General features: G+C 40.2%; 4 protein-coding genes across 12 annotated transcripts; 1 reads left to right on the top strand and 3 right to left on the bottom strand.

Annotated features, from left to right (window-relative positions):
- Positions 1-4,094: 4,094 nt before the first annotated feature.
- On the bottom strand, positions 4,095-7,642 carry LOC120952026 (protein tailless). Its single transcript, XM_040371094.2, has 2 exons — positions 6,230-7,642; positions 4,095-5,667 (listed from the first exon to the last, which is right to left on the bottom strand). Exons 1-2 carry the CDS (start codon positions 6,348-6,350, stop codon positions 4,430-4,432), a joined length of 1,359 nt encoding a protein of 452 aa, XP_040227028.1. The 5' UTR covers positions 6,351-7,642; the 3' UTR covers positions 4,095-4,429.
- An 8,340-nt stretch (positions 7,643-15,982) lies between these two features.
- Positions 15,983-18,508, top strand: LOC120952691 (probable cytochrome P450 9f2). The gene is made up of 2 exons (XM_040372152.2): positions 15,983-17,086; positions 17,446-18,508. The coding sequence occupies exons 1-2, from the start codon at positions 16,150-16,152 to the stop codon at positions 18,102-18,104; spliced, it is 1,596 nt and encodes a 531-aa protein (XP_040228086.2). The 5' UTR covers positions 15,983-16,149; the 3' UTR covers positions 18,105-18,508.
- Positions 18,509-26,092: 7,584 nt separating this feature from the next.
- LOC125906554 (uncharacterized) lies at positions 26,093-31,506 on the bottom strand. 2 transcript variants are annotated; one of them, XM_049605963.1, is made up of 5 exons: positions 27,664-31,506; positions 27,492-27,558; positions 26,849-27,419; positions 26,699-26,754; positions 26,093-26,617 (listed from the first exon to the last, which is right to left on the bottom strand). In XM_049605963.1, the coding sequence occupies exon 1, from the start codon at positions 30,504-30,506 to the stop codon at positions 29,397-29,399; it is 1,110 nt and encodes a 369-aa protein (XP_049461920.1). In that variant the 5' UTR covers positions 30,507-31,506; the 3' UTR covers positions 26,093-26,617; positions 26,699-26,754; positions 26,849-27,419; positions 27,492-27,558; positions 27,664-29,396. The 2 variants fall into 2 exon arrangements, with proteins under 2 accessions (XP_049461920.1, XP_049461917.1); XM_049605960.1 differs by having other exon boundaries at positions 26,849-27,378.
- Positions 31,507-36,417: 4,911 nt separating this feature from the next.
- LOC120959393 (uncharacterized) lies at positions 36,418-51,206 on the bottom strand. Of its 8 annotated transcripts, none has more exons than XR_005752185.2 (6): positions 37,987-38,448; positions 37,815-37,881; positions 37,641-37,701; positions 37,174-37,433; positions 37,024-37,079; positions 36,418-36,942 (listed from the first exon to the last, which is right to left on the bottom strand). XR_005752185.2 is itself a non-coding variant. In XM_049605958.1 (6 exons), the coding sequence occupies exon 1, from the start codon at positions 51,104-51,106 to the stop codon at positions 49,997-49,999; it is 1,110 nt and encodes a 369-aa protein (XP_049461915.1). In that variant the 5' UTR covers positions 51,107-51,206; the 3' UTR covers positions 36,418-36,942; positions 37,024-37,079; positions 37,174-37,433; positions 47,911-48,012; positions 48,085-48,151; positions 48,240-49,996. The 8 variants fall into 8 exon arrangements, 7 of the variants coding, with proteins under 7 accessions (XP_049461915.1, XP_049461911.1, XP_049461906.1 ...); XM_049605958.1 differs by lacking the exons at positions 37,641-37,701; positions 37,815-37,881; positions 37,987-38,448 and adding exons at positions 47,911-48,012; positions 48,085-48,151; positions 48,240-51,206; XM_049605954.1 differs by lacking the exons at positions 37,024-37,079; positions 37,174-37,433; positions 37,641-37,701; positions 37,815-37,881; positions 37,987-38,448 and adding exons at positions 47,291-47,346; positions 47,441-47,700; positions 47,911-47,971; positions 48,085-48,151; positions 48,240-51,206.
- Positions 51,207-72,089: the final 20,883 nt, after the last annotated feature.

Here is a 72,089-nt window from a genome sequence, read left to right as displayed (position 1 = left end):
GAAAGGGACAAACCTTGCGCTGTGCATGAAGATCGCCTATCCTTGCACGAGCGGAGGACGAGGAGTTGGGCTGACATCCTCTCGTTTGACGTCCCTTGTGTGTGTGTGCGCGCGCGTGAGTGTGTTTGCTGCTGTAAGCTGTTACGTCGCTTGACTTGTACCATTGTCCTGGCTGGCTGGTGTACATTTACAGCAGCCAAGGAATGGTTGCGACTACACGATCATTATCAGTGTCTGTGTGTGTTGGGGGAGGAAGGAGGGTGCGAAGATGAGCGCTTGAGAAAGGAACGCGATCACCAGAGACCCCCAGTTGGGTTACTCGAGAGGGTGTGTGAAAGATTGGAATGATCCGAATGTAAAAAATAAAATAAAATAAAACAACGTTTGATTGTTCAAAAGGCTGCTTCAACTCGATCGCACTTGAAATCCCACCCCTTTCCGGCTCGGTAGGGTTGCGACGAAGGGCTGTATTACGGTCGATCGTGTTTCATAAATTTCATTACGTTTTTATTATGTGGTGTGTTTTCTTTCGCATATTTCGGTCGATCGAGATGAATTGAAAAGAACAGTCGTAGTGGGGTATACCTTGCTTTGGGGGCGCTTTTGTGTTGATGATCGCTTAAATTGATGATGTAGTGGTTGTAAGGGATCGTTATATTTTTTCTTTGATGTCGCTTTATGTTTGGAATTTCAAAGCTTATTTAAACGGCAGCAGATAAATCAAAGCTTTTCTCTGCATCGTACGAAAAGGAACACAATTCAGGATGTTCGACATGTAAAGGTATTAGTTCTAGAGAACCATTGAAGTGGATAGAAGGATAATAATAGTGACAGCGTATATAGAAATAGCTAATATACTGGAAGATAATTTTTAAGATGAGAATGTTTGCAGCTTAAAAAGTTGCAGTTGAATGATAATAACTGCAACTAACTCAAAAAGGGTCTAGCTGAAGTGATTTTTTTTTTCAAACATTTTTTAGCATGATAGTTTGTCTGAAATAACACAAGTTGCACGTTGATTTTTCCAGCGTGGAGAGTTTAAGGCGCAAAGCGATAAGAATAACGTATGCATTAAAAACTTTTTCAGTTGGCTATAAAAAAACAAAGAGATATAATTTCATTCCATGAACATCCTTTTAAAATCTAAGTAATTAGATTGCAAAATAACTTGCAAAAATAAATCTACGACCATGCAAGTTGCTTTTCTTCAGTTATCCGGAATTTTCGGCGTGGTGAACGAAGACATACGTGCCGGCATGTTTTGAAGATCTACCTCGATGGGGGATGTTGGACCGGTTCGCGTACTAGGGTGTCATGTTGAGATTTAGCCGAAATTCGCTTAAAATGGTCGAATTTAGTTTTGGCATTTTGTTTCGGAGTTTAGACCTCCCGGCCAAGTTAACGCAGCGATATAGCCACTTGTCTCTCGGTCTTCATTTCAGCTTCCTTTGGAACCTCAAGTCGCTCTGGGTTGTCAGCCATTCGGTACCGGGCCCTCTTTAGGTGCTCTGATTGTTGTCTATTAGTGCCGAGATTTTGTAGATGGCGAATCAAGCTTATACGACGTCCACAAACTGACCCACGGGGTCCATTTTAGACGCAGCGGGATGCAGTTTTTTGATCGCGCATGCTTCTAAACAAAGTTCTTTTCTTTTTGGATTATCAAAGTTAGAGTTCGACTGATAAAGTAGTAAAATTTTGTCCAGGAACTCATAGGCTACTAAGATTGATAATGCGGAAAGAAAGTTTGTAAAAATAAGTTGAGGTAAACTCATGAAAAATCAATAAATTTTTGTCCAATTTTAATGCAAACGTTATTCCAAAATCAACCCTCAACCTCTACAATGACTTTTTCTATGCACCAACAAGTTTTGTACTGTGCAAACCATATTGGAGGAGTCCAATAATTACTGTATTTTAATGTGTATCCGCTTTTAGGTCGAAAATGATCAAAAATCAAATTAAGAGGGTCGTTCTACACGGGTTTCAATCACTCCCGAGACATTACAATTGTTTACATACAAAAATAGTCAGGTGCATGGGTACCCACAAAGATAAAATTAAAAAAAAATACGTTTTGGCAAGGAAATGCATAACGAACAAGAAATAGGTTAGGAACAATTGATCTCACTGGTTATTTAAATTGATGATTTAAATTCATTAAAAGAAACTACCTAAGCATGAGGTCAACAACTACAGTTCAGAAAATACGAAAAGAATACGAAGGCCTTCCCCTTTCCTTCGCAGGGGAAATTTGTAACATGTACAAAATTTTTTTTGAATATTGTAAAATTTAAAGTTGCACAGGTCTGGTGGTACAGTCGTCAACTCGTACGATTTAAAAATATGCCCGTCATGGGTTCAAGCCCCGAATGGAACGTGCTCCCATACGTAGGACTGACTATCCTGCTATGTTAATCAATAAGTCATTAAAAGTCCAGCCCACTAGTGGTACAGACAAGCCTTGATCGGCAACGGTTGTTGTTCCAAAGAAGAAAGAAGAACAAAGAAATAAAAAAAATATTTAAAAAAAAATCATTATTTTTTCACAATTATTTAATAATAAATCTGGAAGGTCGTTATACACGTGGTTTATTATACACGCAAAAATGGTACTAGTTATTCATTCTCAGCCACTACACTAGATATCGAAAAAAATCCAAATACCAAATTTATTGAGCGGTAATGGTAGTTTTTGGGGGCAATCCCGTGATACAGTCGTCAATTTACACGATCCTAACAACATGCCTGCCATGGGCTCAATCCTCATATTCGTACCATCTTATCGTAGCAAGCACTGACTATCCGGCTCCGAAGTACTAAATAAGTTTCAAACCGCATATGTCGTTACGCCAAAAAGAACAAGAAGTTGGTTGGTGGTTTTGTTTACTGTATGTTTTATTGTAAATTACTGTGGCAATAAAAAACAATCCATTTAGCATTGAAACATTGTTAAATTTTGTTTTCCATCTGAAGCACTGTTTTTATTTGACAACTCGCTCACAGAACAAATATAGATACTTGGAGATAGATCTTCGTACGTTCACATCCTCCACCGTTATCTTCGTGTCAAGCACTTTAGCTATTCCAGTAACATGGTAGTAAACTTTGTTATTAAGCGCCCGAAAAGAATTGCGTTTTTATTACCTCTAGGCCTCAGATCCGAAGTCTCCAAACTACGGCCCGCGGGCCCTCGAGAGTCTGTTATGCGGCCCCTAATGGCATTGTAATGGTTTTAATCAATGGCTTTTAAAGATAAAAATCTAGGCTACATAATATCAATGTGTAAACAATTTACACATTCAGTTAGTATTTCGGAAGCAAAGCGGCCCGCGAAGGGAAAGGTTTGGAGACCTCTAAACTGGGCCCTAAGTATAACTAACTCCTTAAAAAAAGCCTTATTATGGCGAGAAACAACCGTTGTCAATTTAGGCATGTATTTACCGTTAAAAAATTGTTTAAAAAGTACCTAAAAATCTAAAAACAATTAATTTTTCAACAAGCTTTAAACAGATTGTAAACGTGTGTCTCTTTGACTTGTAATGCAACTGTTTGTTTTATCCATACAAATTTTCAACATGTTGCTGGCGTTGATTTGACAGGCAAGTTTGTCATGTTAAATTAGCAATGATGGCATCATGCAGTCACTGCTCAGCAACCCTCAGCTGAGCTTCTCCGGCAGTAGCTTCTACTGTACAGAACAGCGAAATCCAACCAAAGTGTGCAAGATGGCGGTAGCCGGGACAGCCATACACATGAATGGATTGAATGGGACCTAGGCTAAACGATGGCAGACTAGGGCAAAAAACAAGCACACCAACGGCTTTTTCTCCCCTTCCGTTAGCTCTTCCTTCTGTCCTTTTCTAGTCTCTATGTGTGTGTGTGTGTGCGATGAGCTGTTTGTCAAGAGCTACAATTATCGGTTCATTTGCAGGACTTAGTGCGGAATAAGGGATTTGTATGGTTCGGGTTTTACTCTCTGCTTCGCTCTGTCTCTGATCCTTCACTGCGAGAAGGAAAAAAAAATAGGAAAATGTAAATCCGTAGCAGATTAAAAGGCCGATTCGTTTTGCTCTTGCGTGTGTTTGTGAGTATATGTTTTGTTTATTAGATTGTATTGGACTGTATGGCGCATTATTGATCTAGCGTTATTAAAATTACATAAAGATATTTTTCTTTGATACACATCGAAGTAAATACTCTGCCGTACATTTGAAACTTTGCTCGCGTCCAACGGCAGTTTCCTTACACAGCGAGGCTATATTACTAGTAACTCTAACACTCCAGCACGCTCGGTTTATTGTCCACGGTGGCGGGCAACGGTTTGGGGCTTTCGGGCACGAAATCCCGTTAGTGCAATCACAGATATTAGACGACCCATTTCGGTCCGGATGACGACGATACATTGGTGGTGTACCCCCCTCCCCCTCTACTTCTGTCGGTAGAAGTCGAGCAGCAGCTTCAGCAGCGGGGCCGGTCCGATGTTGCGCCGGAAGAACAGCTCCTCGATCGTATAGCTCGACACGTTGCGCAGGGCGGGCAGCAGCTGGAGCAGCGTCCGGTACCGGTTGGACGGCCCTGGCCGGCAGGTACTGATGTAGGACGCGAGCGCTTCCTTCGCGCTTTCCTCCAGCGCCCGGACCGTCGCAATCTCGCCGATCGATTTGGCCGAGCCGGCAGACGACGCGGTCGTTACGTCCGAACCGTCGCTGCTCACGCTCGAGATGCTCGTTTCCGCGTCGAACTCGCTCTTGTACAGGACGATCGCGCGCAGATAGACGTACTCGTTCGGGTCGACGCGCAGCGCCGCTAGCTGGGCGAGAATCTCCTGGAAGATCTCGACCTCCTTCACGAGAAAGTCGCTCACGGTGCCGGTTTCGCCCCGGTTGTTGTTCAGATACTCGTACGCGATCAGCAGCTGGCTGAAGTTGATTGGCGCGAGGTATTGGGCCACGGCCAGGATGAAGAACTCGCGCCACGACTCCTCGAACAGCACCAGCTGGTCCGCCATCGGGAGCTGCGTGAACGGGGTCAGGCTCTTGAGGAAGTTGACGTTCATGAAGAGCAGCTGGGCGGCAGACTCCCGGATCGCGTCGACCGCGACGAGCGGATGGGACGGCGGCATGCCTCCTGCCCCGGCGAACAGGGCCGGCGGTGGCAGATACGGACCGGCGGACGGTGCCGACGGTGGCGGCGTCAGGAACGGGTTGCGCCCGAGCGACAGATCCAGCCCCATCGCCGGCTGCTGGTGATGGTGATGGTGGTGCCCGTGATGATGATGGTGATGATGGGCATGGTGGTGGCCGGGGTGCGGGATCGGGATGCCGGGCGTTAGCATCATGTCGTGGCGGAGCGGCGAATCCTTCGAGATGAACAGCGCCATCTGCTTGCGCAGGGTCGAGCTGCGCGGGCCGCGCTCGTGCTGGACCGCGTCCTTGTTCATGCCCACCTCGAAGCACTTCTTCAGCCGGCAGGCCCGGCACTGGTTGCGGTGCGTTTTGTCCACCACGCACGGCACCTCCGACTTGGACTTGCACACGTACTGGCGGCTGCGGCGGATCGAGCGCTTGAAGAACCCGGCACACCCGTCGCAGGCGTAGATGCCGTAGTGCTTGCCGGAGCTGTGATCGCGGCATACCTTGCACGGCACATCGTACAGTATGCGACCTGCGAGGAGAAGCAGAGAGAGATAAAAGGAGAGAAAATTAGTTAGGAACGGTTTGGTTTTTGTTATGTTTGTTTTTTGGTTAACTGGGCCTCATTTCCGCGCAACGGGCGCGATCCTGTCATCCTGCGAAATTCAATTGTTTGCCTTGAGCGGCCGACTAACTGACAGCAACACAGCAGCCGCAACACAAAAAGGCTCATCGGAGCCATTCGGGAGGGGCAACAAAAGGAGGTGTTGTTGCGTTCAAAGAAACGGGCCGGAAGTAGGCTATACAGCACTGAAAAAGGATCAAGGCTTGTGAGCGCCTTTTCGATGCTGCAAGACGACACTTCGGCGGTTCTTTTCGAGGGGGGGAAACGGAAAACTCGAGCACTGGCGGAAATATGAGCAACTCATTCGCACACGCCCTCTTCCGTTGTAAAAGTTGAAAGGGGAGCATTGCAGTCAAGCAAACAACATATGCAAAAAAAACACCGGAGCAACAGGAGTTTGGGATGGCCTTTTGTTGCTTTTCTGCTTTGATTCTGCGGTGCGTGGCCGTGGGAAAGAAAGTACACTTACTCGAAGAGGCTGGTATGCGCATGTGATTGAAGCGGGGATCGATGAGCTCGGGTGAGCTCACTGGCGACTGCATGTCCTGGCCTGTGCGCTCCTGCGCCGTCGGGAGGCTGCTGAACATCATCTAGCGGCGAAGCGCGAAATGTTGATCGCGTTGATAGTTGATGGCTTGATTAAATTCGGCGTGATTCGTTCTTATCGCCAGTCTAGTTTGCACTTTGCAGCACTGCACGAGTTTGTTGTTTGGTTTTGTTGTTTTGCTCTTGATTGTCGGAAGCACTAATTACACTAACAGCGAGGGCACAGATGCATACACACACGCACACACACACACACAACTTAGCACAACGCTCAAACACACAGAGGTCCTGTGAGGCAGCGTATGAATGTCACCAAAGCACAACGTCACGGTGTTACTAGCAGTCGGAAAGGTTTCTCGCCTACTGGTTCGGTCGGGTTTTGCAACAGTGCGCTCGCTGAAGGTTCGCACTCGATTGATCTACTTTCGGCTCGGGTGCGCCTGTTTTAAATGGACACCGGCAATGTCCTTTTGCTAAGGCGAGGCCGCCTGCCGCACACCAATACCAGTGCCGCATTTGTCGGCCCCTTGTAAAAAAAGAAACGAGAAAAAAGGATGCTCGCTTGCGATTGGCTGCCCCGGCTCTATACCCTGCGGTATGTTGGTCTTTACACCGGCATATACACATCAACCCGCATGCGCACTACCCTTCATAAACACACACACTCATACGAGCGCACAGGGGTACACCAAGCGCGCAAGGATAACGTGCGCTGCAATTCACTGAGCAAGCGACGAACCCCCTGTTTTACCCGTATGAACGAAAACCAAAACAGAGAGGGAAAATAATAGGGCGGTACCTGCGCGCGTCTAGGATTCATTCTCGGCACGGCGGGTCAGGTAACAGGGCTGCGTTCGGTTTGAATGAACAGCACGCCGGTGCGCTGCCTAACGTTGCGACGGGGTCGGTGTCGACGGGGAGTGAAAGGGTAGGAAATTAAGGACGAGGTGAGATTATTACAAACAAAAGCGCTAGAGATCCTCCGGCACACAACACAAAGGCACAACAAACATGAACGAGACAGTGGGGTAGAACAGAAAGGGCAACAGCAAAAAATAGAGAGATGGACAAAAAAAACACAAGACTTCACAAATAGAATAGCATCCTCTTTTTATTCTCAGCTCGCGCGGGTAGCGAAGGTGACACGATACAGTGCCAAATTACCCATTCGGGAATAGGGCAACTCCGGGACGGGGCCATGTTGGCGCAAACCATTAAGCGAGTGTTTTGGTACGCTTTTCCTCCGCACACGTCAAAAGTCGTTCTAGATTGGTGATCGTGTTGTGAGCGCATTGGTAAACTACTTACCACCATTAACCCCACCTTAACAGTTTTCAGTTCAGTGGGATGCATTGCATCGCCAAAAAACTTTGTTGGAGGATTTTAGCTAAGGCTAAACGTTACAGTTTCGTTTAGATAATAAAATATCAACTAAATATAATACATTTCTTCAGCTGTCTATAATAGAACTTTGATTTTCGTTTATAAAAGCAAACACTAAAATTTTGATTTAAATAGTGAAAATAATGAACTATTTATTTTTAACTTTATAAAGTCATCGCGGTTAAAGTCATGCAGTCCGCAAGCCGTAATTTGGAGACTCCTGTTCTAGCCAGTGCAAGGTACCGTTTCGTGCTTGATGGAGAATTGACATTTATCTCGATATGAAAAAGAATATATGTTTTGATACGACAATAAACAGACTGCGTCTAAACCCATTTCGGATTTTACCATGTCTAAAGTTGCAAATTGTGGTTGTTTTTAAAATAGCTGTCATTATTGCTGCTACTGCTGCTCAGAAGTGAAACTAATTCTAACTGTTTAACGTCGGGCAAGAGCTCAGCTACGCTTCAATTTAAACCCATGTATTTTTTTTGTAAAACGCTTAACACATAAACTTTAAGCTACACGTGTCGAAATCCTTAATCTGGCCAATTTGAATTGGCAAAGATACCCCGTATCTTCTTGTATCGCGCACATAGTGGGCTCTGGAAACCGTTCAGCTTATGCATATGTCTATGATCATCTCAAATTATTAATCGGCATCAACGTTGTTCTTCAATACGATAGCTTTTACTTTACCTCTTTATCCTTTCAATTATTTCCCTCCTCTAGTATGAAATTAAGTTGCAACGACTGATTTGCAGTAGTGTTGGGGTTCATGCATTTTTCGTTGAGATTCATTCATACGAATCTTCAGCGAAGAGTGGTTCGAATCTCAAATCGAATCTCAAAAGATTCATGAATCCGTGAAGATTTATAAATCTTCAGGGATTCATGAGTTATTAAGCATGTATGATTTTTAAAATATTGAATTGGCGCGATCCCATTGTACAGGAGCTAACTCCCACGAAATGCCCGTCGTGGGTTTAAATACGTCTCCCCGTTGGAAAACAGGCTATCCGGCTACGAGGTATCTTGGTTCTTGAAGTCTTGAATGCTTGTATAGGCTGGCATGACCACGTCCAGCTATATGAATATTTGAGATTCGTGAATCTTAACAAGCGAGATTCAGATTAATTTAATCAATTCAAAGATTGATTCAAATTCGTGAATCTTAATCACTTCAATTCAATTTAAGCTTAGCGACATTCTAAAGACCTGTACAGGTAGTCCCCGAGATATACAGTACGCGGCTTCGGAGATACGCGGTTTCTAAATTTGACATTTCTTTGAGCAAATTTTACTGATTTGACACATCAAATGTAAAATTCTTAATAAATTCTCTTTTGATAGAACGTTTAAAACCATTTTAAAAAGGGTTAAAACTATTATTAAACTATTATTAACTATTAACTCAGTTAATATTTAATAAAATAATAAAGTGGCTAAACCACCCACTACTTACAAAATGATACGAAAATTAGTGATATTTTGGCTGGAAATTACGTGATTCGACCTACGCGGAAATTCGAGCTACGCGGCATTTTGCGGCCGGTCTTGGTTTTAGGTCTCTATTAACCGTGTATCTAGGAGGCCATCTGTATTGCGTGTTTTGGTTCAATTTCGACACTTCATAAATGTGTTATAGCATCTATACACTTAAGGAGAAATATCGCGCTAAACTGTATACAAAAGAAGCCCAATGCTGTAGAAAATGCGACAATCGCGAAGAAATCTTCAGCGTAGGTTCTGCCAACGTGCATACCATTGCTTACATTTGCTATGCGAGTGCTCGATGTAATACGATGATGTTAATTTATTAAATAAACAATCTAAAGTTGTTATGTTGTGAGCGTACACGTTCCTTTTAAACTGTTTTTCTAATTGTTTGTGTCAATAAGCAGTGATAGGCTGATCCAATGATCGTGTGCAGTTTTTGCAAGAAATACACGAGCGGTTCAAAGTCGCAAGCGATTCGGTTTTCTTTTAACAAGCTTATTCTATTATTTTTCATCATCATCATACCTTGACATCAAGTTAAATATTGTTAAAAATATCGGATCTACTTTGCTACTAAACTATCCCACTTTTAATTGTGATTTTGAGGATTTGCATAGAAATGTATCTAGTAGGAGACCTTTTATAATTATTTTTTTATAATTTTGTTACCGAATTTTAAAGACATTTCCGAGAATTCTTCGGGGTATTCGTCGCCTACTGTGATATTGGGTGTTTTTCTCAACTGGTTTTCCAAGTGGACTTGACGTAGACGTGCATTTATAAGATTTTTATATATTTATTTATTTATTTGTATACTAATTGCAGATTTGTAATATTAATTTGCAGATTTATATTGCACTCAAACTTTGATAGAAAAGCCGCATTGCACTAAAATATGTTCAAACTAAACTATCTGGCACGCATTACAGAAATAAACTGTTCATGAATAAAGATTCTAGAGTGCTAGAGTCCTCTACAAACTTGCTTCAAATACTATTAACTTGAGCTTTTTTGCGGATAAAGACATCTGAATTAGTGGCATCCGGCATCAGGCGCCTATAAACACAAACCTCATTGATTTGGACCATTAGCATGGCTTGGAAACATAATCTCAGAGTGTTTTCGGTGGTTCTGTTACATTTGGCACACTTTGTTGGTCTTTTGTGATGTCATATACTAATATATAAAATCACTAACCTCTTCGCATAGAAGCAAGATCAAAACGAACTAATATCGCTAATACAGCAGACAAGTTGCATACATCAATTGTCAAATAAATGCTTAGCTTGTTCTCAATCTAATGGAAATAAGAGATGAAGAGCGATTGAGCGGAAAAGGGTAGGGAAATGCTGACTACATACCACCAATATTCAAAAGCTGGTTAGCTAACGAGGGGTCAATCGCGTGAGGAAGGCGCAACCGTACCATATGGACGTACCATCACGGCCACCCTCGTTCGAGCATACATTTGAACAGGCGCGTGAGAAAGCCGTACGTGTTCCAGTATGGGGCTTGTAACGATTCTCACGTCCACCCCACAATCATACTCCCTCCGTTCTGGCAGCATCAGCCTGTCCGGAGCGAATGGGCCATTTCAATAAATCGTCGTCAGATGGTTCGTTATCAATTGAACGCTGCGAATGAACACCGAATCATTAATAAAGGGAGCATTTGAAACAATTAGTATCTCTTATCGGGCTGCTATCAAGCTAAGTTATACGCCATCCAAACCTTCAGCTACAAAAAATCCGTTCAGCCTAAAATAAGTATCCATCCGCGCGTTGCTACACTAACAATTACACCCTTCCATTTTATTGGTTTCACTGTTGAGCACATCGTTTAGGGGTAAGCGTTCTGCCGGGCGATTTTTTTGAAAGGGTCATCAAAGTGAGGTACAGCATGATGTGTTATGGCAAGGAACGGTTCCAAAAGCTAAAACTGTAGTCAAAACGTTGCCCCTTGGTCCGCAGGCTAGCCCAACTAGCTGTCGCTTTACGTTGTAGCATTGCAACAGCTTCATTGCCAAACTAGTCGTTCGGTTTCATGAATTGTTCGGTGCTTTACCTGGGACCGCGTTGGGGCAGCATTAAAGAACGGCAGGAATTTAATTATGTCGGTGATGAAAACAAACCACCCCCTCGGATGGCGGGATAGACCGACTGCCCCTCTTGCTACCTGTGTGAAGCTGTTGCAGTGAGTGTAAAAAGCTGTTGCAGCGTGTAAAGTACGACCGGTCACATAAATAAGGGCGAAAAATGTATCTTGTGCTTTGAGTAAAATCAGTTTAAACGAAACAAGTTATTTGAAAAATTAAATTCAAAAGTGTAACTAGTATACATAACAGGTCGAACAATCAAATCAAATATAACAAGTGAGAAAGGTGCGACAAACATTCGCTCTCATACAAGTTGATTCTAAAAGTAAACATATTTTTTATCTTCTTTCAGTTTTTTTCTTTTTAAAAACAAATGATAAACGATAATATTTGCATTAATTAAAAATGTTTGTAAACATATGTAATAAAACTAGAAACATAACTATTTTATTTATCTGCGGTTTCATCAAAAAAATTATACTAATAATTATTAAAATAATCATAATAATATGAATAATACAAACATAGTAAGAAAAATAATAATAACAATAACAATAATAATAATAATAAAACAAAAAAACACTTAAACAGACCACAAAAATAAACATGAAACATGATAAAATTGTTAGTAACAAAAGCTACAAAAACATTGATTGTCATTATTATCATTGAGTTATATCAAAAATATTAATTTTAAAAGTAATGTTATTTATAAAATTATAATCATCACAGACACCTTAATGATAAAAGTGATAAAATAACAACACATTATACTCATGAATTTAATAATGAATGACAAAGTCCATCAGGTATGAATCACAGTCATCAAAAACAAGTTGACCTAAACACTGCGTAATAACATTCCCCAAATTGTAAAAAAAGTGTACCAATCGAATCAAGAATTCCCCTTAAATTGAATAATTGAAACCATTGAACCAGTATGAATCATGCCAATATACAGTCTTTCCCCGAGTTACGAGACACTCGAGCTATGTGAATTATCAAGCTTTCACACATCATGTGACAAATAGGCAATTTTAACTTGAACAATTGTCAAATGCAAATAAATTGATTTTTTATTTGCATTTGACAATTGTTTTCAAGTGCAAATTTCAAATTTTCTACACGAATTGCATAAAACAAGCACAGGTAGTCACCGAGATACGTGAGTGTCTAAGTTTAACAGTTTATTTAAGTACTGATTTGGCACATAAATTGTCAAATGCAGAATCAATTACCTACTGGTCGATATTCGTAATTCGTTCCAGAAGGTATAAAATAAATAAATAAGTAAACGTCAGTCAAAATTATGTGAAACAAAAAAAAATATATTGGAAAAAACTGTCCCTTCAAGCAAAATTACTGTAAAATTAGGCGGAATTTTGCTGGAAACGGTGAAATTCGACTTACGCGGAAATATGCGAAATATGCGCGGTTTCTTAACGGGCCGCGTTAATTGCGTGTCTTGGGGACAACCTGTAGTTAGGTGTATGAATGTATGTAATTCATTTTAATTTAAGTAACTATTTCACAAACATATTTAATCTGAAAAATATGACATCTGACTTACGCGAATGTCTCCGAAACGCATTATATGCGTACCTCGTAGAAAGACTGTAACGTTATGATCAAAGTATGCTGCCAAAGGCATATACCAATCTTTCTTCTTTGGCACAACGACTGTCAGCGGTCAAGATCTGCCTCTAGCGAAAATGGAGTGACTTTTTGATTACTCATGGCCTTATCAGGCATTCCTACATTTCTTCAAAGACAGGCTGTTATCCATGCAGATTCGAACTAAATCAGTGTTTTGTTTGTTCTTCATTTTGTAACGTTTATTTATCCTGACAAAGATTAACCAAGAAACTTTTGACAGTTGGATAAATAAAAAAATGAATTAAAAAAAACATAAATAAATACTTCAAAGTATCAGGCGCACAATCCATATGGAGTTTGAACACATAACGAGCATGTTGTTATGTCGTGCGAGTTGACGATTGTATCAGTAGACAGGAAAATATGAATAATGTGGTTAAATTATTACATGTTACATTATTATATTATTACTTTACCTTCTGATTAAACTTGTTTTTAGTAAAACAATGTTATTATATTTTATTGCAGTTTAAATATTTTACGGTAATATCCAAAAACCCACACAGTTCAGAAAGGACTCTAAACGCAACCTAAGCTTCTAAAATAGATGCACACAACTCACGATTATCTTTTTCGATGTTCCACAGCGGTGTGTATATGACGGTAATCATTTTTAACAATTCAACACAACCTTATTACTGCTTATGATATTACCGTACCTATACGCTGCAACCGATAATGATTTTGTTTGCGCACTGAAAGTAAGGAAAGGATCAACGCATCAAAACAGGTAGGATCGTCGCAGGTTTTATGGCAAACGTTTGCCAAAACAAACTAGCTTTCAACCATATAGCGTGGCGGATGTGTCGAGCCTGTGTGCGATGGTGAAGGGGTTAAGTTCAGGCAAGGGTGCTGGTGCACGCGTCCGCACCAATACGCCCCAGCTTAAGCTTTTCGGCCTGAACGGCTACTAATTAAGCTGTAAAGTGCAGCTGTACGGAAAAGTCGCAAGCGCTTACTCGACCGAGCACTTATTCTCGAGCCCTTGAGCTCATGATCGCCGAGGCGCTTCTAGCTGGTGGTGCGCCAGGGGCAATCGAAAGGGAGTGATCCGGAATGAATCGGTTCGGTCAGGATGTAGATGTTGCTGCGGAGCTAGGGATTAAGTCAAACGGCAAAGCGATGAGCGGCTTTGGACGGGACACAGCGTGAGCTCGAGGTGGTGTACTGCCCAGCCGGTACGGGCGTTTAACTTGTGACCGCAGAGTTGTCACACACCTTGTCACAAGCAGTTCCCAGCGGGGTACCAGGGGGTTATTACCCTGTCTTTGGACGGGTGTGGTGGGTTGAATGGGAGACAGAATCTACTTTTGTGTCGTTCTAAACAAATAAGCTTAATGAAGATTGCTCCGTCATTAGAAAGCGGTGAAATTTATGTTGAAAATTATGTCCATGTTCTTAACCCTCAAGTTATCAAATTTCACATTCTTAATAACGTGTTTGAAATAATTTCAAGCTTTCAACAAAAAAAAAAAAAAAAAATGGTGACGGCGCATCACTAAAATAATAAACACATTGACACCTTCTTTCATGTTCTTTGCTTCTCTCACTTTATTTATATGTTTTATCAATTTCATATTTTGTTTTTCGAATTTTTTGGCAAGTAAACCCACTAACAGGAAATAGTTTTCTCTTGTTTTAATCTCAGCCTTTTTTGTTTTGATTTGTATTTATTATTTTTATCCTCGTCAGAAAGAGATTTTCCGTTATTTATTAAGTGTTGGAACATTCGTAGAGTTCCATGGCACTATAGTGCAATGATGGTCCAACATCGATAAAAAGGGGGAAAGCGAGCAATTACATAGAATTTTCAAGCACCAGATGTTCAATTTAAACAATTTTACATCGAGATATAATATTCGTATTTAGTTAGACATAGACGTCTTTGATTTTATTTCTATGAAAGTAATTTTCAGCAAAAAAGCAACTAATTTCCGAAAATTGATAAGCTGACATAACGAATGTGCAATTTAAATGAAGGCTAGGCGAAACTTTCTGAAAGCCAATTTCAATTCCAAAAATTTGTTTAGAATTTACGGTAACTTCTATTTCCTTATGCCGACTGTAAATACATATATTAGTTTCCTTTAATATTGATTATTATTTTCTTCAGCTTTTCCAGTAGGACCACACTACAGTATACCCCACACAGAAAGCAGTTAATCTGCAATACACCGATTTAATAAAGGTAAATCTACACACCGTCTATAAGGGAGCCGTAGCGACACTTCAATTGTTGCGTAGATTTTAACAAAAAGACAAAAACCACGATTGCCGCTGATAACCACTGCGTCAATCGCGAACAATCCAAACAGCTGATGCACTGGTGCACCCTTTCCCCGAGTGGAGTGCAAGTGGAGTGGGAGCAAACAAAAATAAACAAATATGGTGACACTTGACACAAGCGTAGAACAAATCTGCCAAGTCACCGTGCTAAAACAACCAATTGAACCGGGCCGTAACAGAGTGTAAACAAAGCGGGAAAAATTAAGCAGATCATGACCGGGCACTGTGATATCTTATCTTGACGATGAGGACGACCCGTTATCAAACGTAAAAAGTCCTCACCCCCAAACCTCGTGTGTTGCACAGCATCACACAAAGATAATAGGCGGTAGGAGCTGCGCTGCTACATTTGGATGCTGCCACCACACACACTGGTCCAGACTTTGGACCATTTGTGGGTAAAAGTTCATGTTCAAAAGTTTTCCGCTGGATCATGTCTGGTTGAAGGATTAAAGCGCACTTGGTAGCATTTATAGTGAAGTTTGTAGTCGGTGTTGCTCCAGCAAAGTGAGTTCAATTGCATAAAAACTCCTCCTAGACTTATGGACATTTGAGACGGCATGACTCTACTAGTGTGTGGCATAACAACTACTGCGTTTTTAGCCCTGACCGTGACTTGCATATACGCCAGGCGATGGCAATCGCGTAAAATTGCTATCAATTCAAATATTTGCTCGCTGAACGGGCTAATGCGCCTTCACCAGGCACAGATAGCGCGCGCGAGGCACACGCCGCTGTCAAGTGTTTGAAAAGGTGGCAAGGGTTTCAGTATCTTCACGGTCCTTCCGGGAGTGAGTCGTTTGAAGCAAACCTTCCCGATATTCCCGAAATTTGAAGGTTCTGGTATCTGTTCGCACCGGACTACAATTCTACAATTCCAATAGTACAGTTAGTACAATTCTAAGGTGTGTTTAAGAGACAACATGTTGGGTACGCTTGCCTCGCTGCTCTTTTCGCTCGAGGGTGTCCTGCTGGTGGCCCTGCTAGCCCTGCTCTACTACTATGTGGTGGTGCGGAGCACGCGATTCTTTGCCGACCGGGGCGTACCGTACCTCCCGCCAGTACCGCTGCTCGGCAATGGGGCCGACTTCATAACGCGCAAGCGGCTGCTAACCGATGTGCTGAGCGATATGTATCACCGTTTCGCCAGCCATCGGTTCTTCGGCTACTTCGACTTCCTTTCGCCGATCTACGTGGTGCGCGATCTGGAGCTGGTGAAGCAGATCTGCATCAAGGATTTCGACCACTTCGTCAACCACCGCATTCAGCTGGACGAAAACCATGACCCGCTGTTCGGGCGGGCCCTGTTTGCGATGCGCGACACGCGCTGGCGCAACATGCGCACTATCCTTAGCCCGGCCTTTACCGGCAGCAAGATGCGGCTAATGTTCGGGCTGATCACGAGCTACTGTGACGGGGCGGTGCGGACGATCCGGTCGGAGCTGGGCGCGGACGGAACCGCCGAGCTCGAGATGAAGGAGCTGTTCCGCCGGTTCGGCAACGACATAGTGGCGACCTGCGCGTTTGGCATTGAGATCAACTCGTTCCGCGACCGGGCGAACGCGTTCTTCACACTCGGCAAGGAGCTGACCAACCTGGATGGCGTCCAGGGGCTGAAGTTCCTGGCCTTTTCGTCCTTTCCGCGCGTGATGCGTGCGCTTCGATTGCGTCTGTTTAGCGCGAAGATGACCAGCTTCTTCCGACACGTGGTGATGGATACAATCACGCAGCGTGAACAGCGCGGCATCGTGCGCCACGACATGATCAATCTTCTGATGCAGGCCCGCAAGCAGGAGCTGCGGTTCGACGAGAACGAAAACATCGAAACGAACGGTGGCGGGTCGCAGAAGCGGTCGGTTGGTAAGTGGGTTGTTTTGACTGTTTTTTTTTTTTAGCAGAATGCCAGAGAGGGAGACATTGAACGAGAAGGAAAAAGCCACGAGAACCAATTGCGCGACTAAAAACGAATTACACTTTTGACCTCCGCGTATTGGGGATAAGTATTGTTTCGAAAATGAATTTCTAGAACAACACTCATTAATGCAGTTAAAGTACGTAATTGGAAAATAATTTGCCCCGATTAAATGACTAAGTAATGACTCCAATAACTCAAAGCCTAAGGAATCTTTGTGGAGCAAATCCTGTATCATTGTGTTGAATATGCGGTGCAATAGGCTCACCGTCTCCTATCTTCCTATCTCCTATCTCCTATCAAACAGACTGGACCGACGACGACCTAACCGCCCAGTGCACCGTGTTTTTCTTCGGCGGGTACGATACCGTGTCCACGTTGTCTGCATTTATGGCGCACGAACTCGCCGTCAACCCGGACGTCCAAGAGCGGCTGCGGGACGAGATCGACCGCGTGCGCTCAACGATCGGCAGCGCCGACAAGCTTAACTACGAAACGCTCCAGTCAATGCGCTATCTGGACATGGTCGCGAACGAGACGCTCCGCAAGTGGACACCGGCACCGTTCCTCGACCGCACCTGCACCAAACCGTACATTCTGGAGGACTATGACGGCCGGCGGGTGCAGCTGCAGCCGGGTGACGGTCTGTGGATACCGGCCGCGGCCATCATGCGCGACCCGCAGCTCTTCCCTGAGCCGGATCGGTTCTGGCCGGAGCGGTTCGAGCCGGAATCGGCCGGTGCACCGGTCGACTCGTCCGCTATGCTGGCATTCGGGCTCGGCCCCCGTAACTGCATCGGTTCGCGGTTCGCGCTGATGGAGACGAAGGCGGTGTTTTTCTTCCTGTTGACGCACTTCCTGCTGGAGGCGGGCCCCCGCACTCAGCACCCGATCCGGCTGAAGAAGTCCAGCCTGGGACCGTGCGCCGAGAAGGGGTCGTGGATACGGTTCCGATTGCGCAAGTAGTGGCACCCCTGTCCAAACGCACCCAATTAACTACCGCCTTCAATCAATTAATCGAACGGACAGTCGGCTTGTCCATCAGCGCCCTCGAAATTGGGCAGGTCTACACGATCAATTGTCGGGGCTTCTAGTGCAAGGTTGAGCGTTTAGTGTCCAGACACATATTTCATGCCGCTAGATAAGTGTGTTTTTGAAGCAACCAAACCGCAAAATGGTAACCCTGACCTTGATGCTCCACTAATAGGATGACAAATTGTTTTCGTAAGACATAACGAACTGTTCATATTTGTGCTTGGATTTCTGTGTCTGTATGTTCACAGCACGACTGTTACAACGTTTGTTAGACGAAATGTAATAAATCGAGACTTGCAAGTGTCGTGTAATAAATGCCAAATCTAATTATTAAACTGATTGTCTTTGCTGTATCTGTCAGAGAATTTTGTGAACAGAGGTTTGCCTTAATTAGTAAAACAAAAGAAGCCTCTAACCACCCCCTAACCGGTGATTTAGTTCCCTTAATCGTTCTTCGCATCATGCTCTGAATGTATCAGTACTAAGATTTTTGGCCCAGTAGTTGCATTGAGCCGGTCTCGTAGTACAGTCGTCAACTCGTACGACTTAACAACATGCCCGTCATGGGTTCGATCCCCAAATAGACCGTGTTGCCATACGTAGGATTGACTATCCTTCTATGGGGGGAAATCAATTAGTCACTGAAAGCCAAAGCCCACTAGTGGTACAGGCAGGCCTTGACCGACAACGATTGTTGAGCCAAAGAAAAAAAAAAGTTGCACCGGCAGGTCTTGACCGATAATGATTGTTGAGCCAAAGAAGAAGAAGAAGAAGAAGAAGAAGTATTTTTGCAACAGTAATCAATCTAATTCAAAGTTTTTAAAATTGCCTTACACTCATTCTGCGTATTTTGCTAATGATGTCGTTTAAAGATCCACCTCACCTTACTTTTGGAAAATTGTTCTATGATACGTCATGCTATACTTCAAATTTACCAAAAGTTCAGCATGACTATTACTGGGTTGGTCTAAACTGATAAAAAATTACCATAAAGTCCCTTCCCGAGCTACGCGGCTCTCGACTCACGCGGATTCGCGGGTCTTATAAATTAAACACATCAAATGTCAAATAAATACAATTTGCTTCAAGAATTGTCCAATGCAGTCTAAATTGCATTTTTGCTAATAAATTTAATTCACATAAAATCCAAACATATCAGAACTTTTTGCACGAATCGTATCAAATAAATACCGAGTAATCGATTGTATTTTGGGCGAAAATTGCGAACTTCCACAAACGCTGATATTCGAGTTACGCGAATTCCTCGGGAACGCACACACCGCGTAACTCAGGAACTGACGGCTGTACGTTTCTGAAATTTGTAATAAGTGCAGGAGTCTCATTTTGACTCCACAATATTGCAATATTTGTAATGTTGTTAAGTCTTCTTTTTTTTTATTTGGCGCAACGACGTAGATGGTCATGTCATGGTCATGCCTATACAGGTTTTCGAGACTTATAAAGTACAATGGAGCCGGAGGGCATATCTTACGGGGGGACGGTCCACATCACGCTTGAACCCTTGACGGACATGTTATCAAGTTGTAGGAGTTGACGATTGTATTACGGGACTGCTCCCATATTTTAGTTATCGAGATATGTGTACTACTTTTCTTAAGCAATACGGCCTTTTCGGACCGTTCCTCCTAAAAATATGTACTTCAGCAATACGCGAATACCGTACCTCCCGAAAAAAAAATTGTACTTCACTGTTCACATCGTAAAAAAGATTCTAAGAAGTTTGAGCTCGATGTTTCTCTCTTTAATTTATACCTAGACGTCAGTGGTGTTAAAAACATTATTATTAAACATTATTAAACATTAAGATGAAGATTAAGGAACACTGTCATGTAAGATGTTAGTAAAAAGGTTGAGAAAGGCAGTCGATTTAGTTGTGGTTTTCGACAACTGTTATCTATTTGAACAGTATTTTTTAAATTTTATTTACGTTGTCAAGATACATATTACGACATACAATTATTTTTACTTATTTATTTATTTCTTATTTAACAGACGGACCTATTGGTCTAATCGTTTATATTATAAATAATAACACACATACATCAGGCATACACGTTACACATCACGCAACCTCAATTTTTCTTTAAACATTGACGTGGACAAACAGAAATTGAGTAACTCTAATACATCGTTAAATTCCGATGACATACGAAGCATGGGATGACATTAACCATGGTTATTTCGTGTCCGGGGGGTGCGGGGATGGAAATCGGACCGCACTGTTCGAGAGGGAGCAAATAAAATGATTCGATCTAAGGGTGCGGGGGAGTCGATCTCACCGTTGAGTAGCCGAAAGATAAACACGCACTGCGCATTTCGACGCCGTTTGCTAAATGATTCGAGTCCGAGAAGCAGACATCGCTGATGGTAGGAAGGTCTAGTATGGTGAGATTGCCAAGGAAGGAGACGGATTGCGTACCTAGTGATTTTCCTTTGCAAGGCTTCAAGTCAATTGATATCACCAACAGTAAACGGCTACCAAACCGGAGAACAGTACTCAAGACAAGATAGTACAACGGAACAGTAAATCGAAATAATGCACATGGGATTAATAAATTCACTGCAGGTGCGCGTTATAAGGTTAAGCAGTTGGTTTCCTTTCGCGATAACACTGTCGATATGAGCACGAAATGATAGTTTATCGTGTAGTAAAACTCCCAGGTCGCGAATACATAACGTCCGAACCAGATGCGAGTCTCTCATCGAGTAATTAAATATGAGAGGGCTTTGCACTGAATGAAATGCACTGGAATTTATCCACACATACTTCTAGTCCATTTCTGATGCACCAACTATCACCAAGGATCATCAAGGATTATCTGGAGGCGTTGACAGTCAATATAATTTTTCACTGGCAGAAATATTTTCACATTGTCGGCGTACATGAGGTGTAGGCCCGTCGGTAGCACAAACGATAGATCGTTGATAAAGATGAGAAAAAGTAATGGGCCCAGATTACTTCCTTGAGGGACTCCGGACGAACTGGTAAAGGTGTGAGAGCGATGAGGTTCGATACTTATGTGATATAAGCGACCGGTTAAGTAGGAACGATGGCAGGTAATAGGTTATCAGCGAAACCCAGTTTTTTAACGCATTGAAAGCAGAATAACATGCGAAATGCTATCGAACGCGGCCTTAAAGTCGATATATGCAGCATCATCTTGGATTCCACAGTCCATGTTGTCGAAACAGTAACCAACAAATTCGACAAGATTAGTTGTGGAAGACCTCTTTGGTAAAAAAAAAACGGGCTGACTCGGGCTCAAATAGTTGTGTACCGCAGTGAGTTAAAGAGGCGAAAGAACTCCGCAGGAGCCAAAGCCTCTCTAAACCATACTAACAACAATACCGCAGTGAGTAGCGGTTTGTACAGAAGTAGTTCAAACACCTTAGCACATGCGCAGAGAGAGAGACTATACCTCGATAATTTCAAGACGGCGGTTCTTCTTATGAATCGGAACCATTCGAGAGTGTTTGCATGACACCGGGGAGATTCCTCGCGCTAATAAAGCATTAAATATTTTCGATAAGATGGGTGCAACCGAGTGTCGGCAGTGTTTTAAGATGTACGCTGGAACGTTATCAGGTCCAGATGAAGTAGTCGGTTTTAGATTATTGAGTGTATGAACTACAGTAACTTCATCAATCGGCAGTATAATAAAATCAATCACATCGGAAAGCGTATTGCTGGTGGCCTCTGCAAGTAAGTTTCGGTCATCGACTGGAACAGTGAATGCATCAGCGAAGCGGTTGGCAAAAGTGTTGCAAATATCGGACGTATCAGTACTAGTTACTCCATTGTAGCTCAGGGATGAATGAGTACCACTTATGTTGCACCACTCAGGGATGAAGGAGTACCACTTGTACATGTTGAAGCCCTGATAAATAATAAGATTATGGTTGACATAAGCAACAGCAAAAGCAAAAGTAACGGTTAAAACTCGGTAGCACCTATAATACAAATTCTAGTAACGACTAACGGTGCGTTACTGCATGGCTGCTTGGATCATTTCGCTTGAAAAGCAACGACTGTTGCAGCATGGGCAAACTATGAAACAGAAGAGCAAGTCCTCTAAGCAGACTACTACTCTGATCAGATTACTCATCTATTAACTCGACTTTACACATCACTCTCTATTTTTTTCATTTGACATTTTCTTGCGCGTGATTTAGGTTTCGGTTGCACACTTTCTGCACTTCTCTATTGTTCAAAAATAAAAAAAAGAAACAAACACTCAATGTCCTCATTATGAGGACACATCACTTAGTTAGTAACCAGCAGTGAAACAAAGATGTGCATCTAGAGGGACAGGCGATTGAAACGTAATAGAGAAAGAGATATGTGACAGAATTTAAAAGGAAATTTAAAGGATACATAGTGAAGGTGTTTATTAAAACTTTGCAACCGTAAATTACTTTACAACCTGGTCCATCTCTACGTACTACGCTCACTGAATCTCATGTGAATAAGAACAGAAAAAACAATTGCTATTAAAATACTACATAACCGGGCTTTGCACTGTATGGTCTATAGTTGAAAACATGGACTAAGTCTTTGACAAGAAATAAAAGTGAACCTGTAGAGATTACCTGGTAGGAATAGGAACAAAGTATGAGTTATATTCCATAGGAAAATGTTATATCGCATGCCTTGGAAAATTCGTTTCGTCGTCGGAAGTACCACATTTGCGCGCAGGGACATCCAAAATATCACGTAGGTGTCCCTGGATGGAGACACCCTTAATCAGATAGACTACGTGTTAGTAAGCCGCCGACGACAGTCGAGTCTGTAAAATGTCTGATGATTACTTGTTAGCCTTTGTTATCGGTTGTAGAATCGCCCGCCCCCGCGCCAATGGAGCGGAGAAAACACGCAGCTTCGGCTCAACACGGGCTCCTTAACAGAAATTACTATCCAACAGAAAACAACAGAAACGCTCTGAACACAAAAATAATAAACTGTGCAAAAATACACTCCCACCACGTCGTGGCAACACCAAATCTGGCTGGTTCGACGATGAATGCAAACAAGTGATTGAACGTAAGAATAATGCATAACGAGCAATGCAACAACGGCATAGAACGCAGGCATGCGCAGATGAATACATACGGCTCAGACGCGACAAGAAACAAGTTCACCGCTCCAAGAAGCATTCTTTGGAAGAGCAAAACATGGGGGAACTCGAGCGAATTAGAGAGGCGTACGGACCGACACAAAAGTTTTACCAAGCGATAGCAAGTCACCGTAACAATGTTGTACCTAAGGTAACCTGCTGTCGCCAGCCAGAGGTTCTCTTGTGGTGGGTTCAGTACTTTGATGAATTTTAACTAACAGCTAGAGGCTCCACTAGCAGATAGTGTCATTGTATTGCTACCTAGCATAGAAGAAACAAAAAAAGCTATCTGTCGGCTAAAACAAGGGACCCGGAACGGACGGAATTGCAGCTGAACTGGTCAAGAATGGAGGTGCACGACTGGAAAACGAGATTCATCAAACTGTTACTGAGGTGTGGGATAGCGAATCGATGCCTTGTGATTGGAATCTCGGCATCATCTACCCCATATACGAGAAGGGAGATAGGTTGGACTACAACAACTACAGGGGTATTACGGTGTTGAATACCGCCTATAAAATATTCTCCCTGATCCTTTAAGATCGTGTTCTCCATCACGTCTAAGAGATAGTGGGAAACTATCAAAGAGGATTCCGAAACGGAAAAGTGACCACCAAATAAGTCTTGTAAGCTACATGGTAGATCTTGGAGAAAATGGCAGAATACAGGCACGACACATACTATCTCTCCATTGACTTCAAAGACACATGTGATAGCATAGCAAGGATAAAACTGTTCGATGCTATGAGCTCTTTTGGAATCCCGGCCAAACTGATAAGGCTTGTTAGAATGACTATGACCAACGTCACATGCCAGGTGAAGGTGGATGAAAAACTCACAGGACCTTTTGCTACCACCAAAGGTCTACGCCAGGGGGGCGGGCTTGCCTGTCTCCTATTTAACCTGGCACTAGAGAGGGCCATCCGTGACTTCAAGATTGAGACTACGGGAACCATCTTTTATAAGTCATCCCAGATACTGGCATACCATGATGATATATACATCATTGGTCTGCGGCTCTCCTATGTAGCAGAAGCCTATCAAAAGATCGAGCAGGTGGCAGAGAACCTCGGATTGCAGATAAACGAGGCACAGACTAAACTGTTGGTGGCAGCATCAGCGGGCCTACCAATAAATAATCAGAATCTACGTAGGTGTTACGTGCAGATAGATCAACGCCCTTTTGAGTCGTCCCACAATTCACATATCACTGGTCAAGCAACGACAATAGCATGGTAGCTGAGTTACTGGTTGCCAACCGGTCATTATACAGGCTGAGGAATCAGTTCACCTCAAAGCACCTGTCATGACGAACGAAGCTGACACTATTTAGTACCTATATAGTACCGGTACTCACATACGCCTCTGAGACATGGACACTGTCCAAATCTGACGTAACCATCTTTAATCATAAGCCGCGTTCGAGAGCAAGATGCTCAGAAGGATGACGCTATAATGACGCTATAAGCCGCTGTACGGCGACCTCACTGTCGTACAGTGTATCAAGCTCGCCAGGATCCGGTGGGCTTGCCATGTTATACGCATGGAAACGGACGTTCTCGCCCGTAAAGTCTTTTTAGACCGTCCACAAGGACAGAGGAGGCGTGGTAGGCCCAAATTAAGGTGTCAAGATGGCGTGGAGGCGTCCGTCATTAAGGCCGGGATAACGGACAGGCAGACGAAGGTGCAAGGCCATGAGCAGTTTCGGACACTTCTGAGACAGGCCAAGACCGCAAAGTGGTTGTAGCGCAGGATAAGTAAGTAAGTAAATGAGAAAAAGTATTTTCAACACCTTTGATAATGTTTGCAGTTATGCTTCATATAATGTTAAGATAGCTGTGATCTTTAATCTGTTTGCAAATGAGAAGTGAAAAAGAACCTACCATTTTGGACTAACCTAGGACAAATGTATCATCAAACCAGTTTGATCAACAGCGCATGTAGAGCAAGATCGACAGCGAAACGAAATAATTGACTATCGAAATATTCGACAGAACACGCTGCCAGTGATGTACTGTTTTCGAGTTCAAATAAAATAATCTTAAGCTGCTTTTGAACATTGTTCAACTATAAGTAAACAATTGACGTCTAACTGAAATACTGCTATCTTTTTGAACTTCGTTTAATCGAAACCAAATGCTACTCTTTACTTTATCCGTTTTGTGTATGGAGTTAAGAATTTTGTTTGTGCCTTCTTTTACAAAAATAGTTCGGATGAATTTTCTAATAATTCATCCCAATACTTTCAAAATTAATAATTTACTATTAAATTACTACAACATCAATTTAAATTAAACTCAAAACAATCGTATTTCAACAAAATGTTCATCGAGGAGACGGGAACCCGGGTAATATAAACGTACGTTAATGTTGGGGAAAGCAAATCTGTAGTTATGATTGAACAATGTTCAGAAAGGCATGACTATTTCAGTTAGACGTCAAATGTTTACTTATAGCTCAGGATGGCACTGCGGAAAGAAACTCAAACGATTCATCTTGGCTCAAACGATGGTTCTTCCCACTTGGCACGCCTGCTTGTAGCCATTTCAATTATCGTAGTAGTACATTCGAATATTTACTGGAGAAACCTAGAGAGAAGTAGGGGAAGACTGGCAAGCTGCTAGTGTGCCACCGGCCGGTGCTCAGACAGCAGAGGTACCCGGTAGTACACGCAGCAGGTGCTGGAACACATCGGCACTACCATTGATGTGCAAACATCGTTCTTTGTGATTGAAAGGAAAAAGCCCTTTTGTATGCAGGTAACCAGGTAGGCGCTTCGAGAGTTTATTGTTTTGATGCAACTAATGGCTGGGTGGTATTGCCATGTGCATGAAGGACTGGTGTTATTGTCGATAACATGCAGTTGCACATTGACAGCTTTTAAAAACTACATCCATACTTTACATACTTTAAAGTTAACTACAAACATACTTTGAAGCCTTACATATAACAGCTTTTTAAAACTAGAAACACACTTGATAAGAAAATAATGCTACAAATTGAGAATAACATGAAGAATCAGCAATTGTACGCCTTGTGACACTAATATAGAAATCTAATTAGTAATTTTCTTGTTCTTAACTAAGACCGCTAATTCAGATAATGAAGTAAAGAAATAAAACGATAAAATGTTAAAACACTCTATAATATGTAAAACTGCTTGCGTGCTAATCAATATGCGCAAATACTACAAACTAAAATGTAAATATACGTTCTTGGCAGTTGCCAGCTTTCAAACCAGGGCTTGAGACGCATACTCAAGAGGGGCAGAAAACTGTGTAGCCATTTTGTGCGCAGAACGAAATATTGCTGAAAAGAAGCATACATACAATACATGTCCATTAGTGATAAGGCACCACACAGTGCACTTTGCTAGTGGAATGTACTTACGATCGATCGATGTTAGTTGATGAGGTTTTCCACCAGCGGCCTCGAATTTGTAAGCACTGTAGGGGAGTAACAACATAAAATCTCGCTAAGTTACACCGTTACTTCACACTTTCAACGAAGCTTCTAATGTAATGGTAGTTGCTGCCATACCTGTTATTTTACAATTTCGAGCAAACTGCTGCGGTGTACATCCTTCCGATCCATTGGTGTTATACTAAGTTGTGTTGTTTTTTTTTTTTCAATGAATTTTATGCGTTTTTCTATTTTTTTATCGTTTTTATAATGACTTCTTATTAGCTTCTAAAATGGTTTATTTTGATGATTCCCCCCAAACATAATTAATTTTATATAACCCATAGCAGGATAGTCAGTCCTGCGTAGTATGGGGGTCACCGTGCATCAAGGGCGAGCCTGGAGAATTATTGTTGAGCGGGTCATGTCAATGACGGGAATGTGAGATAAAAAGTAAGAAAGCGATCGATAGAGATCGAGAAAGAGGAAGAGCGGTAAACAGTGAGAGAGGTACAGTGATAAAGAAAAAAAAAAAGAGCCAGAGCGGGAAGCAAACATAAACATCGTTTAGTATGTTATGACTTTGAAGTGCAGAAAACAAATTTACCTTCAAGCCTGATAGGTGTGCCTCGAGCTCCAGTTCACAGTTCAGCCTGCTCGAACTTTTGCTGAAGGTTAAGATTAGATTCCAATTTGTTAGCTTGGGATACTGCGGTAATTATGAATGGAATTATGGTTGAATGGGATTTATGGTTGAGGGAGAATTGTGCAAATAACCTACCTTGATTTGGTTGATGAATGTCATAGACGCCATTTGATTCATGCAATTTGTGTCGACAAGATGCATGCTGAAAAGAAAGCAGTATGTTGTTTTTGTGAATGATCTCAAAGTGATGTATTGCCGTATTTCCGTAGGGCACAGGAGAATAGTTCAGACTGGGCCAGAAACTTACGCTCAACCTGTCGATGGATTGATACGGTCAACGGGCACGAATACAGTCTGGTGAACATTCAAACACCCTCAGTGACGTTAGGTAACCACTAACGTCACTGACCCTCTCTGTTGGTATATGCAGTACTGATACTGCACATTCCGGCTGACACCACGAGGAGGTAGAGATAGGATTTTGTCAGCCATAGTCACATTTATTTGGTGGATATTGTTCACAAATATTTTTCGCGTTTCACAGCATATCCATAGTTTGTGAAGCTTAGAGCACGAAGCAAAAAGATTATTATCATTATTATGATTATCATTATTATCACCATACATATACTACTCAATTTCAAAGAATACCCAGAACGTCTCCGGCTACACTGCCGTGGCAACAGTGAACTGAGATAATAATCTTGATTTTGCTATGTAATTTTTGTTTGTAACCTATCTTAGGCCTTTTGGCCCGTTGAAGATTAACTAATAAATAATAATAAATTACCGCTACGCTACCTACGCTATTTCCTAGGCTATTTTCTTACGCTTATTCATACGCTGCACATTTACTACCGGGTATAGTTTGTCGAACGGGACTGGAATAGCATCGGATACATACCCGAACCACGTTTAAGTCTCGTTCCGAATCCGAATCCAGAACAGTTCAAGGTACAGTTGTTGAAAGTAATTGAAATCGCTAGCTATTTCTGGATCAGTATGAGCTCATGATCGGTTCCAGGACCGGTATGAGTGCAGCATCAATTCCAGGACATTTATGGGATTACTTTTAGTTCCAGGACTGATATGGATTCATGAGTAGTTCCGGTATGGATGTAGTATCAGTTTCTAAACCGGCATAAGTTCATGATAGGTTCGTGGACCGGTATGGGTTCAGTATAAGTTCCAGGGTCAATATAGGTTAATGATTGTTTCCAGGGCCGGTATTGGTTCATGATAGGTTCCAGGACCAGTACGGGTTTATGATAGATTCTAGGACCGGTAAGAGTTCATGATGAATGGTATGAACTGGTATTAGTTCATGATAGGTTCCAGGACCATTAAGATAAGATATGCTCCAGGGTCGGTATGGGTTCATGATTGGTACCATGATTGGTATGAGATCAGGTTTTTTCTATTCTGAACTCGGATTTACTCGAGTCGAGAAAATGAACTACGAAGTGAACTTTTCCTTACAAATGAACACACAAAATTCATCAACTCGACGTCGAGATGACTCGACTTACTTACTTACTTATCTGGCGCTACAACCGCTTTGCGGTCTTGGCCTGTCTCAGGAGTGTCCTAAACCGCTCACGGTCTCGCGCCTTCGTCTGGCAGTCCGTTATCCCGGCCTTATTGGCGGACGCCTCCACGCTATCTTGCTACCTCAATTTGGGCCTACCACGCCTCCTCTGTTCTTGTGGACGGTCTAAAAAGACTTTATGGGCGAGATCGTCCGTTTTCTTGCGTATAATATGGCAAGCCCACCGGATACGCTGCACGACAGTGAGGTCGCCGCACAGCGGCTTATAGCGTCATTATAGCGTCATCCTTCTGAGCTTCTTGCTCTCGAACGCGGCTTATGATTAAAGATGGTTACGTCAGATTTGGACAGTGTCCATGTCTCAGAGGCGTATGTGAGTACCGGTACTATATAGGTACTAAATAGTGTCAGCTTCGTACGTCGTGACAGGTGCTTTGAGGTGAACTGATTCCTCAGCCTGTATAATGACCGGTTGGCAACCAGTAACTCAGCTACCATGCTATTGTCGTTGCTTGACCAGTGAAATGTGAATTGTGGGACGACTCAAAAGGGCGTTGATATATCTGCACGTAACACCTACGTAGATTCTGATTATTTATTGGTAGGCCCGCTGATGTTGCCACCAACAGTTTAGTCTGTGCCTCGTTTATCTGCAATCCGAGGTTCTCTGCCACCTGCTCGATCTTTTGATAGGCTTCTGCTACATAGGAGAGCCGCAGACCAATGATGTATATATCATCATGGTATGCCAGTATCTGGGATGACTTATAGAAGATGGTTCCCGTAGTCTCAATCTTGAAGTCACGGATGGCCCTCTCTAGTGCCAGGTTAAATAGGAGACAGGCAAGCCCGCCCCCATGGCGCAGACCTTTGGTGGTAGCAAAAGGTCCTGAGAGTTTTCCATCCACCTTCACCTGACATGTGACGTTGGTCATAGTCATTCTGAAAAGCCTTATCAGTTTGGCCGGGATTCCATATGAGCTCATAGCATCGTACAGTTTTACCCTGGCTATGCTATCATATGCGGCTTTGAAGTCAATGAAGAGATGGTATGTGTCGTTTCTGTATTTAGCCATCTTCTCCAAGATCTGCCGCATGGTGAAGATCTGATCAGTGGTTGATTTTCCGTTTCGGAATCCTCTTTGATAGTTTCCGACTATCTCTTCGACGTGCGGGACAAGGCGATCCTGAAGGATCAGGGAGAATATTTTATGGGCGGTATTCAACACCGTAATAAACCTGTAGTTGTTGTAGTCCAACCTATCTCCCTTCTCGTATATGGGGTAGATGATGCCGAGATTCCAATCACAAGGCATCGATTTGCTATCCCACACCTCAGCAACAGTTTGATGAATCTCGTTTTCTAGTCGTGCACCTCCATTCTGGACCAGTTCAGCTGCAATTCCGTCGGTTCCGGATGCCTTGTTATTTTTCAGCCGACGGATAGCCTTTCGTGTTTCTTCTATGCTAGGTGGCAGTAACATGACACTATCTGCTAGTGGCGCTTCTAGCTGTTCGTTAAACTGGTCGTTGAGTAATTCATCAAAGTACTGAGCCCACCGCACAGAGGACCTCTGGCTAATTACTAACCAGATCTCCATCCTTGTTGCGACAGCAGGTTACCTTAGGTACAACGTTGTTTCGGTGACCTGTTATCGTTTGGTAAAACTTTGGTGTCGGTCCGTACGCCTCTCTGGTTTGCTCGAGTTCCCGCATGTTTTGCTCTTCCAAAGCATGCTTCTTGGAGCGGTGAACTTGTTTCTTGTCGCGTCTGAGCCGTATGTATTCATCTGCGCATGCCTGCGTTCTATGCCGTGTTGGGAGTATATTTTTTGCACAGTTTATTATTTTTTGTTTTTAGAGCGTTCCACCTCTCGCTCGTAGTTTCATATCGGATGACTCGACTATAAGAATAGAATACACCTGTATGATAGGTTCCAGTCCGGGATGGGTTCAGTATAAGTTCCAGTACCGTAATGGGTTCATGATATGTTCCAGGACCATTATGTGTCTATGATTGGTTCCAATGCTGGTATGGGTTCATGATCGGTTCCAGGAGTGTGTTTATTAACAGTTCCAGCACCGTTACGGGTTTATGATAGGTTCCAGGGGAGGTATGGGCACATGATCAGTTCTAGGACCGATATAATTAGTATTACTTCCTGGATCGGGTTGGGATCAGTATCGGTTCCTGGCCTACCATAGGGTCACCGCCGGTCCTGAAGACATTAGGTCATGTGCAGTTCTCGAACCAGAAATCGTGATGTATTGGAGTCAGGACCAGTATGGGTTTGGTTTTTGTTTTTGTTCTTTTAAGAGGTGATATTAAAAACTCATTTTAATTAGGTTTCGAGACCATTGTTTTCGGCGTAATCTTTACAGTGAAGGAGATCTTTGAAGTTCATATGCGTATCCCTGTAATATAGCTAAGTGAATTAATTAGTAGTTATATAATGTATAATAATTGACTATGAAATTAGTTAGTAACTTTATTTTCGAAAATGGTGCTCAAGAGTATAAGAGATTTGAATGGTGCATCTTGTTTTGAGCTATGTTGGTCTTTCCTTGTACAACACTATAATACACCACAGATCTCCTCATTATCTGTTTTACCATCTGTTTCATCGTGTCAGAACAAATCGTGGCGATAAAATCGACTATTATAGGCTATTTTATTGCATTCTTCGTGATCCGCCAGGAAATAATGTTGTGGATCCTTTCAATCGACTGCGTAGATTGTGACTGTGTGATTGTGTTCTTAGTATGCAGAAAATCATCAATATATGAATGTATAACGTGGTATAAAATGCATCTTTCTTTGTCAAATATCTGCATGAAATGAATGTAAAGTGAAGATCGACAATTTGTGGTGTTTCGAACAACAAACTAGAAGATCACAGATCAAAATTTAGAACAAGTATCACGTGGGTTGGGTGTACAGCGGATGGTAGGCGCGCACACCAACACATCGAAAGCTTCTACAGCCCGCATCGGCGACGACCCAGTCAGAAAAATCGGACTTAATTTACCCTTTTCTTACCGCTAAATTACCGGTAATTTTAGAGTAATTTAATGGTAAATTAGCAGTCCTTAATTTACCCATTCTAGCAGTTTTGACAGATCCTATTCCTTCTTCTATTTTATTTTTATTTTTGTCGGCCAAATTGTTAATAAATAACACAAAATGTATTATATTACAGTTGAATGCTTTTATTCAATCATTGTCCTTAACTTATACAAACGATTACAATGTATTTATTTAAGCAAACTCGACTTGAACAGCCGCTTCACCCGGAGAAGGTGGTTCACAAATAGCACTAATAAATGCAATTTCTTGGCTGTTTTTTACATTTTACAGTTTTAAACACACCGCCGATGTCTTCTTCCACTAAAAGATCATTAAAACAATACTCTTTTTGTTCTAATTTACATCTTTTCACTGACAACAAACGACAACACTTCGTACCGCTAAATTGCTCTTAAATTACTGTTATGACAGACACAAAACTGCTCGAATGGGTAAATTAACAGAAGGCTGTCTGACTGGGGAGTGCAGCTCGACAGGCTGCTCGAAAAACATGCTTCAGCACGGAACGAGAAGGACTGATAAAATAAATGAAAGGCATAGATTTTGTATACGAATGAAGAATTATATTAATGTCATGTAATTACAAAAATAAACATTCAGAAATATCAGAACTTTCTACACGAGACGTATCATGTTTCAATGTCACGTTTAAATGATAAAGTTTATAAAATTACCGAATGTCATGAAGATACTAAGAAATCAAATGTATTATAGCTGAAAACGTGACATTCGACGTACGAGGATACTCCAGATACGTGGATGTTTCGGGAAAGCATAAAACGCGTATCTCGAGAGCAGACTGTACATAATCGCCAGCGCCAATAGTGCTGAATAGCACAACTAGGTTAGTTTTCCATAAAATGTAATGAGGCTGCGTCATTGATATTATGCTAGAAAATTATGGTTTATGTCATGTTTATGGCAAGCTACCCTACTAACAATTTCAAATTATTTCAAGATCGTGTTAACGTCGTACGTACGTTCAAATGACGTCAGGTAATCGACGCATTTAAGACAATATAAATCAAAGCGATTAAAAGAAAACTAAAAATACTCTAGGTATGGTCTGTTTTCTTGGGTAGTTTCATACATAATTGTCTATGATATACCTGCTCCCGAAATTATTCAATATCTCGCCGGAAAAGTCAATTATATGCTCGAACGCAGTCAATTATATGCTCGGGCCAGTGGAGAGGGAATATAAGGCTTTATCCCATGACGGACATATTATTACAGCGTTTCGAATCACACAAGGGAATAGTTCAATCAGTAGGGAAATTTTTGCACAACGTAAGGGGAATGTTGCAAGCACACTGTGGAAATTTGCAATCATGTAATCTAAAATAACCTGGCAAACTAAGAATAATTTTAATTTTAAGTTTGGATATAAGAATTTAATGTTGAATGTGACATAAGTCCGCGCACATATGTAGTTTGTGATTTAGATGTACAGCTAGATAGTAGATTGACACTTCAAGATCACTGTGACTTATGTGTTTCAAAAGTTTTTCTTTTGTTAGGATTTGTCTTACGTGTTGGAAAACGCTTTAGTGATCCATATACCTTAAAATCCTTATATTGTTCTATAGTAGTTTAAGGCCACGAGCTCTATTTCGCACTGAATTCCGGACAACGGAACGTGGCACAAAATACCCTTGACTCATAATGATAAATGCATATAGCTCTTTAACGCTTTGAGTGTCATGACTATCATATATGATAGCCAGGAATAATTGGCTTTCAATCTTAATATTTTGTAACAGATAGGGCGTATTATTCTGAAAAGACCAACAAACATGATAAACTAAATAAATCATACCGTGGAGTTATAATTAAGCATGATAAATAAGTAAAATTAACAAAAATGTTTTGGGGTGTCCAAAGCGCCACCTACAGCCTAATGACAGCACCACAGTATGGTTGCAAAATTCCCGTAGTCGGTTGCAACACTCCCCTATATGATTGCAAATTTACACAGTGTGCTTGCAACATTCTCCTACCGATTTGCAACATTCTCCTAACTGATTGAACTATTCCCTTATATGATTCGAAACTCTGCAAGTCGTACGAGTTGACGATTGCTTTACGGGACAGCTCCCATATTTTAATTACCGATGATTGTGTACTTCACTGTTCACATAGTAAAAAATGAAGTTAAAGATTCAAAACAGCTCAATGTTCCTCTATTTAATTTTTTGCTTCGTTGACGGTGGTGTCGAGATCATCAACAATTATTGGTTTTATTTATTCTTGGAGGGATTGAAACACTTTATATATATTTTAAATAAACGTCTTCACCAAGAAAAGTCGTGAGATTTTCGTCATGTAAGGTTAAGTTGTTAGTCAAAGGGTTTTGAAAAGCTGCCGATTTAGTCGCTGTTTTCAACGACTTTTTTGCAAGTGTATATCAATTGTTGATTTTATCATTGTCATTTTTATCGTTCCATATCATACAGATAACACATATATGTTTAAGCTCTGATAAATTATAAGATTAAGGTTGATAGATGCAATAACGAAAGTAAAAATTTCGTAAATAAATAATAAGATTAAGGTTGATAGATGCAAGAAAAAATTTTGCTTATTGCATTAAAAGTGATTCAGGTCAAACTTCTTTTAGACCAATACTTCCGGCTACTGATCTGTTCAATTATCAGAGAACCCGCCTTTGTTTGCGACTGATTAGAAATACAAATCTTAGTGTAATCGCTCGTAACGTGCATAGTTCAAATTTGAGTGTGTATGCTTGTACACATTTACCTTTGAAAGATGTGTCATACATAAAATACCCAAACTCTGTAGCTATTTTACTGGAAATTATGTATTCATGCACATTTATCGACATTTTCTATCACACACAGTGACGGATTAAGATGAGTGGAGGCTCTAAGCGGTCACACAAATGTAGGCTTGGTCTAGCAGGGAAATGTTCTCATTCAGAGAAGGATTGACAAGTAATTTTACTTGCGAGCGGGGGTTCCATTTTTTGGGGCTCCTGATGACTACGGGGCCCAACGTGGCCGCTTAGTTTGCTTAGCGCTTAAACCGCCCCTAAACTTGCATGAAAAAAGTTTACTAAAACTAAGTAAAAATGAAAATCATTACATGACTTTACATACCTTTATTCATTTAACCAAGACATCTGTTATGCTGTCTTTCTGTTGTCCACACCTTAAGGCAGCGCTCTAGCAGCAATCGAACACGACATCGAACATGAAAAATATATGGGATTTGACATGTTCGATTTGATAACCAACAAATCGAACATGTCAAATCCCATAAATTTTTCATGTTCGATGTCGTGTTCGATTGCTGCTAGAGCGCCGGGTAATGTTGTACCTTAACTGTCGTTCCAGAATTCGTTCTGCAGTACTACATTCATTCAAGAAACGTTAAAAGATAAGAGTAAATGAGAAAAAGTATTTTCAACACCTTTGATAATGTTTGCAGTTATGCTTCATATAATGTTAAGATAGCTGTGATCTTTAATCTGTTTGCAAATGAGAAGTGAAAAAGAACCTACCATTTTGGACTAACCTAGGACAAATGTATCATCAAACCAGTTTGATCAACAGCGCATGCAGAGCAAGATCGACAGCGAAACGAAACAATTGACTAGCGAAATATTCGACAGAACACGCTGCCAGTGATGTACTGTTTTCGAGTTCAAATAAAATAATCTTAAGCTGCTTTTGAACATTGTTCAACTATAAGTAAACAATTGACGTCTAACTGAAATACTGCTATCTTTTTGAACTTCGTTTAATCGAAACCAAATGCTACTCTTTACTTTATCCGTTTTGTGTATGGAGTTAAGAATTTTGTTTGTGCCTTCTTTTACAAAAATAGTTCGGATGAATTTTCTAATAATTCATCCCAATACTTTCAAAATTAATAATTTACTATTAAATTACTACAACATCAATTTAAATTAAACTCAAAACAATCGTATTTCAACAAAATGTTCATCGAGGAGACGGGAACCCGGGTAATATAAACGTACGTTAATGTTGGGGAAAGCAAATCTGTAGTTATGATTGAACAATGTTCAGAAAGGCATGACTATTTCAGTTAGACGTCAAATGTTTACTTATAGCTCAGGATGGCACTGCGGAAAGAAACTCAAACGATTCATCTTGGCTCAAACGATGGTTCTTCCCACTTGGCACGCCTGCTTGTAGCCATTTCAATTATCGTAGTAGTACATTCGAATATTTACTGGAGAAACCTAGAGAGAAGTAGGGGAAGACTGGCAAGCTGCTAGTGTGCCACCGGCCGGTGCTCAGACAGCAGAGGTACCCGGTAGTACACGCAGCAGGTGCTGGAACACATCGGCACTACCATTGATGTGCAAACATCGTTGTTTGTGATTGAAAGGAAAAAGCCCTTTTGTATGCAGGTAACCAGGTAGGCGCTTCGAGAGTTTATTGTTTTGATGCAACTAATGGCTGGGTGGTATTGCCATGTGCATGAAGGACTGGTGTTATTGTCGATAACATGCAGTTGCACATTGACAGCTTTTAAAAACTACATCCATACTTTACATACTTTAAAGTTAACTACAAACATACTTTGAAGCCTTACATATAACAGCTTTTTAAAACTAGAAACACACTTGATAAGAAAATAATGCTACAAATTGAGAATAACATGAAGAATCAGCAATTGTACGCCTTGTGACACTAATATAGAAATCTAATTAGTAATTTTCTTGTTCTTAACTAAGACCGCTAATTCAGATAATGAAGTAAAGAAATAAAACGATAAAATGTTAAAACACTCTATAATATGTAAAACTGCTTGCGTGCTAATCAATATGCGAAAATACTACAAACTAAAATGTAAATATACGTTCTTGGCAGTTGCCAGCTTTCAAACCAGGGCTTGAGACGCATACTCAAGTGGGGCAGAAAACTGTGTAGCCATTTTGTGCGCAGAACGAAATATTGCTGAAAAGAAGCATACATACAATACATGTCCATTAGTGATAAGGCACCACACAGTGCACTTTGCTAGTGGAATGTACTTACGATCGATCGATGTTAGTTGATGAGGTTTTCCACCAGCGGCCTCGAATTTGTAAGCACTGTAGGGGAGTAACAACATAAAATCTCGCTAAGTTACACCGTTACTTCACACTTTCAACGAAGCTTCTAATGTAATGTTAGTTGCTGCCATACCTGTTATTTTACAATTTCGAGCAAACTGCTGCGGTGTACATCCTTCCGATCCATTGGTGTTATACTAAGTTGTGTTGTTTTTTTTTTTCAATGAATTTTATGCGTTTTTCTATTTTTTTATCGTTTTTATAATGACTTCTTATTAGCTTCTAAAATGGTTTATTTTGATGATTCCCCCCAAACATAATTAATTTTATATAACCCATAGCAGGATAGTCAGTCCTGCGTAGTATGGGGGTCACCGTGCATCAAGGGCGAGTCTGGAGAATTATTGTTGAGCGGGTCATGTCAATGACGGGAATGTGAGATAAAAAGTAAGAAAGCGATCGATAGAGATCGAGAAAGAGGAAGAGCGGTAAACAGTGAGAGAGGTACAGTGATAAAGAAAAAAAAAAGAGCGAGAGCGGGAAGCAAACATAAACATCGTTTAGTATGTTATGACTTTGAAGTGCAGAAAACAAATTTACCTTCAAGCCTGATAGGTGTGCCTCGAGCTCCAGTTCACAGTTCAGCCTGCTCGAACTTTTGCTGAAGGTTAAGATTAGATTCCAATTTGTTAGCTTGGGATACTGCGGTAATTATGAATGGAATTATGGTTGAATGGGATTTATGGTTGAGGGAGAATTGTGCAAATAACCTACCTTGATTTGGTTGATGAATGTCATAGACGCCATTTGATTCATGCAATTTGTGTCGATAAGATGCATGCTGAAAAGAAAGCAGTATGTTGTTTTTGTGAATGATCTCAAAGTGATGTATTGCCGTATTTCCGTAGGGCACAGGAGAATAGTTCAGACTGGGCCAGAAACTTACGCTCAACCTGTCGATGGATTGATACGGTCAACGGGCACGAATACAGTCTGGTGAACATTCAAACACCCTCAGTGACGTTAGGTAACCACTAACGTCACTGACCCTCTCTGTTGGTATATGCAGTACTGATACTGCACATTCCGGCTGACACCACGAGGAGGTAGAGATAGGATTTTGTCAGCCATAGTCACATTTATTTGGTGGATATTGTTCACAAATATTTTTCGCGTTTCACAGCATATCCATAGTTTGTGAAGCTTAGAGCACGAAGCAAAAAGATTATTATCATTATTATGATTATCATTATTATCACCATACATATACTACTCAATTTCAAAGAATACCCAGAACGTCTCCGGCTACACTGCCGTGGCAACAGTGAACTGAGATAATAATCTTGATTTTGCTATGTAATTTTTGTTTGTAACCTATCTTAGGCCTTTTGACCCGTTGAAGATTAACTAATAAATAATAATAAATTACCGCTACGCTACCTACGCTATTTCCTAGGCTATTTTCTCACGCTTATTCATACGCTGCACATTTACTACCGGGTATAGTTTGTCGAACGGGACTGGAATAGCATCGGATACATACCCGAACCACGTTTAAGTCTCGTTCCGAATCCGAATCCAGAACAGTTCAAGGTACAGTTGTTGAAAGTAAATGAAATCGCTAGCTATTTTTGGATCAGTATGAGCTCATGATCGGTTCCAGGACCGGTATGAGTGCAGCATCAATTCCAGGACATTTATGGGATTACTTTTAGTTCCAGGACTGATATGGATTCATGAGTAGTTCCAGGACCGGTATGGGTTCAGTGTCAGTTCCAAATCCGGTATGGATGTAGTATCAGTTTCTAAACCGGCATAAGTTCATGATAGGTTCGTGGACCGGTATGGGTTCAGTATAAGTTCCAGGGTCAATATAGGTTAATGATTGTTTCCAGGGCCGGTATTGGTTCATGATAGGTTCCAGGACCAGCACGGGTTCATGATTGATTCTAGGACCGGTAAGAGTTCATGATGAATGGTATGAACTGGTATTAGTTCATGATAGGTTCCAGGACCATTAAGATAAGATATGCTCCAGGGTCGGTATGGGTTCATGATTGGTACCATGATTGGTATGAGATCAGGTTTTTTCTATTCTGAACTCGATTTTACTCGAGTCGAGAAAATGAACTACGAAGTGAACTTTTCCTTACAAATGAACACACAAAATTCATCAACTCGACGTCGAGATGACTCGACTTACTTACTTACTTATCTGGCGCTACAACCCTTTGCGGTCTTGGCCTGTCTCAGGAGTGTCCTAAACCGCTCACGGTCTCGCGCCTTCGTCTGGCAGTCCGTTATCCCGGCCTTATTGGCGGACGCCTCCACGCTATCTTGCTACCTCAATTTGGGCCTACCACGCCTCCTCTGTTCTTGTGGACGGTCTAAAAAGACTTTATGGGCGAGATCGTCCGTTTTCTTGCGTATAATATGGCAAGCCCACCGGATACGCTGCACGACAGTGAGGTCGCCGCACAGCGGCTTATAGCGTCATTATAGCGTCATCCTTCTGAGCATCTTGCTCTCGAACGCGGCTTATGATTAAAGATGGTTACGTCAGATTTGGACAGTGTCCATGTCTCAGAGGCGTATGTGAGTACCGGTACTATATAGGTACTAAATAGTGTCAGCTTCGTACGTCGTGACAGGTGCTTTGAGGTGAACTGATTCCTCAGCCTGTATAATGACCGGTTGGCAACCAGTAACTCAGCTACCATGCTATTGTCGTTGCTTGACCAGTGAAATGTGAATTGTGGGACGACTCAAAAGGGCGTTGATATATCTGCACGTAACACCTACGTAGATTCTGATTATTTATTGGTAGGCCCGCTGATGTTGCCACCAACAGTTTGGTCTGTGCCTCGTTTATCTGCAATCCGAGGTTCTCTGCCACCTGCTTGATCTTTTGATAGGCTTCTGCTACATAGGAGAGCCGCAGACCAATGATGTATATATCATCATAGTATGCCAGTATCTGGGATGACTTATAGAAGATGGTTCCCGTAGTCTCGATCTTGAAGTCACGGATGGCCCTCTCTAGTGCCAGGTTAAATAGGAGACAAGCAAGCCCGCCCCCATGGCGCAGACCTTTGGTGGTAGCAAAAGGTCCTGAGAGTTTTCCATCCACCTTCACCTGACATGTGACGTTGGTCATAGTCATTCTGAAAAGCCTTATCAGTTTGGCCGGGATTCCATATGAGCTCATAGCATCGTACAGTTTTACCCTGGCTATGCTATCATATGCGGCTTTGAAGTCAATGAAGAGATGGTATGTGTCGTTTCTGTATTTAGCCATCTTCTCCAAGATCTGCCGCATGGTGAAGATCTGATCAGTGGTTGATAGTTTCCGACTATCTCTTCGACGTGCGGGACAAGGCGATCCTGAAGGATCAGGGAGAATATTTTATGGGCGGTATTCAACACCGTAATAAACCTGTAGTTGTTGTAGTCCAACCTATCTCCCTTCTCGTATATGGGGTAGATGATGCCGAGATTCCAATCACAAGGCATCGATTCGCTATCCCACACCTCAGTAACAGTTTGATGAATCTCGTTTTCTAGTCGTGCACCTCCATTCTGGACCAGTTCAGCTGCAATTCCGTCGGTTCCGGATGCCTTGTTATTTTTCAGCCGACGGATAGCCTTTCGTGTTTCTTCTATGCTAGGTGGCAGTAGCATGACACTATCTGCTAGTGGCGCTTCTAGCTGTTCGTTAAACTGGTCGTTGAGTAATTCATCAAAGTACTGAGCCCACCGCACAGAGGACCTCTGGCTGGCTACTAACCAGATCTCCATCCTTGTTGCGACAGCAGGTTACCTTAGGTACAACGTTGTTTCGGTGACCTGCTATCGCTAGGTAAAACATTCGTGTTGGTCCGTACGCCTCTTTGGTTTGCTCGAGTTCCCGCATGTTTTGCTCTTCCAAAGCATGCTTCTTGGAGCGGTGAACTCGTTTCTCTTCGCGGCTGAGCCGTGAATATTACTCTGTGCATGCCCGCGTTCTATGCCGTGTTGGGAGTATATTTTTTGCACAGTTTATTATTTTTTGTTTTTAGAGCGTTCCACCTCTCGCTCGTAGTTTCATATCGGATGACTCGACTATAAGAATAGAATACACCTGTATGATAGGTTCCAGTCCGGGATGGGTTCAGTATAAGTTCCAGTACCGTAATGGGTTCATGATATGTTCCAGGACCATTATGTGTCTATGATTGGTTCCAATGCTGGTATGGGTTCATGATCGGTTCCAGGAGTGTGTTTATTAACAGTTCCAGCACCGTTACGGGTTTATGATAGGTTCCAGGGGAGGTATGGGCACATGATCAGTTCTAGGACCGATATAATTAGTATTACTTCCTGGATCGGGTTGGGATCAGTATCGGTTCCTGGCCTACCATAGGGTCACCGCCGGTCCTGAAGACATTAGGTCATGTGCAGTTCTCGAACCAGAAATCGTGATGTATTGGAGTCAGGACCAGTATGGGTTTGGTTTTTGTTTTTGTTCTTTTAAGAGGTGATATTAAAAACTCATTTTAATTAGGATTCGAGACCATTGTTTTCGGCGTAATCTTTACAGTGAAGGAGATCTTTGAAGTTCATATGCGTATCCCTGTAATATAGCTAAGTGAATTAATTAGTAGTTATATAATGTATAATAATTGACTATGAAATTAGTTAGTAGCTTTATTTTCGAAAATGGTGCTCAAGAGTATAAGAGATTTGAATGGTGCATCTTGTTTTGAGCTATGTTGGTCTTTCCTTGTACAACACTATAATACACCACAGATCTCCTCATTATCTGTTTTACCATCTGTTTTATCGTGTCAGAACAAATCGTGGCGATAAAATCGACTATTATAGGCTATTTTATTGCATTCTTCGTGATCCGCCAGGAAATAATGTTGTGGATCCTTTCAATCGACTGCGTAGATTGTGACTGTGTGATTGTGTTCTTAGTATGCAGAAAATCATCAATATATGAATGTATAACGTGGTATAAAATGCATCTTTCTTTGTCAAATATCTGCATGAAATGAATGTAAAGTGAAGATCGACAATTTGTGGTGTTTCGAACAACAAACTAGAAGATCACAGATCAAAATTTAGAACAAGTATCACGTGGGTTGGGTGTACAGCGGATGGTAGGCGCGCACACCAACACATCGAAAGCTTCTACAGCCCGCATCGGCGACGACCCAGTCAGAAAAATCGGACTTAATTTACCCTTTTCTTACCGCTAAATTACCGGTAATTTTAGAGTAATTTAATGGTAAATTAGCAGTCCTTAATTTACCCATTCTAGCAGTTTTGACAGATCCTATTCCTTCTTCTATTTTATTTTTATTTTTGTCGGCCAAATTGTTAATAAATAACACAAAATGTATTATATTACAGTTGAATGCTTTTATTCAATCATTGTCCTTAACTTATACAAACGATTACAATGTATTTATTTAAGCAAACTCGACTTGAACAGCCGCTTCACCCGGAGAAGGTGGTTCACAAATAGCACTAATAAATGCAATTTCTTGGCTGTTTTTTACATTTTACAGTTTTAAACACACCGCCGATGTCTTCTTCCACTAAAAGATCATTAAAACAATACTCTTTTTGTTCTAATTTACATCTTTTCACTGACAACAAACGACAACACTTCGTACCGCTAAATTGCTCTTAAATTACTGTTATGACAGACACAAAACTGCTCGAATGGGTAAATTAACAGAAGGCTGTCTGACTGGGGAGTGCAGCTCGACAGGCTGCTCGAAAAACATGCTTCAGCACGGAACGAGAAGGACTGATAAAATAAATGAAAGGCATAGATTTTGTATACGAATGAAGAATTATATTAATGTCATGTAATTACAAAAATAAACATTCAGAAATATCAGAACTTTCTACACGAGACGTATCATGTTTCAATGTCACGTTTAAATGATAAAGTTTATAAAATTACCGAATGTCATGAAGATACTAAGAAATCAAATGTATTATAGCTGAAAACGTGACATTCGACGTACGAGGATACTCCAGATACGTGGATGTTTCGGGAAAGCATAAAACGCGTATCTCGAGAGCAGACTGTACATAATCGCCAGCGCCAATAGTGCTGAATAGCACAACTAGGTTAGTTTTCCATAAAATGTAATGAGGCTGCGTCATTGATATTATGCTAGAAAATTATGGTTTATGTCATGTTTATGGCAAGCTACCCTACTAACAATTTCAAATTATTTCAAGATCGTGTTAACGTCGTACGTACGTTCAAATGACGTCAGGTAATCGACGCATTTAAGACAATATAAATCAAAGCGATTAAAAGAAAACTAAAAATACTCTAGGTATGGTCTGTTTTCTTGGGTAGTTTCATACATAATTGTCTATGATATACCTGCTCCCGAAATTATTCAATATCTCGCCGGAAAAGTCAATTATATGCTCGAACGCAGTCAATTATATGCTCGGGCCAGTGGAGAGGGAATATAAGGCTTTATCCCATGACGGACATATTATTACAGCGTTTCGAATCACACAAGGGAATAGTTCAATCAGTAGGGAAATTTTTGCACAACGTAAGGGGAATGTTGCAAGCACACTGTGGAAATTTGCAATCATGTAATCTAAAATAACCTGGCAAACTAAGAATAATTTTAATTTTAAGTTTGGATATAAGAATTTAATGTTGAATGTGACATAAGTCCGCGCACATATGTAGTTTGTGATTTAGATGTACAGCTAGATAGTAGATTGACACTTCAAGATCACTGTGACTTATGTGTTTCAAAAGTTTTTCTTTTGTTAGGATTTGTCTTACGTGTTGGAAAACGCATTAGTGATCCATATACCTTAAAATCCTTATATTGTGCTATAGTAGTTTAAGGCCACGAGCTCTATTTCGCACTGAATTCCGGACAACGGAACGTGGCACAAAATACCCTTGACTCATAATGATAAATGCATATAGCTCTTTAACACTTTGAGTGTCATGACTATCATATATGATAGCCAGGAATAATTGGCTTTCAATCTTAATATTTTGTAACATATAGGGCGTATTATTCTGAAAAGATCAACAAACATGATAAACTAAATAAATCATACCGTGGAGTTATAATTAAGCATGATAAATAAGTAAAATTAACAAAAATGTTTTGGGGTGTCCAAAGCGCCACCTACAGCCTAATGACAGCACCACAGTATGGTTGCAAAATTCCCGCTACTGATTTGCAACATTCTCCTAACTGATTGAACTATTCCCTTATATGATTCGAAACTCTGCAAGTCGTACGAGTTGACGATTGCTTTACGGGACAGCTCCCATATTTTAATTACCGATGATTGTGTACTTCACTGTTCACATAGTAAAAAATGAAGTTAAAGATTCAAAACAGCTCAATGTTCCTCTATTTAATTTTTTGTTTCGTTGACGGTGGTGTTGAGATCATCAACAATTATTGGTTTTATTTATTCTTGGAGGTTTATTTATTATTCAAATAAACGTCTTCACCAAGAAAAGTCCCGAGATTTTCGTCATGTAAGGTTAAGTTGTTAGTCAAAGGGTTTTGAAAAGCTGCCGATTTAGTCGCTGTTTTCAACGACTTTTTTGCAAGTGTATATCAATTGTTGATTTTATCATTGTCATTTTTATCGTTCCATATCATACAGATAACACATATATGTTTAAGCTCTGATAAATTATAAGATTAAGGTTGATAGATGCAATAACGAAAGTAAAAATTTCGTAAATAAATAATAAGATTAAGGTTGATAGATGCAAGAAAAATTTTTGCTTATTGCATTAAAAGTGATTCAGGTCAAACTTCTTATAGACCAATACTTCCGGCTACTGATCTGTTCAATTATCAGAGAACCCGCCTTTGTTTGCGACTGATTAGAAATACAAATCTTAGTGTAATCGCTCGTAACGTGCATAGTTCAAAATCTGAGTGTGTATGCTTGTACACATTTACCTTTGAAAGATGTGTCATACATAAAATACCCAAACTCTGTAGCTATTTTACTGGAAATTATGTATTCATGCACATTTATCGACATTTTCTATCACACACAGTGACGGATTAAGATGAGTGGAGGCTCTAAGCGGTCACACAAATGTAGGCTTGGTCTAGCAGGGAAATGTTCTCATTCAGAGAAGGATTGACAAGTAATTTTACTTGCGAGCGGGGGTTCCATTTTTTGGGGCTCCTGAAGACTGCGGGGCCCAACGTGGCCGCATAGTTTGCTTAGCGCTTAAACCGCCCCTAAACTCGCATGAAAAATGTTTACTAAAACTAAGTAAAAATGAAAATCATTACATGACTTTACATACCTTTATTCGTTGAACCAAGACATCTGTTATGCTGTCTTTCTGTTGTCCACACCTTAAGGCAGCGCTCTAGCAGCAATCGAACACGACATCGAACATGAAAAATATATGGGATTTGACATGTTCGATTTGTTGGTTATCAAATCAAACATGTCAAATCCCATAAATTTTTCATGTTCGATGTCGTGTTCGATTGCTGCTAGAGCGCCGGGTAATGTTGTACCTTAACTGTCGTTCCAGAATTCGTTCTGCAGTACTACATTCATTCAAGAAACGTTAAAAGATAAGAGTAAATGAGAAAAAGTATTTTCAACACCTTTGATAATGTTTGCAGTTATGCTTCATATAATGTTAAGATAGCTGTGATCTTTAATCTGTTTGCAAATGAGAAGTAAAAAAGAACCTACCATTTTGGACTAACCTAGGACAAATGTATCATCAAACCAGTTTGATTAACAGCGCATGCAGAGCAAGATCGACAGCGAAACGAAACAATTGACTAGCGAAATATTCGACAGAACACGCTGCCAGTGATGTACTGTTTTCGAGTTCAAATAAAATAATCTTAAGCTGCTTTTGAACATTGTTCAACTATAAGTAAACAATTGACGTCTAACTGAAATACTGCTATCTTTTTGAACTTCGTTTAATCGAAACCAAATGCTACTCTTTACTTTATCCGTTTTGTGTATGGAGTTAAGAATTTTGTTTGTGCCTTCTTTTACAAAAATAGTTCGAATGAATTTTCTAATAACTCATCCCAATACTTTCAAAATTAATAATTTACTATTAAATTACTACAACATCAATTTAAATTAAACTCAAAACAATCGAATTTCAACAAAATGTTCATCGAGGAGACGGGAACCCGGGTAATATAAACGTACGTTGATGTTGGGGAAAGCAAATGTGTAGTTATGATTGAACAATGTTCAGAAAGGCATGACTATTTCAGTTAGACGTCAAATGTTTACTTATAGCTCAGGATGGCACTGCGGAAAGAAACTCAAACGATTCATCTTGGCTCAAACGATGGTTTTTCCCACTTGGCACGCCTGCTTGTAGCCATTTCAATTATCGTAGTAGTACATTCGAATATTTACTGGAGAAACCTAGAGAGAAATAGGGGAAGACTGGCAAGCTGCTAGTGTGCCTCCGGCCGGTGCTCAGACAGCAGAGGTACCCGGTCTCTGTTAGTACACGCAGCAGGTGCTGGAACACATCGGCACTACCATTGATGTGCAAACATCGTTGTTTGTGATTGAAAGGAAAAAGCCCTTTTGTATGCAGGTAACCAGGTAGGCGCTTCGAGAGTTTATTGTTTTGATGCAACTAATGGCTGGGTGGTATTGCCATGTGCATGAAGGACTGGTGTTATTGTCGATAACATGCAGTTGCACATTGACAGCTTTTAAAAACTACATCCATACTTTACATACTTTAAAGTTAACTACAAACATACTTTGAAGCCTTACATATAACAGCTTTTTAAAACTAAAAACACACTTGATAAGAAAATAATGCTACAAATTGAGAATAACATGAAGAATCAGCAATTGTACGCCTTGTGACACTAATATAGAAATCTAATTAGTAATTTTCTTGTTCTTAACTAAGACCGCTAATTCAGATAATGAAGTACAGAAATAAAACAATAAAATGTTAAAACACTCTATAATATGTAAAACTGCTTGCGTGCTAATCAATATGCGCAAATACTACAAACTAAAATGTAAATATACGTTCTTGGCAGTTGCCAGCTTTCAAACCAAGGCTTGAGACGCATACTCAAGAGGGGCAGAAAACTGTGTAGCCATTTTGTGCGCAGAACGAAATATTGCTGAAAAGAAGCATACATACAATACATGTCCATTAGTGATAAGGCACCACACAGTGCACTTTGCTAGTGGAATGTACTTACGATCGATCGATGTTAGTTGATGAGGTTTTCCACCAGCGGCCTCGAATTTGTAAGCACTGTAGGGGAGTAACAACATAAAATCTCGCTAAGTTACACCGTTACTTCACACTTTCAACGAAGCTTCTAATGTAATGGTAGTTGCTGCCATACCTGTTATTTTACAATTTCGAGCAAACTGCTGCGGTGTACATCCTTCCGATCCATTGGTGTTATACTAAGTTGTGTTGTTTTTTTTTTCAATGAATTTTATGCGTTTTTCTATTTTTTTTATCGTTTTTATAATGACTTCTTATTAGCTTCTAAAATGGTTTATTTTGATGATTCCCCCCAAACATAATTAATTTTATATAACCCATAGCAGGATAGTCAGTCCTGCGTAGTATGAGGGTCACCGTGCATCAAGGGCGAGTCTGGAGAATTATTGTTGAGCGGGTCATGTCAATGACGGAAATGTAAGATAAAAAGTAAGAAAGCGATCGATAGAGATCGAGAAAGAGGAAGAGCGGTAAACAGTGAGTGAGAGAGGTACAGTGATAAAGAAAAAAAAAGAGCGAGAGCGGGAAGCAAACATAAACATCGTTTAGTATGTTATGACTTTGAAGTGCAGAAAACAAATTTACCTTCAAGCCTGATAGGTGTGCCTCGAGCTCCAGTTCACAGTTCAGCCTGCTCGAACTTTTGCTGAAGGTTAAGATTAGATTCCAATTGGTTAGCTTGGGATACTGCGGTAATTATGAATGGAATTATGGTTGAATGGGATTTATGGTTGAGGGAGAATTGTGCAAATAACCTACCTTGATTTGGTTGATGAATGTCATAGACGCCATTTGATTCATGCAATTTGTGTCGACAAGATGCATGCTGAAAAGAAAGCAGTATGTTGTTTTTGTGAATGATCTCAAAGTGATGTATTGCCGTATTTCCGTAGGGCACTGGGCCAGAAACTTACACTCAACCTGTCGATGGATTGATACGGTCAACGGGCACGAATACAGTCTGGTGAACATTCAAACACCCTCAGTGACGTTAGGTAACCACTAACGTCACTGACCCTCTCTGTTGGTATATGCAGTACTGATACTGCACATTCCGGCTGACACCACGAGGAGGTAGAGATAGGATTTTGTCAGCCATTGTCACATTTATTTGGTGGATATTGTTCACAAAGATTTTTCGCGTTTCTCAGCATATCCACAGTTTGTGAAGCTTAGAGCACGAAGCAAAAAGATTATTATCATTATTATGATTATCATTATTATCACCATACATATACTACTCAATTTCAAAGAATATCCAGAACGTCTCCGGCTACACTGCCGTGGCAACAGTGAACTGAGATAATAATCTTGATTTTGCTATGTAATTTTTGTTTGTAACCTATCTTAGGCCTTTTGGCCCGTTGAAGATTAACTAATAAATAATAATAAATTTCCTACGCTATTTCCTAGGCTATTTTCTTACGCTTATTCATACGCTGCACATTTACTACCGGGTATAGTTTGTCGAACGGGACTGGAATAGTATCGGATACATACCCGAACCACGTTTAAGTCTCGTTCCGAATCCGAATCCAGAACAGTTCAAGGTACAGTTGTTGAAAGTAATTGAAATCGCTAGCTATTTCTGGATCAGTATGAGCTCATGATCGGTTCCAGGACCGGTATGAGTGCAGCATCAATTCCAGGACATTTATGGGATTACTTTTAGTTCCAGGACTGATATGGATTCATGAGTAGTTCCAGGACCGGTATGGGTTCAGTGTCAGTTCCAAATCCGGTATGGATTTAGTATCAGTTTCTAAACCGGCATAAGTTCATGATAGGTTCGTGGACCGGTATGGGTTCAGTATAAGTTCCAGGGTCAATATAGGTTAATGATTGTTTCCAGGGCCGGTATTGGTTCATGATAGGTTCCAGGACCAGCACGGGTTCATGATTGATTCTAGGACCGGTAAGAGTTCATGATGAATGGTATGAACTGGTATTAGTTCATGATAGGTTCCAGGACCATTAAGATAAGATATGCTCCAGGGTCGGTATGGGTTCATGATTGGTACCATGATTGGTATGAGATCAGGTTTTTTCTATTCTGAACTCGGATTTACTCGAGTCGAGAAAATGAACTACGAAGTGAACTTTTCCTTACAAATGAACACACAAAATTCATCAACTCGACGTCGAGATGACTCGACTTACTTACTTACTTATCTGGCGCTACAACCGCTTTGCGGTCTTGGCCTGTCTCAGGAGTGTCCTAAACCGCTCACGGTCTCGCGCCTTCGTCTGGCAGTCCGTTATCCCGGCCTTATTGGCGGACGCCTCCACGCTATCTTGCTACCTCAATTTGGGCCTACCACGCCTCCTCTGTTCTTGTGGACGGTCTAAAAAGACTTTATGGGCGAGATCGTCCGTTTTCTTGCGTATAATATGGCAAGCCCACCGGATACGCTGCACGACAGTGAGGTCGCCGCACAGCGGCTTATAGCGTCATTATAGCGTCATCCTTCTGAGCATCTTGCTCTCGAACGCGGCTTATGATTAAAGATGGTTACGTCAGATTTGGACAGTGTCCATGTCTCAGAGGCGTATGTGAGTACCGGTACTATATAGGTACTAAATAGTGTCAGCTTCGTACGTCGTGACAGGTGCTTTGAGGTGAACTGATTCCTCAGCCTGTATAATGACCGGTTGGCAACCAGTAACTCAGCTACCATGCTATTGTCGTTGCTTGACCAGTGAAATGTGAATTGTGGGACGACTCAAAAGGGCGTTGATCTATCTGCACGTAACACCTACGTAGATTCTGATTATTTATTGGTAGGCCCGCTGATGTTGCCACCAACAGTTTGGTCTGTGCCTCGTTTATCTGCAATCCGAGGTTCTCTGCCACCTGCTCGATCTTTTGATAGGCTTCTGCTACATAGGAGAGCCGCAGACCAATGATGTATATATCATCATGGTATGCCAGTATCTGGGATGACTTATAGAAGATGGTTCCCGTAGTCTCGATCTTGAAGTCACGGATGGCTCTCTCTAGTGCCAGGTTAAATAGGAGACAGGCAAGCCCGCCCCCATGGCACAGACCTTTGGTGGTAGCAAAAGGTCCTGAAAGTTTTCCATCCACCTTCACCTGACATGTGACGTTGGTCATAGTCATTCTGAAAAGCCTTATCAGTTTGGCCGGGAATCCAAATGAGCTCATAGCATCGTACAGTTTTACCCTGGCTATGCTATCATATGCGGCTTTGAAGTCAATGAAGAGATGGTATGTGTCGTTTCTGTATTCAGCCATCTTCTCCAAGATCTGCCGCATGGTGAAGATCTGATCAGTGGTTGATTTTCCGTTTCGGAATCCTCTTTGATAGTTTCCGACTATCTCTTCGACGTGCGGGACAAGGCGATCCTGAAGGATCAGGGAGAATATTTTATGGGCGGTATTCAACACCGTAATACCCCTGTAGTTGTTGTAGTCCAACCTATCTCCCTTCTCGTATATGGGGTAGATGATGCCGATATTCCAATCACAAGGCATCGATTCGCTATCCCACACCTCAGCAACAGTTTGATGAATCTCGTTTTCTAGTCGTGCACCTCCATTCTGGACCAGTTCAGCTGCAATTCCGTCGGTTCCGGATGCCTTGTTATTTTTCAGCCGACGGATAGCCTTTCGTGTTTCTTCTATGCTAGGTGGCAGTAGCATGACACTATCTGCTAGTGGCGCTTCTAGCTGTTCGTTAAACTGGTCGTTGAGTAATTCATCAAAGTACTGAGCCCACCGTACAGAGGACCTCTGGCTGGCTACTAACCAGATCTCCATCCTTGTTGCGACAGCAGGTTACCTTAGGTACAACGTTGTTTCGGTGACCTGTTATCGTTTGGTAAAACATTCGTGTTGGTCCGTACGCCTCTTTGGTTTGTTCGAGTTCCCGCTCTTTGGTTTGTTCGAGTTTGCTCTTCCAAAGCATGCTTCTTGGAGCGGTGAACTCGTTTCTCTTCGCGGCTGAGCCGTGAATATTACTCTGCGCATGCCCGCGTTCTATGCCGTGTTGGGAGTATATTTTTTGCACAGTTTATTATTTTTTGTTTTTAGAGCGTTCCACCTCTCGCTCGTAGTTTCATATCGGATGACTCGACTATAAGAATAGAATACACCTGTATGATAGGTTCCAGTCCGGGATGGGTTCAGTATAAGTTCCAGTACCGTAATGGGTTCATGATATGTTCCAGGACCATTATGTGTCTATGATTGGTTCCAATGCTGGTATGGGTTCATGATCGGTTCCAGGAGTGTGCTTATTAACAGTTCCAGCACCGTTACGGGTTTATGATAGGTTCCAGGGGAGGTATGGGCACATGATCAGTTCTAGGACCGATATAATTAGTATTACTTCCTGGATCGGGTTGGGATCAGTATCGGTTCCTGGCCTACCATAGGGTCACCGCCGGTCCTGAAGACATTAGGTCATGTGCAGTTCTCGAACCAGAAATCGTGATGTATTGGAGTCAGGACCAGTATGGGTTTGGTTTTTGTTTTTGTTCTTTTAAGAGGTGATTATAAAAACTCATTTTAATTAGGTTTCGAGATCATTGTTTTCGGCGTAATCTTTACAGTGAAGGAGATCTTTGAAGTTCATATGCGTATCCCTGTAATATAGCTAAGTGAATTAATTAGTAGTTATATAATGTATAATAATTGACTATGAAATTAGTTAGTAGCTTTATTTTCGAAAATGGTGCTCAAGAGTATAAGAGATTTGAATGGTGCATCTTGTTTTGAGCTATGTTGGTCTTTCCTTGTACAACACTATAATACACCACAGATCTCCTCATTATCTGTTTTACCATCTGTTTTATCGTGTCAGAACAAATCGTGGCGATAAAATCGACTATTATAGGCTATTTTATTGCATTCTTCGTGATCCGCCAGGAAATAATGTTGTGGATCCTTTCAATCGACTGCGTAGATTGTGACTGTGTGATTGTGTTCTTAGTATGCAGAAAATCATCAATATATGAATGTATAACGTGGTATAAAATGCATCTTTCTTTGTCAAATATCTGCATGAAATGAATGTAAAGTGAAGATCGACAATTTGTGGTGTTTCGAACAACAAACTAGAAGATCACAGATCAAAATTTAGAACAAGTATCACGTGGGTTGGGTGTACAGCGGATGGTAGGCGCGCACACCAACACATCGAAAGCTTCTACAGCCCGCATCGGCGACGAGTGCAGCTCGACAGGCTGCTCGAAAAACATGCTTCAGCACGGAACGAGAAGGACTGATAAAATAAATGAAAGGCATAGATTTTGTATACGAATGAAGAATTATATTAATGTCGTGTAATTACAAAAATAAAAATTCAGAAATATCAGAACTTTCTACACGAGACGTATTCTTTAAATGAAAAAGTGTTTAAAATTATGTCATGAAGATACTAAGAAATCAAATGTATTATAGCTGAAAACGTGACATTCGACATACGAGGATACTCCAGATACGTGGATGTTTCGGGAAAGCATAAAACGCGTATCTCGAGAGCAGACTGTACATAATCGCCAGCGCCAATAGTGCTGAATAGCACAACTAGGTTAGTTTTCCATAAAATGTAATGAGGCTGCGTCATTGATATTATGCTAGAAAATTATGGTTTATGTCATGTTTATGGCAAGCTACCCTACTAACAATTTCAAATTATTTCAAGGTCGTCTTAACGTTGAACAGACGTTCACACGACGTTAGGTAATCGATGCATTTAAGACAATACACAACAAAGTGATTATTTAAAAACGAAAAACACTCTAATTATGGTCGATTTTATAGCGTAGTTTGCTCATAGGTAATTGTCTGCTACAACGGTCGGCAAAGTCCGGCACAATGGGTATGTTAAGCAATTTACGGAATATTCCTTTCAATATACCACATAATACAACTTATTCTTACACTATTAATTGCCTCTATCTATCCATGATCCAGATGCTCTCTCACACACATGATATAAGTGTGAAATAAAAGTTGATGTTTTACGAGAAGCTATTTTGACACGCGAGGTGAGGGAAATGGGCATAGGTCCCATAGACCCAATGGGCGCGGGGCCAAATGGGTCTATCTTTTGTTTTACTGGTTAGGAAAGCCCTTAAAACTCTTCCAAAAACAATTTATCAAAATTAAAAGTGTTTTGTTTCTGTATGGGAACAAAAACAGAACTACGGGGCCAACGAATATCATCGAATGTCATCGTATTTGGTTTCACGCTTCACGGTGCGATTAAACTTGGCGGGATATCTGCTTGTTCGGTTAAAACATAAATTGATCTAAAAGGTCATTACATGAAAGTCGATACTATTCCTCTCTCTTACTTTTTCCCTGAGTGTACTGTGTAGAGTTGTGACCGACGCTGGGGTGAATGAAATTCGCTATTCGAATTTCCTATCAACCAGAAATCAGCAAGGATCCAGATACACCAGAGAGCGCTAACTAGAGTCTAACCAGAGGCTAGCTAGAGGCTAGTAAGACCATTCGCATTGTAACAGAAGAGGTATAATAATTTCATTAGAACATTTATTTCATGAACTGAAACTCAGATTGGAACTGGTACCAAATAGAGTGGGAGGTTACGAATGTAACGGTATTAAAAATAGATCACAATACAATGTATGAACGAAACGAAAATTAAAACTTTAAATAATTCGTGTAAACTTTTCCGCTTACTTAAACTGTTTAAACAATGTAGAAATATTTCAAACAAATAACCGCCAGAGAAAATTTCAATTTAAATTTCAATCGTTATACGCCATGTCTTATGCAATCCGCATACAAAATATTTAGGCTCGAGTATGTGCCAAGCAATTCTCACTCGACTATCGTACCAGATTCCCAGGGCCTTGGCCACTCTTTGGCCCAAAATGGTTTATAAATATATCTATCACTACAAACAATCATTACTACGTGTTTTTCTACTTCAATTGAATACATTTTAAACCAAATTAGATTTATTACAAGGCAAAGCATATACAAGATAACGAAGGTATTCAATTAACAATAAAGATTCATTTATGTGGCATCATTTATTGTGTAGCTTTGAATTTCTGTGCTGCTCCGTTAAATTTTTTTCTGTGTTATTTTTATAACTTGAACCAGTTTTTTATGGATAGATAGATCAATTGTGCGTGAAATTTGAGATTCTGTACAATCTTCATGACCCACAGCAGCTTCCAGCGATCACAACTTGACGTCACTGAAATTGAAATCACACTGCATAGTGGGCAGCGTGAAAAAATAGCCTAAATCAACATGGCTAAAACATTTCACGCCTAAATGTATGTACTCAACTGTCATACTGTATGGTGCGTTCAAAGCAAGGTGGATTAAAAATATCAGGTGGTGGATAAGGGCCTTTGGGGGGTCGCCATAGTTGAGGGACTTTACGTCATTTTAAAACAGTTAAACATTGATTTCCGCACACAAAGCTTAGCAAATATAACAGAATTCTTTGTTATTATGTGCATTTTAGTGTGTCTATTGATTTTATCGAAAAAACGTAATATATTAACAAAAGATGTGATGATTTGTTTATGCACGAAATTTAAAATCATGCTAGCATGAGTTCTAATCTCAAGTAAATTGTCCATGCGGCTCGTAGATAATGAGGAATTAATGTAAAAATTGAAAAAAAATAATGATTTCTTAATTTTTATCATCAAAAATGTCGAAAACACAAAGAATTCTAGAATAAATTCACGGAATAACACAAAATAACACACTTTAATGTATGTTTCAACATTAAATAAGAACTCACAAAGTCCAAAATATATTTTTAAAGAATATTTATTCGAAAAAATGGGGTAGATAAATTATATGAACAAATTTAATAAATGTAAACAAAGTTTGAATCCTGGGGACCTTACGTCAAGTGACGAATTGTCAAAATGCACTAGAGTCCACCACCTGATATTTTTAAATCCACCTTGTGATAGACCTGTCATGATGCACTACAATACGCCTTTCTTTTCGTCTCGAAAATGAAGCATTTTCATAGTTTAAATGAATATCCACCTACAGGGGGAAAATTCAATTCATAATTTACTAGTTATTCACATCTATAATAACATAGAAATCATTCAAATTTAATATTGAAAAATGTAAACAAACGTCCATGCCAAAACACATACAGTGCATACACATGGATTATGTACACACAATAGTTTAATACGTTTCAATCCTTTATATTTGATGTTTTAATTGATTGAAAAGTTTAACAATAATTATTGATAGCTATTTTAAATATTTTGCACGCAATTTTAAGAAGAAAAAGAGACAAACTACGTAAACAAACTTAAAAATGTCCCGAATTGAATTCTATCTACTGTAGCTGTGAAGCGTTTGACAGCCAAGGTACTCACAGCACAGGTGGGTATCGAACATCACAGACAGAATCAGGCGGCGCTCTGGGACCAATCGAACGAGACAAACAAACACGACTCTGTTCGATAGGTGCTCTGTCAGCTGTTCGATGTCTTATAGACCTGTCATGATGCACTGCAATAGGCCTTTCTTTTCGTCTCGAAAATAAAGCATTTTCATAGTTTAAATGAATATCCACCTACAGGGGGAAGATTCAACTCATAATTTACAAGTTATTCACATCTATAATAACATAGAAATCATTCAAATTTAATATTGAAAAATGTAAACAAACGTCCATGCCAAAACACATACAGTGCATACACATGGCTTATGTACACACAATAGTTTAATACGCTTCAATCCTTTCTATTTGATGTTATAATTGATTGTAAAGCTTTACAATAATTATTGATAGCTATTTTAAATATGTTGCACGCAATTTTAAGAAGAAAAAGAGACAAACTACGTAAACAAACTTAAAAATGTCCCGTATTGAATTCTATCTACTGTAGCTGTGAAGCGTTTGACAGCCAAGGTACTCACAGCACAGGTGGGTATCGAACATCACAGACAGAATCAACTGACATGTTCGACTCGCCGTTTGTCTTGTTTGTTTGTTTGTGTCTGACAGTGCACCTCCATATGATTATATGGGTTTGTTCGTGTCGGATGTCGTGTTCGATTGCTGCTAGAGCGCCGCCTCAACTGACATGTTCGACTCGACGTTTGTCTTGTTTGTTTGTTTGTGTCTGACAGTGCACCTCCATATGATTATATGGGTTTGTTCGTGTCGGATGTCGTGTTCGATTGCTGCTAGAGCGCCGCCTTACGTGTGTAAATCTGGTTGCCAATTCTACGGTTAGTACCCCAGCTCAATCAATGGATAATTTGTTAAGCGTTCTGTTGTGCTGTTGCACTTGCTGAAAGATATTTCAACAGTTGTCAGTTTTTTACGGCCATGTTATGTATAAAATAATTCGAGTATTTTTTTTATCAGATCCTAGTTGCCTACCTTCTATTAGATCTAATTTAGATAATCACATCGCGTTTCAACTTATCAAGGCACCCATGCTTGCTTAGAATTCATAAAAATCTAAAAGTACCTAATTTGAGGAAGGATGGTTGAAGGTGTTGAAATTTTTAGAATAATCAGATCGCTCATTTCAAAACATTAAATAAATCATTTCAAACCCAAGATCATGTTGTACGCCATCGTTAATGGGGATATAAATGTATTGAATCATCGTCTCGTTAGACATATAATATTTATTTATAATATATTTAGACTAAGAGATTACGTATATGTCTGAATTGCGTTTAAGAATATGGGAAAATTTGCTTCATATAAACATTGTAATATATGTAACAAAAAAGCATTAAAGCCTCCATTCAAACGAAAATACCCTTAATCTGCCCTTGGGCACTTGTTTGAGCATAACAATATGACAATAATTTAGATAATTTCTTCATTTCTTAATGAATTTTGAGAAATTTCAGTAAACCTGACAGGAAATTCTCAAATCACATAAAGAAACCAAAAAATGAGTCTCAACAGAAAGGATTATTCCCAAATAGCCAGAATTGCTTAAGCAGCTCATTTTGGCACGCTAAAGATCGCTGCTCTAATTCGCCTTTTGCAGTAGATAAACAGCATCAAAGTTCTATGTGGGTCTTTCAAACAGCGCCTAAGCAGCTTCCTTATGCCACGATGCCAGGGATTATTTTTCTTTGTGTTTTATTTTCAAGCAAGCGTCATCGATGAAATAAACAACAAGATTTGTTTCGTTTAAACACATATGTATATTTCTAAATCTTTTGTATTGATGAATTACACAAAATTTTACACAATTTACTGATAATTCACAATCACTTCACTCAATATTCATTCTTCAATTAACGAATAGCTAGCTTGTGCAGCAGCAATGAGATGATTGCCGGCGTCCGTCTTTGACACTTTGACAAGAGCCACCTTGAACCGATGTCATGCATTAAAAAGCTATAAAGTTCCACCAAGTTCAGTACCCTTTCTTAACAAGCCTTCAAGTTCTATTATGAACCCTACACATAGTGCTAATCAGCCGCAAAGTTCCAAAGAGTACCATGTGCCTGTTAAAAAGCTCCATAGTTCCGCAAAGTGCCGTCTATCTCTTAATCAGCCACAAAGTACGACATTGGAACGATTTTTCGTTAAACAGCCTTAAATCAGCTATAAAGTACGAGCTGGCTATTTGGGTTTGGTTGCGATGAATCAAATTTGGAACGATTGCCTTCGACGTTGTTTTTTGGGTTTTAAATTATTATTTTAAAAATTACAACAATTCATTTATCTTAGTTTAATTTTTAGGTATTGTAGAAGAATTATGTTAACAACAAGAGATTTTTTATTGTTTTTCAGGTTTCATTCCAGCAAAAAGCCATTGTGTGTTTGCGATTACGCCACGTGTATCCGTGAATTATGGGTAGTTCCGACACCTTAAGGTTTTCTCGTAATTGCAATACTTTTATTGCAAGGTTTACTTAGTGGTAGACATCGAAAAAGATTTATAGATTCATTATGAACCATCTTACGAGAAACTACGGTTGTTGGATTGTTTTTTATATCATTTTGATAAAATTAAAAAACCACGTTTTTTTTGCACCAATACTGCAGTGCGGGTAAGCTCGACACTATGCGGAGTAACTTCGACACTTTGTTTAAAACAATTAAAACGACTATAATGGCATACAGTTTTTTATTTATTTAAATTCAACAAAGTACTTCATAACAATTAGATATAAAAAAAGGAACAAATCATTATTTCAGCATGCTAAAAAAAATTATGTTACAAACAATCCTTGCAGGAAGTAATAACCATGTCATAGCAATTTTTTGTAGAACCAGGTTCCACATTTTTGGCATACTTGCCAGTCTTCCCCATCATTAGAATTAGAACAGCATAGTTCACATAGATCGCAAAGGAAATCTTCTGAAATGTCTGAAGTTTTGTTGGTCTTGGCTTTGTTTCTTGTTGTCTTCTTCCGATGGAGTTTAATTGCTTTGACATCTTTTGCTGCTTTTGCGCTGATTAACTGTTGTTCATGAATGGGGGATGTGATTTCTCTTGCCTTTTCGGAATGACGTTTTCGAGAGTTTCTAGGTATGTTAATTTGTGGCAAGGGAATAATTTTCGATGGTGGAACCTCAAACGATGTGTTTGGATTGTGCGGAGATGCCGTAGCACTAGGACCAGGTATGTTTACCAATTGACAATCAACATTCGTAGGGGTGGGTGGATTATTTTGAGTGGGCATAACCTGCTCCTGAATGCTTGTTGATTCTGATGATGCTATTTTTTCCGATTGATCAGTTACTAACGATGGCGCAAAATCAGTGCCATTAAATATTTCTCGATTAAAAGGCCACAATCCAGTCTTCCTGAACTCATTTACCACTATCTGTGTTGTGGCAGCCTTCGTGTAGGCAGTGTTCATTAATTGACCCACTTCGTAAATTGTGATTACTCTGCCTGGATGATGTCGCAAGTATGTGTCAGCGACGTTCGTATAAAAATTATTGAACGGAGCCATGACACTCACATCTAGTGGATGAAGCTTATTGCTACAGTGCGGTGGTAGAACTATTATAGTTACATGGTTGGCTTTAGCTTTATCTATTACTGCTAGGCTTTTTGTGTGAGATGAGAGTCCATCTACAATCAATAGCACAGGATCGTCTGCCGTAGGATAGACATTCAGAAGAAAATGATCAAACCATGCTCTAAATATTTCAACAGTGATGTAACCAGAAGGGTTACACGCCAATTGCGTTCCCGAAGGAGTTCCATTATTCAACGAATCATTCATTCGTGCTCTGGGGAAAATTAGAAATGATGGGATGAAATGCCCAGTAGCTGACATGCACATCACTGCCGTCGTCGTTTCCCCACGTTCAGCAGAAGTTATGCCACCAACTTGTTTTTTGCCCTTCATAGAAGCAATTTAGGTTTTCTTTGTAGGTACCTGAATATTAAAATAGAGATTTAGTACGAAACTAAACTAAAATCTTTAACATACTAACCGTTGACACAGCTGTCTCATCAGCATTGTAAATGCGAGATGGTGAAAATTTGTTGGCTTCCAATATTTTTTGATATAAGTCTTAGAAACTGTTCACTGTTGGCTTATTAAAACTCCTAGCTCGTGCTGTGGAGGTAGCTTTCGGCTTTCGGAAGGAAAGGTTCGGATTCCTTTTTAAGAAACCGTCCATCCAATTTCTCCCAGCAATCTTCTTTTTCTTATTAAACTGATGCTTAATTTTATGTTTTTCTGCTAACTCGAAAGCTAAAAGTCGAACATCCGTCATAGTTATTCCATAAAATCGGCTCTCCAGGTCGTGTAGATGTTCGACTAGTTCTTTCTCCTGTTCAGCTGTAAAAACGCACCTTTTGTATTTGCGTTTGGTAGACGTACTATTAGCGACGTATCCAATTAGTGTTGTCCTTGGAATTCCATATTTATTTGCTGCTTTTTTTTTAGACATCCCGAGCCTTATAGCTTCTAATGCATTTTTTAATTGTTTGTCTGTCCAGCTTGCATTTAACGTTTTTCGTACATAGTTCCGGGACATCTGTAAAAAATATAGGCTTTTAAAATTACGAAATAATTCTACTCCTTCTGTTTCACATTCTACGCGGATATGCCGCCCACACAGGATTTCGATACTTTTTAAATACCACGCACAAGGTAATCAGTCTTTACTACGGGTGAAGAGGCGGTCCATTCAAGATTTGAACCCACAATGAGTGATTAAGTTGTGCGAGTGGATCACTGTAGCATGGGACCGCCCCCATTTTATATAGATATAATATTTAAATACTAAAAATAGGCACCAACATACTACTAGGTGAGGTGTCGATTTTACCCCCACTGGTCACATAAGTTTTGGTGACATTTTGTATTATTTAGTATTATAAAAAACTACGTACCTTAGTACTGAACTATTCAGCAGTGTTTATAAAACAATGTAATTCACACAGAAACTGCAATTTCGTTGTAAAAACGCTACAAATCCTTAGGTCCCATAAGTAAAATTTTACATTTGCTGTCAATCAGAAACATCAATGGTTTGTTTTATTTTTATTTTGACAGTTGACAGGTTTATGATCAGTACAGGGTGACCCAAATATTCAAAGCAGTTAGTATAAACAAGGTGTACCATTTTTTTTTTCAAAAATGACCAATAAATACTAAAACGGCGAGGTGTCGAACTTGCCCGCAGTGTCGAACCAACCATGACTTCCCCTATTACGTTAAGTGGCTTTTAAAAACATATAAAAGTAAAAAAATCCAATTCTAGAAAGAGCCAGCATTCCGGGCTAGTTTTCAAACACCAGGAAGAAGAATATGACGGTTCGTACAAACTTTGCTCCCTATTGCGCACCATTGCATGAGTACGCACCGCTTGCCACAATAGACAACAAGCTTGCGATTGGTTTATTACTTCCCAAATAACCAAGATGCCGAAAACGCCACCAATTTCCTGTACTAAAAATCCAGTTGCATCGAACAAAGCCAAAAAACTGTCAGTTTGGTGGGTTAAACACATCTACAGAAGCGGCCACTTCAATGTTTGTTAAAGTCAGTTTTTTTATGCACGGGTAAATCATTTACTCAACATGTATCTACCCAAAATGTGTTTAATTGTGCAAAGGAAGCAATAAAACTTGTGTGTTTAAGTTCATTTGTTGCGAAACATATTTGTGTAAGATGTGGATGCGTGTGTTTGTTTACTTGCAAATGGACTTTCATTTCGCTGGTCAGTGCACAGTTTATTTATTTATAATATTGCCGAAGTTATGCTGTGTTGTAAGTGAATGAGTTAAAGTAATCGATGTGTTAAAATCATGTTCAGCATATTGACCTTAGCCCGCACTTGATCCATCTTTTTCTCGTCAACATGTTTGGAAAAGGTGGGCCAAGTGTGGGTAAGGTCAATACATCTTATTAGAACTGACAGCTCCGATTGTTCTAAAATTTGGTGGGTTAACGACTGAATCGACCACCACTAACCCACGTGGGTTTGAAGTGGCTTTACAGTGGGTTAAGGCCGATTTGGTTATTTGGGTTATGTTTGCTCAAGCACCGTACTTGTGGTGCTGGAAGGCGAACACGATTGGATAGCCTCAAGGGTATAATGCGTTGACCACCGTGGCGGGTAAAGGGGGAATTAGTAATGGCGGAGCGTATTGAATTAGTTAACTGTGCTGAATTCAAATTGAGGCGTAATGAAAATCAAACTCGCAGTTGATAAAAGCATAATACTTCCGGCAATTACTTATGCCAATCCCCCCTGTGGAAAGACGGCGCAATACTGGATCATAAACGGCTAAAAATAAGCATTTAAAAAATCTGAGGTAGGTACTCAGTGAACTTTTTGGAAGTAGAACAAGTTTATTACTCAACAATGCCAACACAACAACACTCGATCACATTGCATACAAGATTACTACAGTCTTTCCCCGAGTTACGCGACACTCGAGTTACGCGAATTCGAGTTACGCGAATTTTTATTTTTGACAGTTCAGATGTCAAATAAGTACAATTTTCTCCATCAATTGTCAAATGAAAAATAATTACCGATAAATAACCAAATTTTCTACACCAATTGCATCGAATAAGTATTAAATTACATAAATGAACTAAATTCAATCAAAAATTATGATAAATAAAGTATATTTTTGCTGTAACATGTGATATTCGACTTACGCGAAAATCCGAGTTACGCGAATGTCTCCGGAACGCATTATTCGCGTAACTCGGGGAAAGACTGTACACATTTGCAAACTGCCAGTGGGGGCCTTCACGATTCTAGTCAGTTTTTTGTATGGAGTTTGACAGTTGGAGGCTGAAATCATGTAAACACTCCATACAAAACCACACAAAAAACTACCCCCTGTGCAAAGCGACGGAAGAAATCATTCCCTTTCGCGCATTTTCTCATGCTTTAGGGTTAGCAACTGGAGCGTCTTAAATACGTTATGCGTTTGTCCACTCAAGACCGATTTGCTAGACAATAAATTAAAAAAATATGCCTCTTCCCAAAACCCTGGTTAAGTGTTTCGGATCAGGAAGGTAAATAATGAGAAATTATCTTAGGTGCTGTGTGGCAGAATGCATTTTTTGTATTCATGAATTCCTAGTTATTTATTTCATTAATATAATGATAATTCAAATAAAAAACTAACTAACTAAACTAACTATGTACAACACGAAACTAAACTTAACTTGTCTACCTACGCTATAAAAAAAACTTACACTAAACTAACCTAGATTATCATTATTATTTACATTGAGCATTACTTCTTTGTTTGCATTCTTCGACTTTGCAGAATACCGCAACACGCGTTTAAAAAATCTACCACGTATGCTGTGGTGATGGGCGCCTTCCAGGTCGCTGCGGCTTTGCGGAACAGCTCGCATACGTTCGGAAAATGTGCCATCGACACCTTCCCGTTTCGCTGAGACCACCGGCAACGCGAAATAAAGCCACTGTCGATAACAAAATCCCGCACCTCCCTCAACCGTTTGGTGGGATCCGTTGCCATCACCTCGTTCTGCAACCATGCCAGGCAGTTCTTAGCATGTTGCTTGTCGGTCAACTTCTGCTCCATGCTTTTCAGCTCCTCCTCTGACCGTATGGGCTGCAGCGTGAAACCGTCCGTCGCCGAAGCGCGTAACCGTCTGTATCGGCACATACTATTTTCTGTAATTTGTTTAGTGCCAGCTCGGTAGCCATGGCGGTCTTCCGAGTGACCATCACTTCCTTTTTTAGGGCAACAAATTCCGCGGCGAATTCGTCAAAGCGGCGGTTAATTGTTGCTGACAGCTCGGTTATCACCTGCAGCACATCGGTCAGAGGAGGAGCAACGGCAGGAGCATCCGTTGCAACGACGGCAGGAACTGTTGCAGGAACTCCGGCTTTGGTAGGGACGACGGTAGGGCGGCGCGGAATTTTGGTCTCGACTGTAGCGATGGTCTCGAGAAGCGAGGCTGGAATGGTGTTGTTGGCGGTGGTGTTGGCGGTGGTGTTCGCGGTGGTACGGACGGTGGTGTTGGTGGTAGTGTTGGCGGTGGTACGGACGGTGGTGTTGGCGGTAGTGTTGGCGGTGTTACGGACGGTGGTGTTGGCAGTAGTGTTGGCGGTGGTACGGACGGTGGTGTTGGCGGTGGTGATGGCGGGGCGCTTATCCTTAACCTTCCGCATGGTAATGGTCGACGGTATGGCGGGGTGACGGGAGTCCTGGCCAATCAGAGCAGAAGGCCGATATTCTGGTACTTTTGAGTACTTGGCCAGCTTGCCACCTGCCCGACCCATTTTCTCCACAGTCATTGACCGCTTCTGCATCAATCTATATTGTTCCGATGTAAGTATCATACCCTCCTGCTCCTTCCCTGTGGCAACGGTTTTTGCTGGACGAATAACGATGTTGGAAATAATTTTTATGGTGCTCTTGGTGCCGGTGGTTGGAGTGGTAGAAGTGGTGGTGGTGGTGTTGATGGTGGTGGCTGTGGTGGTTGCGCTGGTTGTGGTGCTGGTGGTGGTGGCTGTGAAGGAGGCTGTGGAGGTGGCTGTGGAGGTGGCTGTGGAGGTGGCTGTGGAGGTGGCTGTGGAGGTGGCTGTGGAGGTGGCTGTGGAGGTGGCTGTGGAGGTGGCTGTGGAGGTGGCTGTGGAGGTGGCGCTGGTACAGCCCTGCCGTAGCCAATAAGCCGCACTGTACCGAACAGTTCCACTGGAGTGCCCTTCCGGAGTCATGGTTAGCTAGAGGAAGGAGTAAATTTTAAATTAGAATCATACACATCCGTGTCCATCGCAGTCAACCGGTCAAATCGGAACGGGCATGGAACATGTTGACCAAGGCCAGGTCAATCCAGCGATCGAGTCAACGACGGCACGTAAGAATTAGAATAATAAATAAATAAACACTTACCAATGTATATATGTGTATGCGCTGATTAATCTGAATAAAATTCCTTGAAAAGGCAGCCCGCAAACTAGCCACTGCACACGCGCAAGTCTCGAACGGATATAAGACGGCACCAGCAATACAGCGACAATATCAATACTAGGAGTAGTAGTGTGTGCAACGAACGAAATGAGTACATGTGTGCAATACAGAAAGTCCTCCTCCTTCCCATTATCATAAACAAATTCCCTTTTGAGCCTATTAAATACATGGATACATACAGCGCGCTGTAGTGTGTAACTTTTTTTTATCGTTATCCACCAACACAATTACATTGCGCCAAATTTGAATTGGTAGAAAGAGATAGCCGTTTGTTCGCATTTGCTCTCTCTCTCTCGCCGCGCCTTCAAAAACTGCAATAAATGCGCTGGCTATCGTAGTTTTGGCTGAAGTCTAGCGTATTTTTTTGCGTATTTTTTGACACAAAACGACGCAAAAAACTACGCAGAAAACTGAATTTGCGCAGCGGGTGTATATTATACTCACATAGATAGCTGCTCGAAAACTGCTATACAATGCAAACAGTTGACAGGCTGAAATTTCAGCCTACGAACTTCAAACGGAAAGGACCCTAGTAATAGACTCTATATTGTAATATCCTGGAGATTTGACCCCTGATAAGACCATAGTGCCCAATATGCCGGATCAGAATATGACCATCACCGTGACAACTGTGCGATAATCTGAATGTCAAAATAAAGATCATTCGTTTACGCAAAGTGGGTATAAGGACTAGGTGGGCTTATAGGTTTGGCGGGAAGGCCATATTGGACGAACGAATGACAGGAGGGGATTCGATTGTGATACGTAGTTTTTCACCCATACTACGACACAACAACCAAAACAGCCATTGGAATTCACACGCATACATCAACAAATGATCGAATCCCCTCCTGACATTTTGTTTTAATTTTTCTACAGCACGGCTGTCAAATTGTTCGGGATAAGTCCACCTGTATAATAAACCCACTTTGCGTTTACGGATCGTTGTACTGACAACACCTTCAGCCTTCTGTTAATTCTTCTGCCTTGCGATTTTGTGCCTTTTATAAGTTCAACGTTTAGTTCAAATCGATAAAACTCGAGGTTTTACAATATCTAAGAAGGGGGCCCTTTCCGTTGTAAGTTCGTATGCTGTAATTTCAGCCTGTCAGTTGTTTGCATTGTATAGCAGTTTTCGAGCAGCTATCTAAGTGAGTATAATATAGAGGTGGGGTTATCCGAGGGTATATGAATTTTGAAGGCTGCTTTTTATCGCTTCTGCTTCTGAATGAAGATTTTAAGAGTGTTTTGAGTATTCTTCAAGCCTCAAGAAAGCTAGTTTGAACAAAAATATTCACTCATCCTGTCAAAAAGTGACATTCAAATTTGGTTTAAAAAAAACATACTATGAAACTACCTGGACTGCATACACTTTGATTCTAGATTCCACCACGTGATCTCTTTCATGCACCTTGGGATAAATGTAAACAACACCGTGTTTTCGAGCAGGTACTCGAATCTAATTCTAGCTTTGAGGCTAGAATAATCTAGACTGAAAATTACAGGCTAGTTTTTTGAGTGGTTTTGTTTATGGAGTGTTTACATGATTTCAGCCTCCAACTGTCAAACTCCATACAATAAGCTGACTAGAATCGTGAAGGGCCCCAAGGATAGATATACATGTTCTCAAAAGTTATGCTTCTTCAAACACCAAACGATTAAAAACCAATTCAATCTGATTCATGGCACTATCTTACGACCATGTTGAAAAACTAATGCTAAATCTCGCAAAATCCATGTTCAAATACTACGCAAAAGTGGAAAATAAAAATTTTTGCGACTACAACAACAACAAAGCTTAATGAGTGATGCAAACAATAAAGGAACGGTAAAACGACCGAATTATGTTGGTGTATGGCACTGAAGGTTTTGTACTTTGTCACTGAAATCTAACAACAAAAAATAAAAATATTATGAATCCACGATTCGAAGTTCTGACGTTGTCTTTGAAGATTAGAAATGATTATATTTTTGAAGACAACACGATAAATTTTCAATTAGATAAGCACATAAATTTGACCAAACTGATGTACGCTAAGTCCAAGACATGTTTCCTAACACTTGCAATAAACAAATAAAGTTAGTTCATATAATATATAGTCAGTTCATATATTGTAGGGAATGTTGAAAAGGGATTTGAACGAATTATATTTATTCGAAAAATCATTTCAATATGTAGAATTATTGTACGGTTGTATTATTCATAGCTGATGCGTCATTGTGGTGGAAAATATTAATTCATTAGAGCTAGCAATACACATGGATTACATCATCACCATTAATCTGTCCGTTTGGTGAAACTGATATGACGGTCGAACACGTCTTAATAGACTGTTATGGTTACTCTGCCAAAAGGCGAAAAACATAAGCATGGAGATCATTTAGATACTGTGCTGTCAAACAATGTTAATGAAACAGAAAAAGTTTTGCATTTTCTGAAGGAAACTAACCTTGTTTAAAAAAAATAAAAATACACCACAATATATAAGTGAAATGTAATAGCAATGGGGTTTGTTGTTTCTTCACTGTTTATCATTAAAATTAAAATAGAATTACAAACACTTGTTGCTATGAACTTTTACTTATCTTTCTGAACTATTCATATTAATTCCATATTCCATTCATATTAATAGAACTATATTATACATAATTAATATGGGTGAATTTTTAACGCCTCTAATTTACGAGAGTTGAATGCTCAAAAGCTTCGTAGAAAAATAAACAACAACAACGATTGTATTATTGTTCAAATAGTACAATCAGTGGAGTGTCTCTCTTAAATTTTAGCTATTGTGTATTGAATAATATACCAAAGGCATTTGAACAAAATGGTTGGAGAGCATTGTTTTAGTAGATTGATTAACGGAAGACGTTAAATAAAGAAATAATATTGCAGTATATAACTAGGGTGTATCCAAACGAAACAAAAATACAATAAAGTTGTATATTTACTTTTAATCGTTCAACCATCAGTTAAAGCTAATATCAAATGGCCCTCAACATAGTTCTTTTAGAGTCTATGCGGCGCGCGAGCTGAAAATTTTGGAGACCCCCGAAAAAGAGAGATAAACACTTACCATGAGTAAAACAGCACTTCTTGCAAACGTTACATATGCAGTACACACAAATTCAAAGTGAGTGCTCGAGGGTTTTTGTTTTGTATGAACCGATTAAATGTCTTCTACCTAAATAGCTAACGCCACATTTCACAAGTTTCCGTTTTTTGTATGATCTAAGCAAGCGACAAGATGAGAGCCTTGACTGTCTCTAAAACGAAAAACATTCGGTTTATGGTGTTCACTAAGCAAAAGGCCACCGGCTTCGTGATACAGTCGTCAACATTATCTGTTAACTGTGTAAAATGATGAAAACTGTATCTGATTAACAAAAGTTTGAAACATCCACCAGCTAAAAGGTAGTTTTCTTTTTGCAACATGAACCGCCTAAAGACAATAAACTCGTTTCCATCACACTTTGGAATTTGTTCACACTTTGCCAGAGACTTTAACTTTTGCAGCGTCACTATACACTTTCCACTTTGCACTAGTCGCAACGTTTGCCAAGCTTGCGGGTCGATTTACGTATGAACATCGACGTTCGTGTACAGCTCAATTTATTTAGCTTTACTGCTCGAGCAGCATGTGTGAGTGTGTATGGGTGAGTGTCGAAGTTTAGGAGTAGAGAAGTATCACTCTCTCGCATCAACGGAGTGCATCACTCACCGTGGTAGCAGCAGTAGAGGGGGAACGCAATAACATAGGTAAGGGGAAACTCAAAGTGAGTTCAATTAATTCACCATCCGATAGACGTACCGCAGCTCATCATTTTCATCAGTGGCTTTCAACTTTATTGCTGTGCACTACGAATCAATTCTTTACGGTGCACTTCGAATCAATTCAACGTACTTCGCGGTGCACGAACGAATCCATTCTCCTCTCACTCAAAGTACATGCGATGGTGGCGGGAAGAAGTGTGTGGGGGGGTGGGTAGGGGGAAAAAAGAAAGTTGGTGTCTGCTGGGAGGCCACCGATACGATGCCTTACATGCTAGTACAAAAGACGCAGATTTTAGATAATATTTTAACGTTTTTTTCACAAAATTCAAGCCATTTCCAAACCATTAACAATACATAACATTACTAATAACATTACTGAACAATAATTAGACAAAGCAAAGCTAGTCAATGAGTAACGGTAACGTTTTTGAGCTCGTTGTTTTATTATTAAGATATAGCTAACGTACACTGAAATATGATAGACCAATACATCTTCTACTTCTATTACTAATACTATTACTACTACATATATCATATGTAGAATTTCATTGGTTTAAACTGAATCTTATTAAACCCATTCTCACAACATCAGAAAACGAATGGCTGATCGTTACGCACAACTCTGTATACTGGTTTGACATATAAAACATTTAGCATCTCGATAAGCGGGAGCTAGTTTTTCAACTATAAATCTCAGTTTCAAAAAAAATCTTGTTTTCAAATTTTTAAAATGCGCTACGGGACAAGCCAAAGATTTGCATTGCCTATTATTTTATACGAAGGACAATAAAGACAATTAATACTTCGACTGTTAGGACATTTCGAAACAGCAACATGCCTCACAAATGTCGCAAAATATACTGAAAATCCAATTGCACTCTGTTGTTATGAAATTGAAGTATCTTCTTCATATTCATCATCAGCCATGTTGAGAAAGCATTATTAAAAGTAGTTAGTACTAGAAATTACCATATTATTCGTATGTTGCTTGGATAAAACTGTGTTATTGTTTGTTGCCCATCTCTCCCAGTTCACAAACTCAAGGGATTCGAGCGAAGCATGTCTAAATCTTTATAGAAAGACGTGTCACTTATTTTATTGTTTTTTTTATTGCTTGTTGCTCCATTTTCATGCTAGCAATGCTGAGGATAAGACCGAGCACAAAGTATATACAATTTTAGACCATGTTCCTATCTTTAAAAAAACAGCAAATACTAATTTTGACTTTGTTACGGATTAGTTTTCTTATCCATGATAATATTTGTTATGATTTCATGAATCAAAATGATACAATTCTTACAATTAAATTACGCTAAAATTTAATATTATGGCCGTAATCTTCGCAATTCATTTATCGCACAGCTGCAAAGCTCAGTTCTATTGATATCTTACACAGTTTTTCAGATTTTTTATGCCTACAAGCTCTATAGAAACACAACACGATGACTATATGAACCAAGTCACCATTATGTGAACAACGATTAGATAAAAAATATATGAACTTTTTCATACATGTGTTGTGTTTTATGTTAGTTTGTTGTGTTCGTGGAAGAAAAACGTATGTCAATTACTTAATGTCAAAATTTTCATACACTTAGCTCATCGACAAAACACTTAAATGCATTAACACAAATTGGTACCACTATTAATTGCACAACTATTAGCATATTTACCATTTATAGGATCTTAATCGTTGAAAAGGGCCGCATAAAATATACTTTATGGCGCATGACCTTTAGCTCCTATCTTCATCCACCACTGGGATAAAATGCATGTAATTTGATTTTAATTTTTTCCTTGCCATGACTCACTCATCGCAGCATCAATCCGAACAATCCGAACGCATTCGACCAGAGTTGCAGCAGGTGGGTAGGAGAAGGAAGATGATGGCGGGGCCAGTCTCGACGATACGATGCAAACAGCATCCATCTGGGACGTCTTGAGGCACAGCGAGCAGGGCAGGAAAGCTATATAATACGTCACCTCCTTTGTTCAGTTTTCGTAAGAAAAGCTAGCCTTGGCGGAGCGATGCGAAAGACAGACCAACCCAGACGGCTGGCTTGGTGCTGAGGGTACAGTGCACTAAAACTGCATTTTTTCTACCATAAGCTTTGAACGGTTTACATCAGGCGACACGTCAATGCTATTTATGGAGATTACTTATGCCATACCCCCTGTGGAAATACGGCCCAATGGTGTCTCGTAAACAGCTAAAAATATACATTAAAAAATCTAAAGTTGGTACTAAACGAACTTTTAGGAATTAGAACAAGTTTGATTTGCACGAACCGTCACGTTCTTCTCCCTGGTGTTTGAAAACTGGCCCGGAAAGCTGGCTTTTTCTAGGATTGGATTTTTTTTACTTTTATATGTTTTTAAAAGCCACGTGGCGTAATACGCGTAATTCACGGATACACGTGACGTAATCGCAAATGCACAATAGCTGTTTGCTGGAATGGGACCAGAAAAATAAAAATAAGTCTCTTGCTGTTTACATAATTCTTCTACAATACCTAAATATGAAACTAAGATATATGAATTTTAGCAATTTTTAAATAATAATTTAAAACACAAAAATCAACGTCAAAGGCATTCGTTCCAAATATGCACATTTTTTCGTAAAGTAGATATAATCTTCCGTTTACTTTTCCCAACTAACGAAGCCTTTATTTTGAGACTAGTTTTTGGTTTCTTTATATGATTTGAAAGAAAAACAGAATTTACTGTAAAATTAATTCGGAAACAAAGAAACTGAATTCTACGAAAAAATACATATTTTTGTGACTGCTGCGTTGTACCTATAATGGTGGTATGGTTCCGATACTCGTCGTATTATTATTATTATTATTATTATTATTATTATTATTATTATTTATTGTTTAATCTTCTACTGGCCATATGACCTAGTTAAGATATATAAGAGTACACAAAAAAATACAAAAAAAAAAAATTGTTCCTATAGTGGTGGTACACAAAGTTGCCGCAAAACAGTGTATAATATCAATGGAACTTAGTTTTGAAGCTGCCTTCGTGTGAAAAGCAATGATTATTGCCATTAGATTGATTTCTTTTCGAAATTTGATTGTAAAAAACTGTATGCATATGGTTGATCAGAATATTGACTAAAGTACTGAATAAAAACTGTCGTCAACCCACGCCCAAAAGAGTTTGCTTGATTTGAAGTCGAGTTTTCACTCAGCCAGATAAGCGAGTTTTGGTCTTCGTTTCGTAAATTACTTACAGCAAAACGTAATAAGCGTAAAACTCATTTATGTTGCTTATTTTAATGAAAACAGGACGAAATGTCAAAAATGTTGTCGAAAAAAAATCCAGAATGTCATGTTTTCATTGATTTTATAACTAAGACCACTATAGGAACATACCTATTTTGCGTACCTATAATGGCACTGTCGTAAAACACACTTATAAATACGTAAATATGGTCAGAAGCCAATAAATTTTCATTAAAAAAAAATTATTTGACAACAATTATGTTACAAAAACTAATAATTGCGTTGTTATGTGGTCATTTAGAACTTTAACAAAGACATGAGCTTCGTAATGAGAACCAAAG

Source organism: Anopheles coluzzii, chromosome X, assembly GCF_943734685.1.
Source record: "Anopheles coluzzii chromosome X, AcolN3, whole genome shotgun sequence".
Taxonomy (NCBI): Eukaryota; Metazoa; Arthropoda; class Insecta; order Diptera; family Culicidae; genus Anopheles; species Anopheles coluzzii.
This window is presented reverse-complemented; position numbering and strand designations above follow the sequence as displayed.

Bases quoted from the DNA above. Each gene is read 5' to 3' on its own strand.
- LOC120952026 (XM_040371094.2), bottom strand. From the start codon at position 6,350: ATGATGTTCAGCAGCCTCCCGACGGCGCAGGAGCGCACAGGCCAGGAC. The intron at 5,668-6,229 runs GTAAGTGTACTT...TTCTCCTCGCAG, and splicing joins GCGCATACCAGCCTCTTCGA to GTCGCATACTGTACGATGTG.
- LOC120959393 (XM_049605958.1), bottom strand. From the start codon at position 51,106: ATGGAGATCTGGTTAGTAGCCAGCCAGAGGTCCTCTGTACGGTGGGCT.
- LOC120952691 (XM_040372152.2), top strand. From the start codon at position 16,150: ATGTTGGGTACGCTTGCCTCGCTGCTCTTTTCGCTCGAGGGTGTCCTG. The intron at 17,087-17,445 runs GTAAGTGGGTTG...CCTATCAAACAG, and splicing joins GTCGCAGAAGCGGTCGGTTG to ACTGGACCGACGACGACCTA.
- LOC125906554 (XM_049605963.1), bottom strand. From the start codon at position 30,506: ATGGAGATCTGGTTAGTAATTAGCCAGAGGTCCTCTGTGCGGTGGGCT.